This window comes from Engraulis encrasicolus, chromosome 3 (genome assembly GCF_034702125.1).
Source record: "Engraulis encrasicolus isolate BLACKSEA-1 chromosome 3, IST_EnEncr_1.0, whole genome shotgun sequence".
NCBI lineage: Eukaryota > Metazoa > Chordata > Actinopteri > Clupeiformes > Engraulidae > Engraulis > Engraulis encrasicolus.
The window spans coordinates 19,832,962-19,904,800 of NC_085859.1; the positions used below are offsets into that span (position 1 = coordinate 19,832,962).

The 71,839-nt window shown below is 43.9% G+C and overlaps 5 protein-coding genes across 8 annotated transcripts in view; 2 read left to right on the forward strand and 3 right to left on the reverse strand.

Moving 5' to 3' along the window:
- Nucleotides 1–920, forward strand: part of erlin2 (ER lipid raft associated 2) — a 17,673-nt gene extending 16,753 nt beyond the window's left edge. For both annotated transcript variants that reach the window (XM_063194929.1, XM_063194930.1), the window contains exon 12: nt 744–920. In XM_063194929.1, coding sequence (XP_063050999.1) covers nt 744–920 — 177 coding nt within the window. The remainder of the gene's footprint in view (nt 1–743) is intronic.
- Nucleotides 921–3,970: 3,050 nt separating this feature from the next.
- Nucleotides 3,971–6,774, forward strand: LOC134445826 (cholesterol 25-hydroxylase-like protein). Its single transcript, XM_063194931.1, has 2 exons — nt 3,971–4,419; nt 5,550–6,774. Exons 1-2 carry the CDS (start codon nt 3,983–3,985, stop codon nt 6,001–6,003), a joined length of 891 nt encoding a protein of 296 aa, XP_063051001.1. The 5' UTR covers nt 3,971–3,982; the 3' UTR covers nt 6,004–6,774.
- Nucleotides 6,775–23,501: 16,727 nt separating this feature from the next.
- bmp10 (bone morphogenetic protein 10) lies at nt 23,502–28,521 on the reverse strand. Its single transcript, XM_063194932.1, has 2 exons — nt 27,496–28,521; nt 23,502–26,041 (listed from the first exon to the last, which is right to left on the reverse strand). Exons 1-2 carry the CDS (start codon nt 27,944–27,946, stop codon nt 24,822–24,824), a joined length of 1,671 nt encoding a protein of 556 aa, XP_063051002.1. The 5' UTR covers nt 27,947–28,521; the 3' UTR covers nt 23,502–24,821.
- A 3,521-nt stretch (nt 28,522–32,042) lies between these two features.
- Nucleotides 32,043–57,484, reverse strand: arhgap25 (Rho GTPase activating protein 25). Of its 2 annotated transcripts, none has more exons than XM_063194934.1 (12): nt 57,191–57,484; nt 49,603–49,793; nt 48,856–48,934; nt 48,592–48,705; nt 47,334–47,538; nt 44,930–45,062; nt 43,834–43,907; nt 43,366–43,487; nt 42,083–42,240; nt 39,085–39,332; nt 37,678–38,109; nt 32,043–33,634 (listed from the first exon to the last, which is right to left on the reverse strand). In XM_063194934.1, the coding sequence occupies exons 1-12, from the start codon at nt 57,246–57,248 to the stop codon at nt 33,439–33,441; spliced, it is 2,010 nt and encodes a 669-aa protein (XP_063051004.1). In that variant the 5' UTR covers nt 57,249–57,484; the 3' UTR covers nt 32,043–33,438. The 2 variants fall into 2 exon arrangements, with proteins under 2 accessions (XP_063051004.1, XP_063051003.1); XM_063194933.1 differs by having other exon boundaries at nt 39,085–39,335.
- Nucleotides 57,485–61,082: 3,598 nt separating this feature from the next.
- cds2 (CDP-diacylglycerol synthase (phosphatidate cytidylyltransferase) 2) overlaps nt 61,083–71,839 on the reverse strand; it is a 41,167-nt gene continuing 30,410 nt past the window's right edge. For both annotated transcript variants that reach the window (XM_063194935.1, XM_063194936.1), the window contains exons 8-13: nt 71,380–71,467; nt 70,904–70,972; nt 67,833–67,985; nt 66,454–66,573; nt 64,272–64,375; nt 61,083–63,843 (exon numbers count right to left, since the gene is read on the reverse strand). In XM_063194935.1, coding sequence (XP_063051005.1) covers nt 63,717–63,843; nt 64,272–64,375; nt 66,454–66,573; nt 67,833–67,985; nt 70,904–70,972; nt 71,380–71,467 — 661 coding nt within the window. In that variant the 3' untranslated portion in view covers nt 61,083–63,716. The remainder of the gene's footprint in view (nt 63,844–64,271; nt 64,376–66,453; nt 66,574–67,832; nt 67,986–70,903; nt 70,973–71,379; nt 71,468–71,839) is intronic.

A 71,839-nucleotide genomic window follows, 5' to 3' on the forward strand; every position in this document is an offset into this window, starting at 1 on the left:
TGTACTACACGATTAGCATTCATAGCGAGTCATGTCCTGTACAGCATGTGACCATGTGTTACTCTGATGAACCTGCTGTTATCATGATTCACAGTGAAAAGCCAAGTATTTCGCGTTTCACATCGCAAAGCCAACTGGTTCAGGAGAACCACGTGAACATGTGAAATAGTTTAAGATGAGGTGAGGGAGTGGGCACCGGCACAGGTCCTCTGTCGGGCCGAACATGCTATTAGAGAGGTTAATTTTACATTCGTCCAGAGTCTGTGTTTTGGATATTAATGTTGAGCTAACGCTGCAACAAGTTTTACTGCGATTGCAAAACAGTGTAAATGCCATTTACTTGTGTTCTTAATATGCAGAGCCATAAAATTGTCCTGATAATGTGCAGTCAGCTGTTTATTGTGCGTGCGTGCCCGTGCGTGTGTGTGTGTTTGTGTGTGTGTGTGTGTGTGTGTGTGTGTGTGTGTGTGTGTGTGTGTGTGTGTGTGTGTGTGTGTGTGTGTGTGTGTGTGTGTGTGTGTGTGTGTGTGTGTGTGTGTGTGTGTGTGTGCAGCAGAGAAAAGAGAGGGAGTGGGACGACACATTACACAGACTGAACTCTCTCCACCCTCACTCCTCCTTCTCCTTATCTCTCTCCCTCCCTCACTCCTCCTTCTCCTTATCTCTCTCCCTCCCTCACTCCTCCTTTTCCTTATGCCTCTCTCCCTCCCTCCTTCTGCTCCTCTCCTCCTCCTCAATCACAGGTCAAGTTAACACCAGAGTACTTGCAGCTGATGAAGTATAAAGCCATCGCCACCAACAGCAAGATCTACTTTGGCAGCGAGATCCCCCACATGTTTGTGGACTCTGGCTCCTCGGGGACGCCCCTGTCCTCCAAAGCCATGGACATGCTGTCCGAGGGCGTCCTGGACTTTGAGTGACCCAGGGAGTTGACACAGGGAAGTGCACCGAGACAAAAGCGCCGCTCATGGAGTCCAAAGACTGAGCGATGGACCCTCTACCTGCCCTTCCCTCTCAACCTAACAACCCCCATCCACTCCCTCCCCCCCAGTGCTCCTCAATTGGTCCAAAGATGCAGTGGTGGAGCCTCCACCTTACCCCCATCCTCAACTCCCTTCCCCCAGCCCCATCTCTCCCCTCAATCAAAGCTGGAGAGACTCCCCTCCTCTCTTTCCTTCTCCTCCATGCTCGGCAGCTGGTATAACTGATTAGTGCGTCTCCACCAGTCAGCTGCTGGTTTGTTGCTAGAAGCAGATGCTGGCTGACGTGATCCCAGTCAGAGTCAGAGTCAGAGGGATGGAGCCGTTCTGAATATGGTGCCCACCACAGGCCTTGTTCTGTACATAAATCACCCAGTCCCCCTACACCTGTTGTAATAGCCCAGCCCATTCGTTTCACCGAGGGCATTAAAGTCTAGAGCAAAAATGCTATACAATGTGTGTTTTTATATACTGTATGTATTACTGTGTTCAAACCGCATTTAGTAGAATAGTCTTTTCCGTTTGAAATTGGACTGAATCGTTCCACACTCATATTCACAGCTCTGGAGCACTTCTGGACTGTTAAAGATTGAGAGGTGACATTTTTTTGTTTGTAGCACTCGCAAAGTTAATTTCAATTTTATCCACAAAAATGGGTTCATTAGACATCCATCAAGTCCCCCTGTCTGCCTAAAGGCACTGGTGATCATGAAAAGCACTGTATTGCAGCTTTGAGTTCTGTGTATCCTTCCACAGAACTACAGGTCACAGACAGCCCCCTCCCATTCCCATTCCCACACACACACACACACACACACACACACACACACACACACACACACACACACACACACACACACACACATTAAAAGAGGGTAACAACTGGCTCACTGCCAGGCACATTACCCAGTGTGCTTTGCCATCCTCACAACTGATTCTCTCCAGAATGTCCCACAGTTTATGTGTCCCTCGCTGCTCTGTCCTCTGAAAAAAGTACCAGCTTTTCAGCCTGTAGCATGCCTTTTGATAATGGCACACTGACTGTTCAGTTTATTTTACAAATAGCCCCCTATAAACTGCCCATCTCTTCCTGACATGGCCAAAATCCACCCCCAGCAGCACATAAACCCACCTTACTTAGCGAGAGGAATTACAGATTAACTTGGTCAGCACTGTTCTGGATGAAGGCGTTCACTGTACACAGGGCTGGAATGGTAATCTGGCATGCAGGACACTTTCCCAGGGGGGCAGCAGTCCTCAGGGGCTGATACTGTTGTTTGTTTTTGTTGACTGTCAAGAAAGGAGTAGTACAAAACTGTTTGTACTGTGTGTGTGAGGGGCCAGTTTTAGACAAAAAAAATGCCCAAGTGTTTTTGGGGCCCAGACCTGCCCTGACTGTGCTCCTTTGGCTTACAGTGTGACTAGCTTACAGGGTGAAGCAGCATGTTACAGTGCAGACACTTGGGCAGTGGTTAAAATCCTCATGATCTTCCCCCCTGCCACTCCTCAGATCGCTGATGCTGCTGTCTTATGTCCACTAATAATTTAGCTTCCAGTTACTTTGACTGCTGCATGACCAAGTTTCTCTCTTTGTCTTATGTGATAAGTCTGATATGGACCAAAATGTGTGTTTTTCCCCCCTTTCTCTTCTTGTAGCACTCTTTTTGTTTTCACTTTGTTTACCGGCAATCAAGTGGTCAGGTTTGTGTCTGGCCTGTACTTCGATTCTTTTTGAACTTGGTAAATTGGGATCATTTTAATGTTTCTGTTTGATTTTTTTTAAAGACATAAATGGGAACATTTGTCAATATGTCTGCACTGAATGAGATAACCGTTTCAAGAGGGCTGTGAAGGAAGACAGCCCTGTCGACCAAATAATATGTATCCGTTGTGGGGAGATTTCTTTTTTTCTTCAAGTGCAGTTTTGTTTTGATGCTGTGTTCTCCAGAAATGGAAACAGAGGATGTGTGAGAAACCTCTTGCATGTCATTGGCACCTGTTGATCACACTGGATATGGGCACTGCTGTGACACAGTAGGCTGTACCCACATAACCCATTGAGAGACCTCCAACTCAGGATGACTTTGAATATGACTTGAAGGGAGCTTATTTTTGCACTCTAAAATGATACTGTGGGGCAAGGGATGAGTGAGAGTATTTTGATGTTTATACAATAAAACTCTATGATAAAGAACTTTTCCCCCGTTGTTCTATTGTTTTTAACACTTATCATACAAGCACCTCAAGTAGGCTATGATACCAGTGTTACAAATGTGATATGCTGTGTTTAATTGAGAATATTAGGCTAATCAATTAAAATTATTTACGACTACAAAGTTATTATTCAATCAAAATTATTCACAACTACAACAAAGTTATCTCATATTACCTGGCAAACACACACACACTTGGAGTCAATTGGTAACATAACCCGTCAAAATATGGGGTAAACGCTCACGGCATTGTTTGAAGCCTACCTTCAGGGCTGTCAGGTACTTACCAAGTGCTTTTGCGCTCAATACGTTTTATTGCGTTATCGTTTTGCCTTGCAATACATCATGCAAATTGTAGGTATGGGCAAAGTCAAACAAAAAGTAGCCTTCACTGTGGTCTTCTAGTACCCGTGGATACCACGTTGCTAAATATTACATCACGCATTCTGCAGAATATTTCCGTCACAACTTCAGAATGTCTTTGGGGTGGGCAGATTTCTTTGACGACAAACTCCTTGCTGCTTTCATCGGACTTTTCTCCCACCAAATACCAAATTGATGACTAATCCTTTGGCAGACCCAGTGATAAAATGCAGTGAAAGGGAAAGCGTTGAGGACAACCACATTGTGGAGAGCTCTTTTCCCCCTGGTTTCGTTGGTCACTGTTGGGAACACCATCGGGTAGCCTACTCGTATGATGACCATATCGTGGAAGGCGTGTTTGTATGAAAAGGAACGGGGATAATTTGAAAGCGCACTTAACAGTTGTCACAGTTTTAAAACAACGTGATGAATAACACGTGCTGGTTAGCTGACAGATATCCTGAACTTGTACTTCAGCCTCTTTGGGACTTGATGCGCGAGAGACAGGTATTGTTGCGGTCACCTTTGCTCGCCGCATGTTTTGCGTTTTCCATCCACTTGATTTTCTGCGCTCCTTACTTGTTGCTGGACATACTTGGTGGTCGTTGCCAGTGGATTTATAAATACAGGATCGATGGAAGGATTAATGAGTCGTTTCAGCTACAGAGATGGCTTGACTGCCTTGGAAGAATCATCCTCAAGTACCTGTGTGGCATCCTGCCCTCTGTTGCGTTTTTCCAAAGCCTTCGCGGACTACGTTTACCTGATGAGGCGCCGTCTTGCTTCCTTGCCCTCAAAGAGATAGCCCTGTGCTTGCTCCTCTTCGACACCTTTTTCTTCGGGTGGCATTATTTCATGCACCGGTAAGAATCTTTGAAGCCATTATTGAATCAAATAATGGACATTCTTCCAATTTGCATAAGCAGTGTGGTTAAGTTAGAGGTCCCCCTGTGCACTGTCATGGGAGCCTTTTTTCAACCTGCATTGAAATCAGCTTCATGTCATACTGAGACTGAAACTTGCTTAAGAAAAGTTATTATTGTTAATTGCAAGTAAATATAGGCCTAAGGTAAATTTCAATATAATTAGTGAGTATAGCATATGGGTGGATGCCTCATTTAACCTTGCAGGGGATTGTGACAGAGAGACCCAAAAGATTGGTAGGCCTGGTTTTTAAATCATTACAAAAGCAGAAGGGATTGCTTCAGGTCACAAAATGTGTCCAGTAGTATGAGTGTCCATCCAAAAATGGGCGTCCACTTCAAAAAGTATGAAAAGGGTTTGATGCACTCCTGTGTAAGACTTTCTGATGCAGTCAAAATATTTTTATTTATTTATTTTATTTTTTATTGGATGGTAAAGGTGGTTATCTGTGATGAAAGATAAGTCTGGTGGTTGTGTCAAATTGGGCTTTGTGGTGTCTTGATGTACTGTATAATCTGAAGATGTTTGCTATTGAAACGGAAAGTGTAACCAAATTGGCATGCTCTACCCACCACCTATCCTTCTGAAAAAAATGTTACAACATGTCGTTGACTTAACAATGTGCCTGTATCCACCATGCATGTTTTAACAAGTCAACATGGTTCATTCGGAAAGTGCAACCACTGCAGGTTTTAAGGTCAAGCACGGTCTGTCTGTATGCGGTGCAATGTATGTGTAAGGGAAACCAGGTTTGGTTGTTACATGGATTGGTTGTCATAGTCATCACATCTCAGCCACCAAAGGACGCTAACCACTGGGTTGGTTGTCACATCGATGCAAGGTGCCTTTGACAGCTTATATTTTGAAGAAAATGGATTTAATGGGCCGTAGTACTATCCAGTTGTGCCTGACCCATCAAGCATTGAATGATACATGGTTATAAAATGTTTAAATATATGAAATGGTTTTCTTGTATAATCTGTATTAGAAGAAATTAACCTACATTTAAGTTTTAAAAAAAAATGTGACAACCAACTGTGGCCTCCCCTATCTTTTTTTTGGGTCATAGGGTTCCATGGCTGTTCCAGGAGGTTCACCGGGCCCATCACCAGAACCACAACACCTTCGCCCTGGCTGCCCAAGACGGCAGCATCGCCGAGCTGGTGTCCCTCCAGACGCTGGCCCAGGGCACCGCCGCCCTGGTTCGCTGCCACCCGCTGAGTGAGCTCGTCTTCCACCTGCTCAACACCTACCTGGCTGTGGACGACCACTGTGGGTACGACCTGCCCTGGGCGCTGCATCGCCTGGTGCCCTGCTTCAGTGGAGCCAGGTATCACCAGGCCCATCACCAGAAGTACAAGGGGAACTACGCGCCGTACTTCAGGCACTGGGACTGGATATTTGGCACGGCACTGATGGAGGACAGAAGGGCACGACGACGTGAAGCTGGTCTCCACGAACGTGCTGAGAAGTGGCCACCTGGAGTCATGTCCTACTTTTTTTCACTGGAAGAGATTGATTGATTGGTTGGATTGATTGATGTCAATTGGACAGTTGCTTGCTTGCTTGGTCTACAGCAGTGGTTCTCAACCTTTGTTGAACGCCCCCTTGACTTCATCATAAGCCTCCCAACATCCCCTTGACCTCATCATAAATCTGCCAATGCCCCCCTTGACCTCATCATAAATCCCCCAATGCCCCCTAAGCCCCACCCCCACTCAACCGTGTCCTTCTCAACAACCCTCCAGGGCTCCCCAACGCCCACTGGGGGGCTGTAGTGCCCCCGTTGAGAAACACTAGTCTGCAGTCTTTGATTGACTGGCTGATTGATGTTTCCTTCTGGAGTCTGAACATCGGAAATAAAGTGAATGAAATTGTCAGTCGTGGGAAAGACAAAAACATGATGTGCGCTAAGATTTCTCTTTCAGGAAAGAAAGGGTGCTGCTTTCCTGCTCCATGCCGGTTCATCCAACTGTGTCAAGGTTTGACACACACTGAACTGAATGAAAGCAGCCTGTAGATACCAGAGGGAGGAAATGAGTGACTCATGCCAATAATGTGATGTGATATTAGTCTGTCATGTTTATATTTGCCAGTAGAACTGGAGCTGCCTAAGGATGAATACTAACAACAATGTTTTTAGAGCTCAATGTTCATAGTTTTGTTGGCAGGGTTGAAGATTATATGCTTGTTTATGCAATGGAATGAAGGAAGACACATTTTATATTAGTTTTTAACGGAAACAAACAAGTGTATGGATGATTGTTATTATAACTCGATTACTATTTTATATTTTTTTAGGTAACGCTTTACTTTACGGTACAGTTACCCTATGTAATTACTGTGTACTTTCTGGGTAACAACAGGGTAACATAGAGAAGTTACATGGTACCTATAGGGTAAAAAGGGGGTAATTACAAAGTAAATACCATTAATGGGGTAACAGCAGGGTAACAGAGAGAAGTTTGATGAAAATACGCAGTAGTTTCATAGTAGATCTTGAGATATATGTATAACATGCTATTTACTTTGTAATTATCCCCTTTTACCCATCAGATACCATGTAATGTCTTTCTGTTACTCTGTTGTTACACAGAAAGTACACAGTATTTACTGTACCGTAAAGTAAAGCGTTACCTTTTTTTACTGCATTTTTTTTTACGGCAGAACTATATTTTTGTAACCAAAAGTATAACAGAATTATATATTATCTAGTAGTATATTCTATTGCACTGAAGCAGCTAGAGAAGTTCTTTATGTTTTGCCTCGACCGAGTTGTTTTTTTTGTTATTCGGCTTGTTTGGGTTTTGGGTCTATTCTCTGCATCTCTAAAAAACACAGAGCATTTTAGTCCTGAACTGCCCCCCGACACTTAAAATCCCTGCTTGGCTCAGTTCACTGTCTTTGAAGATGGAGCCCCTCTGAATTGTGGGCCAGTCCCTAAGAAGAAAACAAACGAACAAAAAAAACACAACAGTACCGGTCCCTGGAGACTGTCGACCGACCCACCAGGACAATGCCCTGTATGCCAGATGACCAATTCAGCCTTACTCCTGCATCGGTAACATTGGGAACCTAAGTGCCTGTCCAAGAATGACCCACATACTTGCCTACTGGAACTCATGAGATGTTTTGTCCAAACACACAAAACAATACAGGGCTGACGGCACTGTTCCAATTCTCTGCGCACTCAAATAGCCATCAGTTTGGAGATGTTTTAGGTTGTCAATCTGAGGACAACCGTAATCACTACTACAAAAACAATACTAATTTAGTTTCATATAATAGCACATTTCATGGAACCCAAGGTTGTTTTACAGAAAGTGGATGGGAGAGATGGGGAAAGGGTCAGAGGCCATAGGCCTCAGTGACCATACGGGACTTTACATGCTTTTTGAGGGAAGCCAATTTGGGAGCTTGGCATACGAGTATGCTGTTCCAGAAAGGGTCCTTTCGTGACCAAAAGGTAGGGCACTCACCTGCCATGCGCTGACCCGGGTTCGATTCCCGGCCCGGGTCCTTTGCCGGCCCCTCCCCGTCTCTCTCCCATTTCGCTTCCTGTCTGCCTCTCACACTGTCCTATCAAATGAAGTCGAAAAAGACCACCAAATAAAGACTGTTCCAGAAGGTTGGGGCCGCAACACAGAAAACAGTCATAATCAGTCCATTGCCTAGCACAGAGGATGGCAACCTGGTCCTTGCCAGAGAACCTCAGGAACCTTGACTGGGAGTTGGGTTGGCGGAGAGCTGAGAGATACTGACGTAGGAGTAAGAGCATGGAGTGGGGAGCAGGATTTTGAATGTGATGAAGAGACTTCACTGGGAGATGGAAACTGCTTGAGTTATGGGAGTGATATGTTGCCACCGGACCCTGGCAGCTGAGTTTTGAACACCATAGTCTGTCCATGGCTTTACTGGACAGACCGTGATCATAGTGTACTATAGTCCAGATTGGATGTATACCTGTAGATTAGAATCTTGTGATGTCACTGCCATTTGCACTGCCATTTTAGAGACCGCCATGACTGCATTACCACGGCAAACATATTAACAGAGAGACTGCAGTCGCATATGTGACACATATGTAACACCCCCAACACATAGCCTTGACAGCACATTTTTAAACATGTCAGCAATTTGCTGTGCTGTCATTTTGTATCACCAGTAGAAGGAACATTCAGAGCTACGTCTATCATGTAGCCTAGCCCACAGAAGAGCAACGGAATAAGACACGGGTGTTTGACTGCAATAAAGAGGGACACATGTGATTTCATCTCACTGTGTGATGAGATGGGAAGTTGGGGACCATAGATAGAGTCTAGTCAACCATCTTGGCCATTCCTGACCAAAACACATGCTGAATGTACAGAGAATCTGAGAATCCTGACTGCAAATGTTGAATTTGACTCTGAAACAATGTGCTGATCTCCCTGTTCAAAAGAGCCTATTGTTTGAAATCTGTATTTGTATGTATGTGAAAATGTAAGATGAGGATTCGCAACCAGCCCAGTCAGAGAATATGCAATCATCCATGTGAAATAACTGTATTGATGTAATAAATTGTAAATAAAATAGTAAATTAGTAGACTACACTGACTTGTGCAGTAGCTGTTTTCAATGGCCTTACCATGTGAGAGATGGAATGTAGTCTACATATGCACACAGTGTTTGAGGTCATCATTCTGCCTTCCCTTGTGACAGAGAGGACAATGTGCATGATATTGTAGGCTACATCTGCCCCAGGGCTTTCTCAACTGGGAGTAGAAAAGTTAAGGCATTGTGTCCATCCTTACAAAACGAAACCAGATGTGTTATTTTTGTGCTGAAGCAATCCATCCTCATTTCAAACCACAGTCATGCAATCTATAGGGACAGTTCACAGTGACATGCTTGGTCGGCAACACAAATCATAGTGCACAGTATGCATCTACTGCAGTATGTTGTTCATTGCAATTAGCAGAAGACACAGAGGGACATAGTTTATGGCCATGCAATTGCCTTTAGGGATATAAACCATGTGCATTAACGCTTAGTCAGGCAGACAGCACATGACATGAGGTTGGAGACACAATTCACGCAATGTAGGCTACAGTATAGGGGCAGAAATCATCGCACCGCACAAATATTGTTTGGGGGGGCACATATTGGCAGTCAAATTCCACTGCTCTGTTAGAGAGACAGTGTGCTTAATGAGGCGTAGTAACTCTGGCATTGTTCTGCTTTTCCTCAGAGGGCACAGAGACCACAAACAGGAGAGATGGAAAACTTGAAAGGACCTCAATCTGTTGTGTCAACAATCGCTAAAGCCAGTGCTGTCAATCAGTTGGAGCAAAGGCAGGTGTCACACAAGAGAGAGAGAGAAAGAATTAGAGAGAGGACAAGATAGCATCTAGAAAGATAAATGCACGCTAAATTCTCAGGAAATGGGACCCTATTATTTGTTTGTCAGTCAATTATCTTTTTGAGCTGTGGAGAGTTGACTTGGCAGTCAAAAGCTTCTCTTTTGGACCCGTCACTCCAGACAACCTGACCTTTCATTATTACCACATTTGAAATGTAATGGGCTGCTTCATCAAAATGGGCTACAGTACCAGCAGCCAAACTAGCTCTACCTATTGACCCAGGAACAATTTGTAGCTCAGCTCGACGGGTAGGCCATATCAACAAGACACCACCACTGTAGTGTACAGTACACACCTCAGTGTGGCTTATAGAAGTGTATTAGGCCTAATCCTGCCCTCAGAACATGACACTTGTCATGGAATCCTCTCCTGATTTCTGCAATAGTATAGCCCATGCTTACTGACAAGGTGGAGCCTCTTACTACAGATAGCCGACGGGCCTATTCACTATTTGCTGAAAATACTAATACTACATCATAACAACATTGCTATGACATAGAGTGAGCCTTAAGTAACAGATTAAGACATAGCCATTACAATTTTGGTGACATTAGGGCTCTGCGCTAAGGGGTTAACTGTTCTCCAGTTTGCTTTTCGTCGAGCAGTTTATTTACAAGATGAGAATGCCACCTGACCTATACTAAAAACCTTTGACCTTTTTGTAGTCCAATGGGTCTCATGGAGATTGAAGACTCATAAGATGAGGTATTCTACACTCACAGGCCACTTTATCAAGTACACCTTATTATCGGGTTTGATCTCCTTTTGCCTTATGAACTGCCTCAACTTTCTGGAACAATACTCAGGTAGGCTGTGGTGTTGCAGCAAGACTCAATTGATTCCATAACAATTAAGTGGAGACATACAAGTGTGTGTCATGTATCAAAAAAGGTTAAATGCATCAGAGGGAAAATACTAGACATATCATCTATATCCATTAACAAGAGTTCTTTCATCATGTGCCTTGATCAAGGCTTGCAGTGTGTGTCATGAGCATGCTTACATCAATATGATTATGAGTGTTTGTATTACTCTCTGGCTTGTGGCTTTCTGACACATTTGTCTGCAGAATGCCTTGTAATGACAGCAGATGAATTTCATCCCTGTTGAAATAACACTGCACTCTGAAGGCCCTGACTGACTGAAGGCCCAGTCCCTGATTTACTGCCTATTTCCATGAAAGTGTGTGCGAGTGCCTGAAGTCGGACTACTTAGAATTGTGAATTAGGCATTGCAAGTATGATTTATTTGACATAAGACAACCGCTGATTCGTAGCTATGTTTATATTCTAAAGAATCTGGATAATCTGCTGTTCTTTTTTTAAACTCCTCTGTGTACGTGAAGAATTCTTTGGGATCGGTGTGGTGTGAACACAGACCACTGGGGGGCCTTACTGTGCTGCGTATGCCAGCTCAAGCCCCCATGTCATGTCCCTTTCAAAATGATTTACAGCGACGCAATAAAAACCCAACTCGTTCTCATGGATGAAAAGTTGATGCATCAGCATGCTGCCGCAAGAGCAGTGTACTGGGAAAGTAATCAGTTTCAGCAGCATGGGGCTGGGGACGAGACAGGGCCAGTCAATAAAGACGTGAGGTGACTCTTGCAGGTTTAACGACCAACAGATGTGGGAGACCAAGTGGGGTGCAGTCAAGACCAGTGCATCAGCTGCCATCCACACGTTTAGAATAGGCTATAGTCTTTGTATCTTTATGTTATCACGGTATGCGCGTCAGCAATGAATCTGAACCAAAACAAATTCCTTTGTCTATGATGCAGACCTGCCAATAAGATTCTGATTCTAATTCCTATATTTTTTCATGCAAATTCATTCATTTCCTGCTAAAATAAATAATGTGTGGATTTGGCACCTAACACAAAATGTGAAATGTTTCATTTGCTCCTTTCATTGATAAAGGTGCACTCTGTAGGATAGTGTCCAGAGGAGGTATGGTAATGCTGCCTATTGATCTTTTCACAAATGTTTAGTAAGTAATAAACCAGTATCTACTACTAGTATGATCAACGTACAGTGGGCTACATAAAGGTGCACTCAGGGCCGGATTAAGTTGGCCATGGGACTCCTAGGCTACAGATTGCTTTCGGGCCCCCCGGAAGACATACTTCACGACAAATTTACATAGACAGTGAGTGTCATACTTAGGAGTTAGGTATTAAGGGTAACCTGTCTACCAACTGCACTCAGATGAGTTTTTCAATATTGCATCTTGTCGTAAATTCCGCTGGGTTTTTTTTCCCACTTTTGTCCAATCAGGGGGACCCTGGCAGGTGGGGCCCCCGAGGCTGCAGTCATATCTAGCCTGTGCATTAATCCGGCCCTGGGTGCACTGTGTAGGATAGTGGCCAGAGTAGGAAATGTAATGCTGCTCATTGAAACTGCTGCCTAATTTGATCTTTTCACGAATATTCACTAAGTAATAAACAAGTATCTACTAGTATGATCAACGTACAGTACATTTTGCAGCTAAAAAGGCCTATATCTGAAAAATTCAGAACAACGGACGCAGAGAAGATCCCCCTTTTCATTTATGAAAAGTGTCATTTTCCATGTCATAGTGAACACTTAGAATTTGATGGTGGTGACTCAAAATATTACACAGCACACCTTTAAAATAAAGATAAAAATAAAAAAACACCATCCTAGTTGGCATCGACCCTGCTCATTTCCTTTTCCTTTTCCATTTTTCAGCAACTTGCAACAGTAAACTGGAGAGCTGGAAACTAGTCATTACTCCTGTAAAACTGGCATGCTGCCTTCCATGTGTTTATTTGAAATGATTTGTTTTTCTACCAAAGAACAGTGCAGTACGTCATTGGTTTCATGCGCTCACTTTGTGGGACACAACAAAAATGTAAACAGACACTGGCAAAACGCCCGACACCACATGTTATGGTAAAAATGGTCACTTGGTTTTTTTCTGTCTGTTTAAGAACAACTGTCCATGTCATTGGCATCATTTACTTTGTTTATACTGTCAGTAAAAAAAAGCAGCCGCTGAATGGGACTAGTACGTATGTACTGTTCAGATAAGAAAGACACTGATTACGACAAATACTACAAACAGGGCAGTTGACTGGGTGGGTTGCCCCGTGCCCAGGGAGATATAAGGGTAGCAGAATTGGGTCTTGATTACTTTTTATTTATTGGGGTACTATCAGATTGGCCAGGCCGTACCCTCCTAGTGATGCATGGGTCAGGCCAGGAGCAATTCAAATATCGTTTCTGAGCTCCGGAAAAATCGGGAACTGCTCCCACTTTGTCGGGAAGCAAACAACCAATAGAGGTGGGTCTACCATGCTGTTTGGGAAATGACAATTGTTATGCTTTCGGTCACACCACGTGTCGAAGAGATTTGAAAGTAGATGATAATCAGGCTATACAGATTATTTTTTGTCGCGGGCCTGGCCAATGAGATCAATGGCTCTGACTGCAAATGAAAGTGAAGTGAAAGCCCATTGGGAAACTCTAACTCCCATTGTCATTGTGACACAGCACTCCACAGCACACAAGTGAACACTGCACACTGCACACAACGAAATTGCATTTATGCCTCACCCGTGCAAGGGGGCAGCCCTTAGTGGCGCCCCATGGGGAGCAGTGCGGTGGGACGGTACCATGCTCAGGGTACCTCAGTCATGGAGGAGGATGGGGGAGAGCACTGGTTGATTACTCCCCCCACCAACCTGGCGGGTCGGGAGTCGAACCGGCAACCTCTGGGATGCAAGTCTGACGCCCTAACCGCTCACCCATGACTGCCCACAGTCAGGCAAAGTGGGCGAATTGGGATGAGTAGGAGCATGAACTGGGGTGGGTATGGTGGGTACGGGCATGGGCATGGGCATCCGTCTCCACCGAGTTGTGGTCACATGCGGGAGGTAGGGATGGCTTTCAAAAGTCACAAGTACTATAGACTGCAGCAAACAATTTGCATTGGTCCAGGTAGGGGAATTCTGAGGCACTCAGGGTTACATTTTTTACTTATTATTTGGCTAGTCAGACCAAGTTTGAGAGCCCCTACAATTATGCGCACCAAGGAAAAAAGGGGAAGACCCAGAAGCACTCCAATTACCTGTTTTGTGTTTGAAACAACTTACATTATTGGTTTTGTTTATCATGTCCACCAATGAACCTAATGGCATCAATGGGGCAACAGGAGGGGGGTAGCAGCGTAGGTGGAGTGGTACGGTTGACGTATGTAGGAAGGGGGTGGAGCAAGACGTATGACGGGGGTATGAGTTGAGGGTGGGCGCTTTTGGCTCTCATGGATGCAGAGCCACACGTAGGCCCAGGCAGCCGGGTGTCCTCTGGGCCCCCCTGTGAGGAGGATGGCTGGCAGGCAGGCAGGCAGGCAGGCAGGGTCATCTCCTCCGGTCTCTCTCTCTCTCTCTCTCTCTCTCTCTCTCTCTCTCTCTCTCTCTCTCTCTCTCTCTCTCTCTCTCTCTATCTATCTCTCTCTCTCTCTCTCTCTCTCTCTCTCTCTATATATATATATCTCTCTCTCTCTCTCTCTCTCTCTCTCTCTCTCTCTCTCTCTCTCTTTCTGTGTGCTTGAGGGCCCTTATCTCCTTATCAGAGGCGCGGGGAGCTGCCTTGAATGATCGGGATGCATCCTCCTCCTCAGCCCCTCCACCAGCCAGACCATCCCTGTCTCTATTACAGGCAATTAGGCGACTTCCTCCCATGTAAATAACCACGTTCAACTCTCTCTTTCTCTCACTCACTCTCACTCTGTGTCTGTCTGTCTGTCTGTCTGTCTGTCTGTCTGTCTGTCTGTCTGTCTGTCTGTCTGTCTGTCTGTCTCTGTCTCTCTGTCTCTCTGTCTCTCTCTCTCTCTCTCTCTCTCTCTCTCTCTCTCTCTCTCTCTCTCTCTCTCTCTCTCTCTCTCTCTCTCTCTCCATTGCACCCTCCATCTGTCTCCCTGTATCTCTCTCTTTTTCTGGTGTGCCATCCTTTTGCATATTACTTACTTGTCCTCTCTGTCCCACTTTTGGCCACTCCCTGTTCCCTGTTTTCTTATTTTCCTGTATTCTCAGTTCTTCACTAAACTATAATAGGCTACATCTCTTCCCAGATGCATACCACATTACTATACTGTAAGGACCTAGAGGCAGTTTGCACAACCTGGCCATTATTCATGTGCAGCTTGTTAGGTCATAAAAATTGTTTGTTTTTTCAAAACCGAAACAGCTGAGTGGTTTGCTAACTGTTTTCATTACGCCTTCGTGTTGCACTACTCATCATCACAGAGAAATTCCTCAACTCAACCAGCTGCCATGTGAAGGTTTTTTTTGCCACGTTTTTCTGATCTAACATGGACACAATTTTGTGTGGTCTTCCCTCAGGCAGTGCAAACCAGCCCTGTCTGGGCACAGCAGGGGTTTAGCTGGTGGAGGGTTTGGGGGTGGGGGTGGTGAGGGGAAGATGAGAGCCCTCGGCTGGGTGGAGGTGTTGTGGCAGAGATGGTGAGATATGGCGGATGTGGTGTTGGGGGGTGGGGGGCGGTGGAAGTCAGGGAAGCCGACAGGCAGGGACAAATGGGTCAGTTGTCCTGGGCCCATGGAACCGAGTCTCCGGGCTCCTGACATTACATTGCATGTATTGAGTATGGGGGTCCTTCCCGATAACTTTGTCCCAGGCCCAGCCAAAGCTGTCAGCAGCCCTGGTGTTTGTGGTGCTGGTGTCGGGGGTGTGATGCTCAGGACAGAGAGGAAAGAATCTTCTTTCCTCTCTGCCCAGGAACAGACGACAGGCTTCGTTAGACCGACGTCACACAGGGCTGCGTTACGACAGCAGCCTCGCCAACTCACACGCCCCACCGATAAACAGTTGGGTTTCTTTTTTGCTGTTGTTTGGTTGTTTCCTGATCTCAAAACAAAAACATGAAGCTTAGCCAGTTACCAGGTACTGGTGAAGTGCAGCCAAGTAATCCAGAGAATAGGAGAAGAATCACCACACACTGGCGAACTTAATTTTTTGTGTTTTTTTATTTTTATTTCAATGAACAATGCGTTTCGCTTTTGCTTTGTCAGGTTCACTTGATGAAGCACAAGCAAAACATGTTGTTTACTGAAATAAAAAATAAATAAAAAACAGCAAAAATAAGTCCCATCAGTGTGTGGTGAGGTGATGGTCGTATTCAGAGTCAGAGTCTGACATTTAAATGTCAGAGATTTTCACTTCAAAAGTTATTGCTGCGATGTGAAGATTTGTTTTGTCCCCTGAGGAGGTTGATATAGGCTATATATACATACTATATGTATATATACTGTATTTTTAAAGATTTTAGTGGTGCCCAAAGTGAGTTAGATTGTCAGGAAACACTCTGAAATTATGTCAAGATACAGTGCAAACAAATAGAAATACAAACCCCAACTCCGGTGAAGTTGGGACGTTTGGAAAACTGTGAATAAAATAAAATCAAAATGCTATCATTCAATCCATTCATTAGATGGGGAATAGTGAAAAGACAACATATTAAGTGTTAAAACCGAGAACAAGTATTGTTTTGGGGGACATATGTAGGCCTACTAATTTCTAATTTGATAACTGCAACACGTCTCAAATAAGTTGGGACGGGGATCAGTGAAATGTAATAAACATCCAAATAAGATAAAATAACAAAGAAGAACATTTCAAAATGAATTGTACTGATGGACAATATGAGTGTTCAGGTATAAGACCATCACAGAGAGGCTGAGTCACTCAGAATTAAAGATGCAGAGGGAATAATTACCATAGTTATTACATACATTTTTGAATTCCCTTTGATTTACTATGATTGAGTGAATATAAGACATATTTTTGTCATTAATATCATTATATAGGTTCATGACATCATGAAATATACATTGGCTGTAGTCTCACTCTAGCACTCCAAGAATTAGGCCTACAGCTATTGAAAATTGACCATGTTAAAAACGCTCCATGTGTGCAAATGATAGAGGGGTTTATCATTCTCCTATGCACCCGAGCTCACTTGAAATAGATCCACTAGACATGAAAAACTGTCTTTTGCTTACAGAAGTCAGCAGAAGGTGCAGAAGTCTATTCTTTTGTAAAATAATAGGTCTTGCACATCCTGATACAGAGAAAATGGACCATCCAACTTATGTTAGTGCTAACTTCAAAAGTCAGCCTCCATGATGGCATGGGGGTGCAGTAGTGCATTGGTTAAGTTGTTCTCCCTGATCTGTAGAGTTAAATACAGTACTGAATGATATAAATGGGTTTTAAACAGAATGAAAAGTCACTCGTGCATTACATTTTGAAGGGAGATCTTCAATTACTGCCACATTATAAGAACAAATTACATGCTCTACTATGTTTTTAACAGTTTAACTCCATCATAAGGACTAGCAGGTGATAAAATGGCTGGCAGTTTGGTCAAGACCTGTCACACTGTAAGCACTACAGAAAGGAAAACGTTGCAAAACATGACGAGGAATACATCCACCATATAAGCTGGTGAAATCATGTCCAAGATAGGAATTAACACTGTTTTTTTTATATGAAATCATCTCATCGATTGATGTAATTAACTGTTAAGTGTTGTCTTTTGTTTTGTTTTCAGTCTTCCTCGACATTTGCTGCCTTTTATTGTCCCCGTCCCAACTCTATTGAGACATGTTGTTTTTACATATTCATGAATATCCCCCAAAACAATAATTTTGGTCCGTTTTGATGGCTGATATGTTTTCTTTGTGCCGTCGGCATTCTCCATCTAAAATAAGAATCACTATAAAATAGAATCACAATAAGAATTCAACATTTTGAAAATGGCAGTATTTTGTTATTATTCACAATTTACCTTGTGTTCCAACTTCTATGGAGTTGGGGTTTGTACATAGAGTGAACCATAGGTATGTCTACACAATATTTGATAAGGTAAAAAGGTGGAAGCATATGGGTTCGTTCATATTCAGTTTGGCAATGTAACTTCCAAGGCACATAACAGCATCAGCATCTTAAAACAATTCTGAAAGCCAGGCCAATCACAAGCATAAGAGAGGACGTTCAAAAAATGCAGTCATGCTTGCGTGCGTGTTATCTTTGTCACATAAGAGTAAACTTCCCCCTTTCAGCAGCAGCGTGTGTCTCCCAGGGAGACAAGGCGCTAGGAGACAGTGGCCAGAGCCGAGAGGTTTCAGCAGCTTTTGTAAATACTTCATTAGCCAGCGCCAACTTTGGGCCCTTCAGTGTGCTCCGTAATTGGACCAAGTGACTAACCTTTGACATGCATTTTCTGTTTTGCAAAGAAACTGATTAGCAACCATTGCTGAGAAAATGAGGCGGAAATATTCCCAGTCCGTTTTTTTTTTTTCAGTCCCAGAGTCCCCCAATCCCTCTTCTCCTGTCCTCCTGCAGGAATGTCTTAATCTATTTCTAATTTTCTCATATTAGGCCTAGTTGTATTTGTGCAGTATTACTAGCAATAGTGGCTATTGGTTATGACTATTGGTTGAGCCAATATGAATCAGCAGGCCACTGAGATGATTTGTTGTTACCAGTCCTTGTATAAAATAAGGAAAAGACTCATGTCTTGGACAGCTTCCAAAATTGTTACGTAACATCACCTTTGAAATCATGCCCAGAGGTTTGCCCGCCTGATTTCATAGAAGATCAGACCCTCTTCTAGGCCTATGAGAGGAAAAAAAAGATTTTGATGTAGCCAACCTTGAAAGTGGTCATTGTAAGCCACGAAGCTTTATGTGGGCGGTTACACGCTGGTACAGAGTGGTCTACTGGAACTTAGGCCTCTAAACTATGGGGATTTTCAACACCTGCATACAGCACTGCACTTCAAATGTATTTTTTAGGTGAGTACTTAGTTGAGCACTTTTTTGCTCCGTACTGTAGCCCCATAATGCACGCCGTATCACCTGTGGAACGCTGTAATAGTCATTGAAAGGTTAATTACCACACTCTACTGTAACATAACACAGGGCCTTTTAGTAATGCAATACAACTTGATCATTGCCATTCTGGTAACAACAAATGTATAATGCCATGTTTTAAGGGGTTAAAGCACTGATTGTAAAGTAAGGTGCCTAGTATAGTTGCATGGCTTGTTGTCCGTGTAATCTCTCCGTATGTATGGCAAGCCCTTTTGATGTGCCCCTGTGATGTCCCACTCAGAGCCAGAGGTCTGCATGGGCAAAACAATCTCTGCAAGTTTTCCTCTCTTCACACGGTGTGCTTTGTTGACAGCTGATAAGAGCGTGTGCTAGAAATGGAGGCTTGCTTGGAGACAGAGGTGATGCCGGTCTATAGCCTGGCATGATGTTTTGTTGCCCGTGCTGCCATGGAGACAACTGGACAACACGGCTGTTGATGAAGACGACTGGGAAATATTTGGTACAAAGGTCTTCAAATACGGCTCAAACTCTACATTATGAATTTGTTTGTTTGAATTACCCGTAGCTGACATATTAATAATCCAAAGTGATTTACAGTTATGTACAGGGTATTGGTTACAGTCCCTGGAGCATTGTGGGGTTAGGTGCCTTGTAAGGGCACCTCAGCCATGAACTGAGATATGTATGGAAGGGTGGGATTCGAACCTGCAACCCTCTGGTCTAAAGTTCATTTCCTTAACCACTAGGCCATGGCTGCCCCTTATAAAGGTCCTTGACATGGGCTGTTACACGGGTGATTCTGTGGAAAGTGATCATAGTAAAGAGGTCAGAGGTTCTTTACATTAGAAAAGGTCCTTCAGAAGCTCAAATTATAATGGGCTATGCTCCAAGCATGTCTACTAATTTGGTTAGATATGACCCCTGTTATAAATGTGGTATTACCAGAATAGTAATGATCAAGTCGTAATGCAGCCTACTAAAGGCTCTCTGTATTTCAAGTATTTCAACAACTATGGTATTACACTGGTGAAATGGTACACATTATAAGGAGAGCTGTTCCCAATATAGTTCTTTGAAACTCAAAAAAGGGTCTTCTATGATAATGTTCTTAAGAACTGCTGGTTCTGTTATTGTTCCATGAGCATATCTAAACTAACACATATTTTAAAATAAGGTGTTTACAGGTCACAAAAAATTAGGTAACACTTTATTTTAGGGATACATCTATTAGCACTAATACATGCAATGTTAATGCCTGCATAAGTAACTTGTAAGGCATGTACTAAGCAAACGCTAAGGCCTACTAGGTCCTTACTAAGGTTAAATTGGTAATAAATCCCTTATTGTGCATGAACAAGACATTTACATGCCTAACAAATGTTTGATTTTGCTTTGTACAAACCTTACAAGTTACTTACACAGGTACATTGTATGTATTAGTGCTAATAGATGTAGCCCTAAAATAAAGTGTTACCAAAAATTATTATAATTTTGCTTCCCTTGTAGGAAACACCCTATTTCGAAAACAGCAGTTGCCTTTTTTTAAGAGTTTCATTTTATTAACATCATCATTGACATGTGCACCCGGATGTACATTTTGAACGGGTCATGACTGGGAAATTGTATACAATACATTCCGCACATATTTCTACATCCTGTTTCTGTGTTAACTTTAGCAGACAGACCAAAACAGAGGTTGTGTGTGTGTGTGGGGGGGTGGTGAGTCAAACAGGTTGTTTGGAGAAGCCGTCCTTATGTGAAGCCCATTGGACAAGACACAGACACTCTTCTAGTGTTCATTAGCTCGGCTTCCCATGACTCTAGAGCTGTCTGACACGTGTAAACTATGACTTGATGGTTGACATTTCTCAGTGCGGTCTTTTAGATTTCTGAATGGAGAAACATCGGCTTCAGTCTCACCCCCTTTTCTTTCCCAAAAGTTCAGATATGGACATTCTGCGTTCTAAAATTATCCCGCAGTTCAGGGGGCAAGGGAGGAGGACAGAGACTTGGAGGTTCTTGCCACCCGCAAGTCACTATTTTTAAAGCCCTCTAGATATGGAAGTCTGCCGTGTGAATTCTACTTAGACATGATTACTGGGGTTGTTACAAAGGGTTTACTGCAAAACAAACAAGTACAATTCATACAAAAACACAAATCACATTAATACCTTCAGAAATGTAACAGGCGTTTCTGATGAAGTTCTCTAAAACAATACTACCGTACGAGCAGGAGGATGCAGGGTTTTTTTTCTTAAAATACTCCACATATACAGTATATATATATATATGGCTACAAAAACTCGACCATTAAAGTAATAAATTAATCAATAAATATCCATTTTATTGGTTTCCTTTTTAAGCAGCAAAAAAACAAGAACTTGGAGGTTGTTTTGTGAGCCTTTGGAAGCCCAAAGTCATTGCAGCATGATGGCTGAGAGAATTACACACATCCATGTTGCACGTTCAATGGCCAAAGCATGGTTGCAGGAAGAACATTGTCTATTCGTGTATTGTGGAAAACATTGTCTATGCCTGTGTCCCCAGAACATTGCCTGCACCATGTGAAGTGAGAACATTGTCTATCCATGGGTCGTGAGAACATTGTTCTTGTATGTGTCATCAGAACCTTTTCTATCCACGTGTCGCGACCCCAACGTCAGTGTTGCCAGATTGGGCTGTTTCCCGCCCAATTGGGCTGCTTAGGATGGCCGTGTGCGGGTAAAAATGGCATTTAGCAGAAAAACCCGCCCAATTTTTACCATAGAAATCAATAGAATTGGGCGGGATTTTGTGCTTCTAGGCGGGTTTTGAGCATTTTTTGGGCTGGAAATCATCAGACTCATCTGGCAACCCTGCCCAACGTGTGGACTGTTGCTCATAGTAGCAGTAGGAGTAGCATTGCAGGGGAGGGCATCACTGGCCTTGACAAGATACTCAGAAGTGTCTGAGATGGAGGAGAGTGGGAGGAGGTATAGACAGCTGCCCGGCCACAGCTTCCACTCATTCTCTCTCTCTCTCTCTCTCTTTCTCTCTCTCTCTCTCTCTCTCTCTCTCTCTCTCTCTCTCTCTCTCTCTCTCTCTCTCTCTCTCTCTCTCTCTCTCTCTGCCTTAGATGATAAGGGCTCCAAACGTGGGTCTTTTTTTCTCCATAAAAGTGAGAGTCAGCGTGGGCGTGTGTGTGTGTGTGTGTGTGTGTGTGTGTGTGTGTGTGTGTGTGTGTGTGTGTGTGTGTGTGTGTGTGTGTGTGTGTGTGTGTGTGTGTGTGTGTGTGTGTGCCCATGCGTGTGCGTGTGCGCGTGTGTGCGTGCGTGCGTGCGTGTGTGCATGTGTGTGTGTGTGTGTGTGTGTGTGAAGAGAGGCCCTGAGGTTGCTGCAGGGGTGACCCTGGGTCAGACAGTTGCTCCGAGGCTGCTCAGAGGTTGCCATGGCTACCCTCTCATCCAAGCCGCCCTCCCACCCCCCCCCCGTTTTGGAATCTTGACAACTCTCACTCAGGATCCTTCAGCCACACTCCTAGCTCCCACACTCCCACTCACGCAAAAGACCCACCATCACCACAGCCACCATCACCACAGCCACCAACTCGACCACCACAGCCACCGACAGCACAGCCTTGAAACACCCCACTACCATCGCCTCCGCGCCCCCATCACAAGCGGTAAGTTACAGCAGCGGCCGGCACTTTGCCGCCTCGATTGGCAGCACACATGCTTCACAGTTGCAGACACCTCCTTATCTCGCTGCAGCCGCAGAGGGAGTGGGGCGGTGGGAAGGTTGAATGGGGTAGGTGGTGGGTGGAGGGTGGAGGGTGGCAGGAGACTGAGGGATTGAGGGGCGCTGGTGGGGGAGCAGAGGGGGTTAGGAAGCAGGGACGACTGTGTGACCTCCTCAGAGTCCGGGAAGGGGTTGATAACCTAGCACGCGCTCTCTTTCTCTCTCCCTCTCTCTCTCTCTCTCTCTCTCTCTCTGACATACACACACAGACCCATCACCCTTTTGCCACTACAAAGGAGAAGTGTAAGGAGGGTTCAGAAAAAATGTTCAGTCACCCTCCCTCCTCCCATCTTTCCCTTCTTCCATCCTTCCATTCTCTTCGACCTTAAATAGGAATGGTGGAATGTCCCACGGTTTCATTCATCAGCTTGGCACACTCAACAACCGCACCCGTCCACACACACACACATGCACACACACAGGCACGCACACAAACACACACACACACAAACACACACACACACACACACACACACACACACACACACACACACACACACACACACACACACACACACACACACACACACACACACACACACACACACACACACATTCCTGTGATAATCCCACTGTCACGTAATGTTCATGCATGTTGTGTGTCTTTGAGTGCAGCAGGATGGTGGGGGAGGTGGCTATGATTATGTAGCCCCATAATGCACTCCGGTCCACTGGTGGCTGTAATAGTCATTGAAAAGACTACACGTCCATCGTACTGCACGACTATGGCATTACACAGAGCCTCTAGTGATACATTACGATTTGGTCATTGCCATTCTGGTAACAGCAAATGTATTACAGGGGCCTGGTGTGAAGGTGGGGTTGCAGGTTAACCATTTTAAGAAAATGTACTATTATGACATCACGTTGGGGGTTCCGCAGGCTCATAGGAGTGTATGTAGAACCTTAGAATCCTGGGGGAGTTCCCCCAACGTGATGTCATACCTGCAACCCCACCTTTAAGTGGGGCGAGGGACGCATGGCAGTCCTTGAATGAGCCAGGAGTGACTGGTGTGGTTGCTCTGAGCAGAGTCATTGTGCCCCTTGGTTCGTTGATTGTGACAGTGCATTGCTGTGAATGATGGCGGTTGAGCAATGCCAGTTTCCATCATAGGCGCCATCAGGGATAGTGGTTGCTGTCTTTGAGTGCACGTCCAATAAATGTCATCAGAGAGAGAGAGTAGAAAAGGCTGCACTCTCTTGCTATTAAGTTGAATACACCATATCCAGGTTACAAAGATGCGTTTTGGCCTCCAGCCACCCTCAGTGTGTATCCTGAGGAATGCCATAATAGTTCTCGTTGAACTGTAGAAAAGCAAGTTCTCTCCAGAAACAGTCTTTGTTAAAACAAACTATTAGAGAGACATCAACGGGTCCATAGTACTTCATCCGAAACTCACTCTCGACTGTGAATTCAAACACCTGCACAATGTTTCACTATGGCTTGCCCTTCCCTCTCTTTCTTTGCCCCTCCACGTCTGCATTTAATCCATGTGAAGGATCTCAAGGAAAGCAGTCAGTCTGTATCCACCACACGCCTGCTGAAGTTCTCTCCTCCACATGCCTTGTCCCTCCAGAGGTTAAATGATTGACCCCCACCCCCATGGTGTGCTGTCATTCCAACGAGACACCCACTTCAGGAGACACACACAAGACACTCTCCAAACCCTGCCTCTGACATTAACAGCATGGAACACAATGTTACATTGCAGACCACCAGACATGGTCTCCAAATTCACAGCGGGGACTTGATGGGCTTTCTCTTAGTTTGTTTGTCTTTTTTATTTCACCTTTAGTTTCACCTGCTCCAGTCGGCTTGACTTATGGTTACATGTGGTTTCGGAGCTAAATTCCTCATGTTGACCTCTGGCTAGCCGTAAAACTTACCAGAAGGTCAGAAAGTCTGTCATCTGAGAACAAAGTAGGCCTCTGTTCCACCATTGTTTGCTGCTCCATTCACATTAATCAGTAAATAATAAGGAAACAAAAAACATTTTCTGTACATGGCATAATAAAATAATCTCTGTCTTGAAAATCCAAATATACACATTGCACAAGTACCGCTTGTGCATCGTCTCATCAAACTGTACACAAAATATAAATACTGAATATTGTCTTTAACTTAGGTGTCCATTCTACTCTGTCTTCAATCCGCATATATCATGCTTTGTTGTTGGCTCCTCTAAGTGACTTTGGTTATGTACATGCTCATCTACGTTGTTTTTTTTTTTCAGTTACAGCTATTCCTAAGACTTACAAAGTCCCACTTTTCCTTTGCCCTCAACTATCGACATCCACACTCCGCCACCACCATGCCCTCAAACTTGTACTTGTAGGTGACCACCCCGGCGTCGTCCAGGTACAGGAGCGAGATGGGGTCCAGCTTGGTGGGCACGCAGCAGGCGGGCGCCACCTTCTGCGGGCTCTTCATGTTCACCAGCGTCTGCACCATGGCGTGCTTGGTGGGCTTGACATGCGGGGTGAGCGGGAAGGAGCAGACGCCCGTGCACTCGAACGCCTCGTAGCCCGTGGGCGCCAGGATCCAGCTGTCCCAGCCGATGTCCTTGAACTCCACGTACAGCGAGTTCTTCTTGCAGTGGTTGCCCTTGGCGTTGCGCCGGATGCGCGAGGACGAGTCGAAGATGAGGTTGGAGTGCATCTGCATGAGCGTCTCCTCGTCCGTCTCGCTGTCGACGCCGTCGTCGCCGTCGTCGAGGCCCATTTGGTCGAGCTCGTCCAGCAGGCCGTTCAGGTTGTCTTGGAGACCGGCGGCGCCCACCGCCTCGTGACCCAGCATCTCGTTCAGCTCGCGCCGCTCTGCCGCTCGGTGGTGGTCGCCGCTCGTGTCGTCGGAGAAGATGATCATGAGCGGCCGGTGGCGCTCCTCCTGGCCCGTCTCGATGTCCATGGTCCCGTCGCTGCTGGTGACGCGTCGGTCGCCATCTTTGCTATTGTGATCGCCGTCTGCGCCGATTTCAGCAGTCCCCTCCTCCTCCTCCTCCACCTCCACTTTTTCTCCATTGCTGTTGTTGTCCACGCCTGCATCCAGGCTCGCAATGTGCACCTCCAGCCTGTGGGTGGTGCTGTGGCTGAATTTGCGCCAGCGGTGCACGGCCGCCGTCATGTCAAAGGACTCCCAGCCGTTGTCCATGCCGTACACCTGCCGCGAAGCCAGCTCCACCAGCACGGTCCTCTCCTCCTCCGAGCCGGCGTCAGGTTCCGCATCCAGGGCGTCGCCCCTGGTTACGCCAACACCATCAACACCAGCATCAGCACCAGCATCAGCCGCAGCATCCCCACCACTGCTGTTGCTGGGGTAACGCTGCTCCACCTCGTACACGGTGACCTTGCGGTCGACCCCGGCGTAGAGGTGGCGGTCAGTCTGGACGAGGGTGTAGAGTCGGAGCTCGGCCGCGGTCACTCTCTCGTGGTGGGGGAGGGAGACGTTGAAGAGCAGCGGGTGGATTCTCACGCCTCGGGCTCCCACGCTGCACGGGGAGGAGTCTGGACAGCAAACAAACATACACACACACACACACACACAAATATACGCACACACAGACACACACACACACAAACATACACGCACACAGACACACACACAAACACACGTGAACACAGACACACAGACAAACACATATCATTTGATTTGGGTGGACATATACCGATAAGACAATACAACACAGCTCCCAAATGTGTAACACGAGCAAATCGTGTCTCACATATGTCAACACAGAGCTTTCATACAACATAAACTGTTACATTACATTTAGCTTTTATCTGAGGTGAATGGTCACCAGGGTATTGATCGCAGTTCCTGGAGCAATGTGGGGTATTGGTGCCTTGCCAAAGGGCACTTTAGGCTCAAATGGATGGAGGTGTAGGTAGAGGTAAGGGTGGGATTTGAACCTGCAACCCTCTGATCTTAAGACGATATACTGTACCACATATAAGACTATACCACACCCTACGCATCACACACAAACACATAGGCCTACATATTGTAAAACGAGGTGTATGACTGTTATGCAGGTACACCTATTACCAGTATTTGCGGTCCTGTCTTCTCCTCCCCCGTCAGTATCTCTTGTTTACCACTTCATCACATATGGGCACGGTGCTCTACAAGTGCTCAAGCTATTTATATTATGAGACACTTCAAGTATTCAGGTCATTACAGTTTAGTAATTATGCTGTGCAACCAACCACAGATTACATGGGAGAGATGCTTACAATAATGATGGAGGCTTTAGAAGACAGTGCAATGGTTTACAAAAAGTTGAAGACGTCTGGTTGTTTTGTATTGATTTGTTGTTGCATTTCATGTTTATTTAGTCTGGCTTGCTAGGCTATTATTTGTTTCTTGTTTCTTTGCTTTCTAAACCTCATGAAATGATCTTGTTAAGTTCAGAAAAAAATCTTTTAACTTTACCATCACAATTTTCCCACAATTTTCCAGGTGTGATTCTTTTTGTTGTGGAGACATTGACGAAATAGGTTCAAATTGCATAATCTGGAGTAAAAATGCTGGATCTTCACATTTACATGCATGCTAACTCTGTTTCAGTAAAACGGAGATCTTCTCTATCCTCTGCATCATTATCTACACCTTTCACCAAATTTTTGAAAATGTAGGCCTATATATTTGACATCATTTTGTTTGTTATGCAGCATGCAGACCCCCTGTTCTCTCTGCTCTTGATTAATGCATTGGCACACCTGTGTACAAGTCTCTGGGACTTCCAGACAAATTCAACAATATCCTTCAATGAAACATCATAATAACATTTCCTCATTCAATTACTGCAATTACTGTGCACAGACAAACATAAAAGTCCTCAAGACTTCCCCGCTGAATTCAGCTATATCTTTCTACAGAAGATCTCCACAACATTTCCTGAATACATACATTACATACTGTACATCCAAATACATTTCCTCAGTGTCAGGCGGCGTACCTTCGTCTTTGAAGCTGCGTATGATGTTGGCCGTGGGCATAGCCGTGCGGTCGTTTGCGAAGCGGTTGTAGAGCTCCATCATGTACTCGGGGGGCTCTGTGCGCTCCGCTCCCGCTTGCTGCTGGTGGCCTGCTGAGTGTCGAGGGCCCAGGCCTGAGAGGTTGAACGTGCGCAGGAACTGGCCCTTCAGAGTCTCCAGCAGCTTCTGCATGTCCACCTCGCTGTTCTGCTCCAGGAGAGAGGGGTCCACCATGCCCCCGCGCCCGTCGTCCAGCCCCGGGGCCAGCCGGTGGGTCTCGGGGGCCGTGATGGGGCTTCCGCTGGCCCCGGAGGACAGAGGGCCCACCACCACCGACAGCAGCACTAGGGAAGCGCTCAGCAGGGCAGCCGACATGCCGCTGACTGACAGCTCCCTTGATCGCAATCGGCCAAATCCACTGGCCACTTCCATGTCGCTTCCCAACAAACAAACAACCCGCCTTGCTGAGATTAAACCTGTCAGCTTTTAGGTTTTAGGTGCTCACTGCTGAGGAGGTTAGGTCACAGTGGAAAGAGAACGAATTTTGAACTCCTCTAAAACTTTGTTTTTGAATGTTGTACTCCTCTAAAAGTCGTTTTTTGTTATTCTCCTGTGCACTGCTTGTGGTGCCAAAGGTGAAATGGAGTTAAATTCTCTGTCAGTAGTCCAGATACTGAAAGATGCAATATCCAAGATCCTTTTGAGTTGTGTGTTTCCGACAAATACGCTGCTTCTTTCCCCTCCTGCACTATGTCCGTCTCTATTCTTCACAAAACTTCCCTTTGCTAAAGAAGTCGCAATCCACCCTCACCCTTGATGTTGTCGCGTGTATCCCTATGCCCACCTTTTGATGTCAGATGTTTGATATCTGGAGACTTTGGACTTTGGCTGAATGGTGGCTCTGCTGCGTCCCACTGTGGCATCTCTTTTGGCGTGTGTTTTTCCTTTGCTTTGTGTCTCTTGTCTCTGTCTGTCTCTCTCACTCTCTCTTGCCCTCTCTCTCTCCCTCTCTCTCTGTGAGTGTGTGTGTATGTTGCTCTATCTCTTTCTTTCTGTTCCTTATCTATAAGTGTGTGTGTGTGTGTGTGTGTGTGTGTGTGTGTGTGTGTGTGTGTGTGTGTGTGTGTGTGTGTGTGTGTGTGTGTGTGTGTGTGTGTGTGTGTGTGTGTGTGTGTCTGTGAATGCTCTCATGTGTGAGTGAGTGTGTGTATCTGTGAGTGTGTGTGTGTGTGTGTGCGTGTGCATGTGTGTGTGTGTGGCGGGTGTTATCAGGCCTCTTCCTTAATGAGGATTTTATAAACATCGTCCCTCCAGTAGGCCCTTCCTTGTTAGCTTGATTTCTTGTTTAGAAGACGCAGGGCACATCTTGGGTCAGTTGTTTGTTTGTTTTGATTTGTTTCCTAATGGTGCGGTTTTGCTAAAAAGATGGAAGATGGAAGTTTGCTTCATTGACCAACCGTGCCAAACTTTCTCTTCCCCCCCTTATATCCTTGAACAAACCAGCACACGGCACGTTGTTGCGGAGATGAAATTGGTGCGAAATGAGCTGTGTTAAGACCCCCAACGATCCGAGTCCGATAGCGAACTTACCCAAATAATCGTTTATTTGTTGTTACTACTTTCCCTTTTTGACTTCGACCGTTTAGCAAGTGTCATGCAGCAAAGCGGAACGTGAGTCACCGAGATTTCTGTTTTGCGTTGTTTCCACACACAGAGGTGTTTGTTCCCAACGTTGGCCCTTCGCAAAGCCCTGACCCTCTCTCTCCCTTTATCTATCTGCCCTGGCCTCTCCATCATGTATCCCTCATAAGGAAGTGCTCTTAACTCCAAGGGTGTTTCCACATGCACAGACACAAACAAACATACATATCGGAAGCGCTGGAAAATGTGTTATCTCTCCATGTCTCCGAGGAGAAGTTATGTGGGCCTCACTTGCCACTATGCACATAGGCTGCTGCAACCACGCACCCAAGGACCCACGGTCCCATGTGTCTGAAGTAGACACTGTCGATGTGCAGTAGGAGGGCTATTGTTTATGGCACATGACAAAGTCCTAGCCTATGTAGAGTAAATACCCTATCTCTGAGAATTAAACAATATGTACATACATTTACAGTAAATGCACATGTGATGTGATGAGAAAAATGTGCTGCATTTCTATAAATATTAGTTAAATGAAAAGTCAGTCCATGACATTTTGTTTAGGCTTGGGTAGTAAATGTATGCATTTTGTAATGGCTTTCAGACGGGTTTGCGTCTGATTATAGAAAGGTCTCTGAACAAGGGTCAGTGTCAACTTTGTTGCGCCTTTATGTTTTGACAATGGCTTATTCATTGTCTAATACAATAATTCATGTTGCAGTGTTAACTTATAGAACTGGATGTAACAGTCCTGGTGTTGATACTACACTGTAAGAGTTGGATTAACACTGCAAAGAGTACTGTAGCTAACCAAACTGTGTAGCTGACTAAATCACTTGGCAAGCCTTGGTTGTTGAAATATAAAGGTTGTCTGAAAAGGAAACATTTACGTATATGTTACAGGCGTTGTTTAAACAGTTTGGCTCTGAGAGGCCATTGAGGGTAAACTTATAGGCACTGAATATGTGTATTTACAAGAAAGATCAAGAAGGACACTTAAAAAGTCTTTTACATTCACGGTTGTCTTTTTTTGTTGATTCTAATGTTGGTTAGATAAGCACTCAACGTGCCAGAATGACAAACGATTTGCTATCGTACACCCATAAGCAATTTACATCTCACGCAAATTGCTGCCTCACAAACTGTCAAAATGTCCTTAGAGGGTCAAATGTTATGCATTGGATTAGATCATGTATTGATGTCTCAACAGTTGCTGTACGAAGTGTTTAACATGTGTGCTGTGTCATGAAACTCTTCCCTAAATGCTTGTTTTTAGCCCATAGCAGACAGAGAGATGGAAAAACTATCTACAAGATTTGTCATGACCAACAAGTGTTCCCTATTGAAAACATATACATTTTCTCTCATTTGAATGAAAAGCTTGCTTAGGCAGTACAGTTATAAAACCAAACAGAAGGCATCAAACAAGGGCCTATTCACTTTGTCACAAGTTGAACAACTGAAATAAATTATACATGTATAAATGATATGGTAAAGATAATGTATAATATTTCTTATCTGTTACATTATTTTTTATCTTTGCTGGAATATCTACTATGATATAGCTGTCAAAATATCAAAGCCCCTTCTGTGGAATGTGACAAAAATGTTTTTAAAATACCACATGGGTTTGTACCTAGCAGTTAATGGATTAAAATTTGCATGTAAACTGGATGATGCATCTAACAACTGGTTTTCCGCTGAACTGTAATAACATGTTTTATAACAAGTATGGTGCCAAGTACTCATTAAACTGTCATATGGCATCTGTATGCCTGAACGACATTCAAATGCTCTGTTATTATACTACTATTATATGTTTACCTTAGAAATGTCCTTAGGCTAGAGACCCATTCATTTCTGCAGTGTCAATTTAACACCCACAGAGTTGAATTTAACACTCAGTTTTGGCGCTACTCTAATTACCGAAACACAATCGGAGCAACACACACATGCACGCACGCACGCACGCACGCAGGCACACACACACACACTGACGGGCCCATTCACTAATTGCTGAAATGACTCTATGAACTATCGTATATCATATCACCACTGCTATGCCATTATCGAGAGCTTTAAGTAACAGATTACGACTTGGTTATTACAATGTTGGTGACAGTAAAATTATAACATAGTCTCTGAGCAAAGGAGTTAACAAGTCTTCCCACTGAACCACAAACAAGACCCTTAGTGCGAACAATAATGTCTAAAATATTATATTTATTGTATCCTTTTTGCAGTACCATTCTGTATGATGAATACCTGTACAGCAGTGAGCACACAGGAAAATACTATCTGTTATGACTTTGGCACTGGGTTTCTGCGAGCAAAAAAACAGTTCACACTCGGCAAACCCTTCACACTTTTGGACACACTGCAGGTCTTTGTGATTGATGGATACTGAATAGCTTGGAATGGTACCATAACTGTAAACTAGATCCCTGAGTCTCAGGAGAAATTTTTTTTTCCTCCCTATTAGAGGTCCTCATACCCACTAATGGGATTCACTTCCCTCCACTGGTCGTGGGCAGTGAATGACCTCAACATGACTTTGTGCTAAGTTAAATAAAAAATGCTGGTAACACTTTAGAATAATGGATGCAAAAAAGCATTATAAAGACTTAATAAATAATTAACTATTGATGAACAAAACATTAACAAACGTTTGTAAATGACTAGGAAATGTAAACAAATGCTTGTAAATGACTAGGAAATGCTATGTTAATATTTTATATTTATCAAACATTTACAAGTTGCTTGTAAATGAATAAAATACTCTGTTATAAGGTGTGTAAAATCTTGCAGATATCATTTGTAGATATTTTATAAAGCATTAGTAAAGCTTAGTTAATAATAAAAACATTTGTTAATGTTTTATTCATCATTAGTTAATTATTTACTGAGTCTTTACTAAGGAACATTATTATAAAGAGTTACCAAAATTTTTATCCCTTTCCATCTGTTCCCATGTGTGTGAACAAGAATACAATACAGAACCTGACAAAACACACAAAATATTGCTTAACTTAAGTTGTAAAAACAACAAAAAACATCTTGAATTGCAGTTGACGTATTGAGATAAAGAATTGGCTTTTATAAGGCCCCAAAAGTGGCTTTAATATTATTTTCTGGCATGATAGCCATTTCTGACTACAAGTGGTGTTACAGTATTGCTTATCATCCTTAAAGGTGCACTGTGTAATATTTTCAGTAGTTCATTTCCAGAATTCATGATGCCCATTCACAAACGTTACCTTTTTAACAAATACTTAGCACTACCATCAAATTGTAAGCATTCATTATGACCTGGACAATTGTACTTTTCATACAATTGTACTTTTCATGGAGATCTTCTCCATGGTCCACCATTTTGAATTTCCAGAAATGGACTTTTATAGCTGCAAACTACTGCATACTTTGGTTATACTTGCAAATATTGGTTTATTATTTAGTAAATATTAATGAAAAGACCTAATTTGGCAATTGGCACTGCAGCACAGTTTCAATGAGCAGCATACAGTAGTTGCAGTATCCATTCTGGCCACTATTCTACGCAGTGCACCTTTAAAAGAAGAATGACCGACAAGATTTTGGCCAGGTGCTGTAGAACAGGGCTCAGTAGAATCAGGGTCCATTCAGTCCCGTCTGTGAGCATGTAACAAATTAGGATTGGGCTGCAGTGCTCTGTGTCTGTTAAGGCAGCCCAAAGTTGTATGACTGTCCATTCATTATCACAAGCTTGTAATACAATAGAATTGAACAGAATATGGCCATCGGCTCAGGTCTTTGTGGCTTACCTGGACAAAATTGCTGGAGGAAATTATGTTGTATCAATGATGGCTCACTTGAAGAGAGTAACGCTGTGTCAATGTTCAATCACTCCCATGTGATGAAATAGAATTGAATACTAGAATATGACGGCCTTTTCAGCTCTGTGTCCATTATGCTCGCTCAGCGAGAGAGAGAGAGAGAGAGAGACAGAGACAGAGAGGCAGAGGAATATTGTATCACTATCCATTCCTTCCCATGAAGTTGTAATAGAATCATATTGCTGTGCTCTGTGGTCACTATTGTGGCTGACCGGGAGTAAAGAATGTTGTAGCACTGTCCAATCCAATAGATGAGAATGAAATCAAATCTGTTTGCCTGCTCTGCTCTGCTCTGCTCTTGCCTGGGTCCATTATGGTGGTCCTCCTCCAGGAGAGAGAAGAGGGCCTGTATTGTATCTCCTGTCTCCTGGTCCAGCTCCTTGTTGCGTTGCTGGGCCTCATTGCGAGATCTTAGGGTGGTCCTCCAGGAGAGAGGAAGGCCTGTATCTCCTGGTCCAGCTCCCTGTTCCGCCTCTGGGCCTCGTCGCGGCTGCGCTCGGCGTTCCTCAGCCGGATCTCCAGGGCGGCGACACACCTCCTCTCAGCGTCCAGCGCTGACTGCAGCTCCGACACCTTGGACACCAGCTCCTGGTTCTGAAGCTGCAAGCTGCAAGACACACAGATACACACACACACACACACACACACATACAGACACATACACACGCATACACGTGCACACACACGCGCGCACACGCACACACATAAATATATTTTACAAAGTATACATTTTTATTATGATATGAATGTGAAGAGTGGGACAGGAAATGACAAGGAAGAGATGGGGAAGGGTTGAGTGGAAGCTTAGAGCTACCACTCTACGGTAAGTTGTCAGGGCCAGGCCTGACCACATTGGGTGCCACTTCATAGGAGGCATCCAACATACAGTAGCCAAACAGACTTTTGACTTTCAAAATCCCTTTATTGAACAATTGCACGGTCTATACGTCCAAAAAAAATTTCAACCCCCCCACCCCCCCAAACTCCTACACACCCACCCTAAATCATTAAAATCAACTGATTACCAATGGAATACCAGCCCGCCACCAGTACTGACCAATGACCATACCCTCTTGTCCACACACCACTTCTTTGCAAACGTATCAGTATTCCCTGTGACCTAGTCAAACAGAAGGCACCCAACCTAGCTATTAGGTAAAATCAGATCCAATCATTTCAAACTTCAAAATTCCCCCCTCACATCTCAAAACGGTGCTCAATCATGGAGGTCTTGCCCCTCAGTGGGAAATCAGTACGAGGGTGTGGTAAGAGGTTGCATCAATTCAAGATGAAAACAAATAACAGATTTCCAGAAATATACAAGGATTACCATTTCGTGTGGTTCTCATTCAAAGTTTGTGTATTCAAGAGGAACAATGGCCTGTAAACCTTACATTAGTGCACACTGCAGGCTTGCAGTCATGCAACACAAATACAGTGTATTGTAGGGATGTGCAAAACGTCGTCATGACAATGCATCACAATACTTATTTTCACGATATACTGCATCGATTCATGAAAATTGATGATTTAATAATAATTAAACTGAATTTGCCACTGCTTCCTTTTGTTCAGTAGAGAATAGACAATATTTCTGTTGTAATGATAGCTCTCCCCCAGATGCTAAAATGTTTAATAAAATGAATTGACTTACAAATACGACACAGCAACTAACAAATAAGCTGTAGTAAGTACTGAAATAAGTACTGAAGTAAATATTGCAATGAGAATGGGACTTGCAAAAGCACCCAGAACTGCCAGCCAGCAAACTGGTGCTGTGGGAACCATCTCGTGGGCGCCGGTTAAGTGAATGTCCCACACTAACATATGTGGACATACTCGCAAGACGCAGGAGCCCAGAGTATCAGTGAACTGAAAAGATGTATGGAGAATTGGGATGACTGGAAGCAACGATGGAAGGCTCGTCTGAGGACGACCTAGAGAGATGCATCGCAGTAGGACATGAATCACAATGCATCGTGATAGAATCGCACTGTAGCGTGCATTTTGTGATCTCTTTGCCAGTACCCAAACCTAGTGTATAGACATGTGTACTGTACATGTGAATATTAATTGTATATTTGGGATTGTTGTGCCTATAACCTGTAAAAGTTTGTGAATAAAAAATATAAACCTGCATGCATGATGTTACGCACACAAACAGAACTTAGAATTGCTCTGAGCACTTGAAAGATTTGCTGGTTGAAGCCAAATCCATGGTAGTTTTACGAGTCCTTATTTTCTACAGCCATAAGCCAAAAGTCAGTCCTAGTTTCAGATGTTCCTTTGTCTTTTAATTCCCCACACTCACTAAAAGGAAATGACCAATCTTGTGTAATATCGAATGGCACGACATTGTTAAGCTCTGGATGTTGTGCAGCTGCATTTCAAAGGTCTTCCAGGGAAGGGCCAGAAAAGCCGTCTGAATTAGTGTGGAGGGAGATATGACACAGAACACCCATATGACAATAATGAGTGAATTAGTTACGCCTTAACATTGATCACAGTGATAGGGTTAGTCTATGTCTATGGGTAGGGGTGCAAAAGCTATTGGCTGTGGACCAGCTATTAAAGGGGTATGCCACTATTTTGGGGCTTAATACAGTTAAAATCGTTGGCCAGGGTTTATAAAGGTGGTAAAGTGTCTTATTTTTCATGTAAGCCGTTGTCTTGCTTTAAGAAAAGTTAAAAGAGGGAACATGTCGCTAAGCAAGTGAAAGTCAATGGATCCGATGCTACACGGATCCATTGACTTTCACTAGCTTAGCGACATATTCCTCTTTTAACTTGTCTTAAAGCAAGACAACGCTTAACATGAAAAATAAGACACTTTACCACCTTTATAAACCCCAGCCAATGATTTTAACTGTATTAAGCCCCAAAATAGTGGCATACCCCTTTAACTTGCAAGACCTGCTGGGCAGCATAAAAAATGGCTTTTATTCACACTATAAGTAGTTGCGTAGTTCTGGATTTTTTTATCAATAAGAAAGCTCTGAAGCAATAGAGGTATATTTTCTAATAGTCAAGGTTTACAATGGTCAGAATGTACTTGTATTAATCTGTTCCGTAGCCTCTTAATGTGGATGGGCCCGCTTGCCATTCACTCTCTGCTGAAAACATCATCATTTACAACATAATCCATCATAATAAGTTGATATTAACATTGCTATGACATTACCAAAAGTCTTAAGTAACAGATTGAAACTTGGTCATTATTAAGGTTATAACAAAAGCTCTGCACAAAGGAGTTTCCAGATTCCCAGTAATGTCTTGTGATGTGAGATATTGCTATATTGTTGTTATGTTGTCAGTGTATCGGAGGGTTTTCAGTAAACAGTGCATTGGCATGCCGGCAGGACTATCTACACACTAACAGGCCTTACATAGTATATACCCCAACGTATACGCAGCTGAAAGGCTACCAATCGCAACGCTTATGTACGTATTGCCATTATGTATCGATCGTAGCAAAATACATCCTCTCAATATTTTAGTAACCTACTTTACACACTTTACATTCATTGTCAAAGGGGGCTATTGGTGTCAACAATAATCGATTCAGCAATGCATCGCAATGCAGGACTGGACAATTCAATAATCTATTCAGCATATAATGGCATAATCGATGCAAGATATTTTTTTCAACTTTCAATTACTTCAGTGTGACTGTGTACAGTACTTCCGGAGCAAATGAACGTTAATTAAATTAAAGCAGTTGAAAGCATTGAAAACAGCAGGACTGATACACACAACAGGCAATAAAATGTTGTTCAGTATCTGACTGCTTGTATTGCCTCATGACGGATGAAAAATTTGCCTTGCTTTCAGTAGAAATGTAATGCATTGCAATGCATCGTAAAATTGGACTGAATCAATTCGAATCAAACGGTACCTGCCGAATCGTAATTGAAACGAGTCGTAAGGGCAGTGCCAATGCACACCACTAAAGAAGGCCTTAGCCTACTTGCATAACTTAATGTAGAGAACATGGTAACAAACATATAAACAGCACACGTTAATGTCCATTAGCACGTGCTGCTCACTTAGACTGCATTAGTCCCCTAAGAGGCAGCATGCTTTTTGGCTGGGAAAGGAACCAAGTAGGTAGCAGGCTTCACTCAGGTTTCTTGATAACTTTTAAGGGTCCCACATGAATACTTCATCAGAGAAAAGCGGGGGGCGCACCTTGCATCAATTTTTTCTTCTTTATTTTTGTGCACAGACGCGTTTCGGCGTGTGCCTTCCTCAGTGTGCAACGGTTTTATCTTTGTTTCTGGGAAAGGAACCGCAATGTAAATAAGCTTTTGAGGGCCAGCGGTGGCTCAACAGCCAGGGCACTGGACAGCTACACCGGCATCCCCGGTTCGATTCCGGCCCGAGGTCATTTGCAGAGCCTTCACCATCTCTCTCTTCCCACTCATTTCCTGTCCCTCTGTTACTGTCCTATCACAATAAAGGCATAAATAGCCCACCATATACATTTTATTTTAATATTTATATATTTTAAAAAAAGAAATAAGCTTTTGAGCTTAAACACGTTATTCTTGACTCCCTTTTAATTTAAATGAATAAAATAATGCATTCATTTGTATATATGAACAGAGAATGTCAAATAATTTCACTAATTCATTCATTGCCAAAACGAACCTGTCGATGATGTGTCGAGAGTTGCTAATTCCGTGTTGATGGTGTCCGTCCGCTGCTGTGTGCTGAGGAGATGGCGTGGTGTCCGCTCCCACTGGCTCTTCTCTGACCGTCTGGAGGTCATGATGGCGGGCATAATGAGTCTTTGGTGAGCCAGTGGCGTTGGCTGGAGATGGACGTGCTGGTTGTAGGCCCGCTGTAGAGACCTTCGGTGAGCCTCCTTCACTGTCCTTGGCAGCAGCAGCAACAGGGGAACTTTTCAGGGTCTCCTCCTTCTTCTTCTTCTCCTCTTTCTCTTTCTCTTTCTCTTTCTCCTCCTCCTCCTTCTTTGTGTCCTGTGTTGGGGAGGACATTCCTTGCAGGTCCAGGATCTTAAAGATGTCCTCAGAGAGCGTCTTCTCGTCCCTCTCGTCACTCTCCTGGATGCGGCTCCACCTGAATGAATGAAGGAATGAATTAAAAAATTAATTAATTAATATTAATTAATTAATTAACTAATTAATTATTTAATACTTTATCATCGATCAGTGTGGAAACGTTTCCTTAGTTTCAGCATATAAAACACATATAACATGTGAGAAATCGTGCATACAGGACTCATCAAGACATTATACCTGTACTTGTTTTTTTTTCCACTCACCTCAGCTAGCCCATGGGTCACTCATGAGGCAACTTGAAAAAACTCCACACTGGCCCTTTTGCCGTTTTCTTTAATGCAAAACATTTCGGTCCTAGACCTTCAGGTGTGGGAGTTATCGCTGTTTTCTTTAATACAAAACATTTCGTGTTTACCTGATGAAGGTCTAGGACAGAAACGTTGTGTATTAAAGAAAACAGCTAAATAGTCAGTGCGCAGGAGTTGTCTGAAGACAAGGCGTTATAAATTAGCTGTTACCAGAATGGTAATGACCAAGCTGTAGTACATTACTAAAGGCCCTGTGTTGTGTCATAGTAGTGTAGTACTATGATAGTCAACTTCTCGATGTCTATACAGTGTTCCACTGGTGGAACAGCGTGCACTATGGGGCAATAAAAAAAGCCTAGATGTTGGGTACAAATCCTGCTGCTTGAACATAGGCTAAAAAGTTGTTGTTTACTCTGTTTTCGTCAGAGGCTCCCTGATTGCATCACATATTATAATCAGCACGTAAAAGGGAAGTCACTTGCGCTCTAACCTTCTTGGTGCGTCCAGTCCAGGACAGTATACAATGCAGAGTAAACTGGTGGAGTCACTCTCTGAAGAAGACGCACACGGCGTCGAAACGTCAGTCATTATGTTTGCACCACAATAAAATACTAAAAAGTATCTGAGTGCTCCAGTCATCCCTGGCCTAGTCTTTCCGAAGTGGACCAGTTTACTCTGCATTATAATCAGCTGTTGACATTCCGGAGGTGTGACTGATCTCTCACCTGAACATGCTGTCGTCCCGGGACAGGCGTCCTGGCACAGCGGCCCGGTTGAGGTTCGGGAGGGTCTGGGTGCGCTTGCGGGGGCTCTGGCCCGGGCCCTGGTCCCACTCGTCTGAGGACGGGGACGTGGGGCTGGTGGGGGCGGCTCCAGACGGCGGTGGCGTCCTGTCGTCCGATCCCCAGCCGTCCGTCCGATCGGTCTCGGCATCCTCCTCCTCCGGGGACTCGGACAGGGATGAGTTGTCCGCCTGCTGGAAGAGATACACGGTAAAAAAAACACAGTTATTACAGCAGGGGTAGGAAACCTATGAGGCCAGAGAGAGTAGAGTATACTTAAAGAATCTCTGTATTGGGACAAACGCAGATAATTGTCGAACCGTACCATAAACTGGTACCCCTCCTGAAGGGTACCATTTTCCAGTACGGTTTGGTACCCTTTATTGGGTACGGTTCGGGAAGTTTTGTCATGGAAACGCACACAATAGCGAACCGAACTGCACCGTACCGTACTGTACTGCTTGGTGGAAACAGGCCTTATGAGGCCGTGTTATCCAGCCCCCTTATATTTTCAGGGGACTTAGTAAACGTGGGGGTCTGTTGTAAAGGTAGCTGCCTTCAAGATAGGGATATCCTGGTTTGTGTTCATAGTACAGCCCTTGGAGTCAAGTCAAGTCAAGTCGCTTTTATTGTCAATTTCTTTACATACACTGGTAATACAAAGAATTTGAAATTACATTTCTTACTTTCCCATGCAGACATAGACATAGACTTTAGGGGTGGACATAGACAATTAGACATAGACAGTACACACACATTACGCCTAGAGTACCTATACAATACCTTAAAGACATATAAAGTGCAGAGGACTATAAAATAGAAGTGCCCCCCTTCGAATGAAAACGGTTCCCCACCCGACTCAAAGAATCAATATAACATCTTCTACAGTGTATTTGGTCCCAGAGCTCTCTAAGTGTTTAACCAACACTGCAATTCTTACTGTGTAGAGGTGTGATGAGCTGATGAGTGAAACCACCTGTTATCTGCACAGGCAAGGCAAGGCAAGTTTATTTGTATAGCGCATTTCATACACAGGTGCAACTCCATGTGCTTCACAAGATTGGGCAGGCAGAAGACATATCAGGCAAAACTTACATTCTCAATCTAGTCTGTATGCCCTTGTTGTTTTAATCAGTGGCAAGAGGAATACTGATTAAGACCAGACAACAGAAATGTTATTGCATTAAAAGACAAACTGCCATGGAGCAGTTAATTGTATTACATAAAACTACTTTGGAGAGTGTGTGGAACTTTTTTTCATTTCATATTTCTTTACAGATCAGCAGCAACATTTTATGCCAGTTAAACAGGGAACCACAAAGGAGGACCGAGTGATATATCGGCCCCACCTCTATTTGTATAACTTTCACAACCAATTTTGCAGCCGTTTCGTTCTGAATGCATCTTCTATTCTGCTCTCCCCACTTTGAGTCCATGAGAGTTCATTATTCTAACTAAATATATGTGTATATATAATAATAATAATATATATTTCATAACATTTTATTATGAACAATATTTCTATATATTGGTTGCACATATCGGTTATTGGCCTCCCATTTCCATAAATATCGGTATCGGTATCGGCCCTGAAAAAAACATATTGGTCGGGCCCTACCACAAAGGAGTACCTGCATCCTCCTGCATTCCCTCTGCACTTGTTCTCAACACCGGTGACTCAATTAGTCAATCTGTCCAGGAATCATCTGGCTCACTGAACTAACCTTTTTCACCATTAGTTAGAGAAGCTCCGTTTAGAAGCAAAGCAGCTGAGTATATACAACGCTGTTTACATGTGCTGCATGTGGATTTTGTATATACAGGTATGTACTGTATGGGTAGACCGATATATATATCGGTATCGGGCAGATATTTGCATTTTTCAAGTGTATCGGTATAGGCCGATACGCGTGTGGTTTTGGCTGATACGCAATATTTATTATTTTATGTCATTCGGGTTTTTTTTAAAAGCACCAAGACACTTTATTTTTTTATTACTTGATTGTTAGACATTACTTGATTGTTAGAGTGGGTGTTTAAATGTTACAAGTTCTACCTCAATTTGATAATGTTAAAGGAATGTTTATTTTTAACTTGAGACCTGGAATATTTGTCATTTTTTAACATTTCTTTTAACCCATATCGGCCCCAAATATCGGGTATCGGAAATCGGGTATTGGCCAAGGGTGATGAAAAGAAAATCGGTATCGCATCGGCCATTAAAAAACCTGTATCGGTCGACCCCTAGTACTGTATGTAGTGTCCATGTACTGGAGGGATGCAGTGAGGTATGCACTTTAAGTATGCAACTTGGATGCACTTTATGTATTGCGACGACCTACTGTGCCCCCCTCAGGTGCTGGTGTGTACGTGCAGGCAGAGCTATGCGTGTCGCAGTTGATGGCATTATGGAACATAAAAAGCATAAAGCATTTGCTGATATTAAGGGGGGCTGACCTTCTATGAACTTTAATACATAACTATATTACATAACTTTATCAAGTACACCACTTGACAACATTGTTATCCTTCTAGCTGAGATGACTGTTTCAGTTCTACTCTATTACTAATGAATGACAGATATCATGAGTTTTCATTACAAACATCTTTCACTTTCATTTCTGTGAACAGTCCTTTTATTTTCAATTTTCAATAAGGGCTTTTGCCGTTTTCATTTCGCCTAATAACTGACACATGTGTAACTGAAACTGTTCTTCTAAAAGACTGTGTGTGCTTGCAGCAGATGCCAAACACACCCACTCACACCCACACACAGACTAACACACACACAGACTAACGCACGCACGCACGCACGCACGCACGCACGCACGCACGCACGCACGCACGCACGCACGCACGCACGCACGCACGCACGCACGCACACACACACACACACACACACACACACACACACACACACAGCAGCTGAGTGCTACAGTACCTCGGCAGACTCCCAGCCCACAAAGCAGGCACCACTAGACTTTTTGCTCTTTTTGCTCCTGGCCGGGGGTGGGGAGGGGGTGACGTCCTTGGACTTGGGAAAGAGCAGCTCATGGTGGCGGATCATCACGGTCATCACCTTCTGGATCTGAGGAGTCCCTGGAGAGAGAGAGAGATAGAGAGACAGAGAGAGAGAGAGAGAGAGAGAGAGAGAGAGAGAGAAAGACAGAGAGAGAGAGCATCAATGGAAAGTTTAAAAATCCCCTCATGTCCCAGTCAATTCAAGTCATTAGAGAGGACTCAGTTGAGACATAACAAAATAGCTTCAGAGAAAAGAGAGAGACATGAGAAAGTAATACATTGTGACTGTGAAGATTATCAGTCATCCAGGTCTAAAGAGTTCAAACTCCAAACAGGAGTCCAGCCGCCTGCAACTAAACTCCTTTAAGCAATAGATCATGCCTCTGCTGTGACTCAAACCAATTTTGCACGAGTGTGGCAATATCGGCACAAAACAATTGTGTCTGTGAAGATTCTCAGTCAACATTAGTCAAAAGAGTTATGCTAGAGGACTCAAGCTCCGAAAAAGAAATCCAGTGGCCCAGTGCAACTTAAGTCTTTAGAACAGTGGTTCTCGGCCCTGCCATGGCCAACCGGTAGGGCACTCATCTACCATGCGGGTTAGATTCCCGGCCCGGGACATTTGCCGACCCCTCCCCGGTCTCTCTCCCCATTCGCTTCCTGTCCACCTCTCACACTGTCCTGTCATCAATAAAGAAAAAAAAAAGACCACAAAAAAACAACAACAAAAAAACAGTGGTTCTCAAACTTTTTAGATGCATCCTAGCCCCTCCACAAGAGGGTATGTCCGTCGGTCGGTCAGTCGGTCTATCTGTCCATCCGTCTGAAACTCATTCTTAAAACTGTAATTCCCTCCTGTGTGCACAGGGCGGCAGTGCATAGACGGACACATCTTTGTCCGCCTGCCGGACTTGCTTTGAGTAAATGCCCCCTGGACTTCATCATAAGCCTCGCAACGCCTCCTTGACCTCATCATAAGCCTACCAACGCCCCCTTAGTATTAACAAATAAAATGGACTAATGCCCCCCAACTAAGCTTTGCCCCCTCTCAGCTGTCTCCTTCTCAACGCCCAACGCCCCTCGCTGAGCTATAGAACCCTTGTTCAATGCTACTTTAGACCAAATGGTAATATGTCATGCCTTTGACACCGAGTTCACAAGTTAATATGGCAAAATTAAATATGCCAGACACATCTTAGCTACCTTTCATCATGCTGATGGCATCCTCCATTTGGGGTTTAAACACGTTGACCCCGATCACAGTGGCCAAGTTCTCCACACTCATCTTGTTCACCTTGGAGTTCTCCCCCACCTCATGGAGGAACCTGACAACACAAACACACACACACACGCACGCACGCACGCACGCACGCACGCACGCACGCACGCACGCACGCACGCACGCACGCAAGCACGCACGCACGCACACACACACACACACACACACACACACACACACACACACACACACACACACACACACACACACACACACACACACAAACACACACACATGATGTGTTTCTCTTCATCTCTAGATTACTTTTGAAATGTATGCATGGTCCTTGACCTCTTCTTCACACAGATCTTTCATCAAACAATGAAGGACATGGTTTAGATATGAAGATGTGTAGAGTGAGACAGTAGAGAAGAGATGTAAATGTGTCTGACCTGCAGATATAGCTGAGAAGGTTGTAGTTTGTTCTTGGCAGGAGGGCTATCTGCTTCTCCAAGCACTCCTTTCCCTACGTGCATTGCATGCCAAAGCAAATGAGAATTTTTTTTAAAAAAATCAGGCTTACTGGTTAAGAAAAACAGTTGCAAGATCCTCTTGTAAATCTTGGACTAAAGCCCTCCTCCACCTCCCCCACATTCTCCACCAATGGCTTATGATGTGTTTTCCCCTGTTCTATTAAAACCACATGTGTATTTTTCCATGACTAGGGCCTCAGTTTCACATTACAGTACTATTAGCCTCTTGGGAGGCTTCATTCTCTGAGCAGACAAAATTTCACATCGAGGTCTGGTGACAGATGTGTTTCCGCCAAAACACCAGAAGACTGTGTTAGTCCACACTGCACAAACAGTCTTTGATGGAATCCTGCAGATTTGTGAATGATGCAGCAGTTGGACAATGCAGATGGAATGGATTTAGTTTTATAATAACACACATCATGGTCACTGACATACATTGCAGTAGGCTTCACATTGAAATAGCATGGCTTTTGTGAAAGACTAAAGAGAGGGAGAGTAAAATATGAGGAGCCAGAATAATCAAAATAATAGGCCTGTAGTGTGTTTCACGACGTTTCTGCAGGCATGATGAGACCAATAGAATTTATTTGCTTAGCCTACCTATCTATCACAGACAGTGATAAGCAATGTAAGCTATCAGGTCTATTACAAGTGCATATTGCTAGAATAATTCCACCGATATTTTTCACTGTGTATGCTAAGCTAGAAAATACAAACACACAAACAAATGTTATAATAATAATAATTAAAAAGGTAGGGGTTGCCAATTGCCATCATGTTGATATCAAATACAATATCGGTTGCAGTCTGAGGCTGCATGAAGTGCGGCTACCTGAAGTAAGCCTGTCCATCACCACTGAGCCGCATATAATCTTCTGCACGTCACTGACGTCAGTAATATTGCAGACACAGCAACTTTTCAATGATTGGCAGTGCAGTGCAGTTGTTGTCGACTAAATCAGACAGGCCTAATTGCTAGAATCAGAGAACACTGAGATGTCAGCTGTCTTACCAAAGCAGTGCTGGCATCCACCTGCCCGCTGCAGTCCAGGAAGTCTTGGTACTGGCTCCACGGCACCACCGGTTCTGGGAGTTCTCGCAAGTACAGTTTGAGTAAGGACCCCACCGTGTGGACATCTGTGTCACTGCAGGATAACAACAGAACAGAAGCCAAGTTGACATCTCTCTCTCTCTCTCTCTCTCTCTCTCTCTCTCTCTCTCTCTCTCTCTCTCTCTCTCTCTCTCTCTCTCTCTCTCTCTCTCTCTCTCTCTCTCTCTCTCTCTCTCTCTCTCTAGTTTATTATTCCCATAGTAGTAGGCCTACAATACTGTCTTTATGATTGTTGTAATTATTATTGTTGTTAAATGAGCAGCATTTTGCACAGTGCACGGTGCAAAACCCCCCATGAGCCATTATGCTGTGTAAACTAGCAAGTAAAGGATGTGGTTAAGCTTAGCACAGGTTGTTCCTTAGTGACTTTATTGAATGAACACTATCTCTCACTCACTCTGGTTTAGCCAGAGCTACAGGTTGTTCCTTAGTGACTTTATTGAATGAACACTATCTCTCACTCACTCTGGTTTAGCCAGAGCTAGATAAGAGCATTTTCAAAAAAGAGACTTACCTCAAATAAAGATCTACTGAGTGCCTTATGACCTTCTCTTCTTTGAAAGTACTTTGGATTTTACTGAAGAGCACCAGAGGAACATATTACTTCAATACATGGCAGCACTCCCAGTAGCCCATCTAATTTCTGGAGAGCTTGTCCATACTTTAGCGTACCAATAGAGTAGAGTACAGTAACTTTACATATATAGATATAGCTTATTTTGCGACATTCCTTTCATCTTTAGATGTGTAAAATGACTCTTGGATAGAAAATAGACTCCCCCCCCCAACTGGTTGGATTGGAGGAATAGGAATACTCCAGGTGGTCTCCCACTTCCTGACCCATGGCTGAAGTGTCCTTGATCAAGGCACCTAACTCCACATTGCTCCAGGGACTGTGACCAATACTCTGTAGGCCTACCACTGTCCTAGTCAGGGCCTGGCCATACTGTTCCTTAACCTGACTCTTGCCAGACCCTTGTGAAATTCCGTCAGACAAGTGTTTCCAAGTTTTGGCAAAGGGCGCGCTCAACTTCTTGGAAAAAACCCGAAAGTCTTTGGGTGCGTGATGAAAGGCATCAATTTAAGGAAGAAAAATCCGCACTCACAAACTGCGTCTCATTATGTATTTATATAACAAAAGGCTTTTGGACATGGTGGTAATATAAATAAATAATGAGACGCAGTTTGTGAGTGCAGATTTTTCTTCCTTAAGACAAGTGTTTCCCCAATCGTGTGAAAGGACTTTTTGATAAAAACTACCTCGCAAACCAAGGCATATGGCGTAGCTGCTGATGAATGTTTGTGAAGCAAGGAGGAACCCATTCATCTGGTGAGAGTCAGGTTAACTGTTCTAGTGACACTTAACAACATTTTGCAACTCAAAGTCAGTCACAACAGCCAGGTTACAACTGTCAGGTCCTTCAATTAGAACATGTCTAATGCAATCAAGATCCTTTAAGATCAAGATCCTTTAAGATCAAGATCCTTTAAGAACACTAACGGGTCTGATGTAATGTAATGCAATTCAATGATGCACCCTGCACGCACAGCCATGCACCTGAGAGCTAAATACACATCTGAAAAAACACCTGACCACACATCTTGAAGCCATCTTCAATTGTGGGGGTCTTCATGGTTCAACAAAGTGCCTTCACATAGAGGTGCCACAGTGGTGTAGTTTTCTTTTTTATGGTAGGTATACTGTATATTTGAGCATTTTTTGAAGTGGGTATACTGTATATATTTGTGCTATTCAAAATAATGGATCAATCCATTTTAAGTGGGTATACTGAAAATCCCTGAAATTTAGAAGTGGGTATACTCCGTATACCTGCGTTCTACGTAGACTATACGACTGAGGTGCCATCTCTCAGTGGGCTAAGATGCCATAAGACCCAAGTAACTTTCATAGCTTTTCCTCCTCTCACTACTTTCCTGTCTCTCACACTCTCCTGTTGCAATAAAAGTCTAAAAAGCCTAAACATATAGAATTGAAAAAGGAAATTCTTGCACAACTCAAACTGTGCGAGTGCATTTGGACCAAAACGTTGGGAGCTAGTAGCCTACAATACAAGTGTAATGGACAGTGTGCAATTTTTTTGGCTACTTCTTAAAAGTGTCTTGACAGCCTAGCGTGGCTTAATGGAAGGGCACTCGTCTGCTGCGCGGCCGACCCGGGTTCGATTCCAGGCCTGGGTCCTTTGCCAACCCTTCCCCCGTCTCTCTCTCCCAAACGTTTCCTGTGTCTCTGAAACTGTCCTGTCACTAATAAAGTCTAAAACACAAAAAAGAAAAGTGTCTTGACCTGGGGAAGGAGGGTCTCTCTCCTGCGTCGAAGGCGTCTCTGAACTGCTTGACCTGGTTCTCCTGGCCGGGGAGGCGGAAGATGCCCTCCTCATTCAGACCGTGCTCCCTTAGGAAGTCGGCACACTTGGTCACCAGGATGGGCACCGTGTGCTGCCCGAAGCGCTTCTCATACGTCATCATGTCACTTAGACTCTTGCCAAACACTGAGCAGAGAGAGAGAGAGAGAGAGAGAGAGAGAGAGAGAGAGAGAGAGAGACGGACAGACAGACGAACAGACGAACAGACCGTCAGACAACCACAAACAGACAGACAGACAGACAGACAGACAGACAGACAACCTCAGAGAGACAGAGAGACAGACAACCACAAACAGAGAGAGAGACAGTCAGACAACCAGAGAGAGAGACAGACAGACAACCACAACCAGAGAGAGGAAGGAAGAAATATGAGGAACAGAAATTATCAAAAATATTGTTCTCGTGAGTAGCTTTAGGGAGGGAATAACCAGCTAGCACTGTCCCCTGACTTTGACTTCCTTTATGACTGTAGCCTACCCTTAGCGTGGTACATATGTCCTGAGTGTGGATTTCTGCATGCAATACACTTCAGAATGCACACATATAATGCAAAGGGCCCCGTAGAGGCCCCTGGGTGTCCTCCATGCAGTTTGCCTGTAGTCTCTGGCAGTGGTGTAGTCTACTTTTTTGAAGTGGGTATACTGTATACTGTATATTCGAGTATTTTTTAAGTGGGTATAGTATATATTTATGCTATTCTAAATAATGAATCAATCTATTTTAAATGGGTATACTGAAGCCCCTAAAATTTAGAGGTGGGTATACTCCATATACCTGCGTTCTACGTAGACTACACCACTGGTCTCTGGCTGCCTGAGATCAAAGCAGTTTTATAGGCAACTGCCTATGGTCTCATCAAATCTGCCATGTAGCGTCCTACATCGCCTCTGACTGATGGAAGGGCACTAGACTGCTATGCCGGCGACCCAAGTTCGATTCCAGCCCCGGGTCATAAGCCGATCCCTACCCGTCTCTCTCCCCACTCATTTCCTACCTGTCCTTCACTGTCCTGTCAAGAATAAAGGCAACAAGCCCCAAAAACATATTTAAAAACTTCTCCCATGTAGAGGCCTGCAATATCGTCAGCCCTGCCATGGTAAATAGCAGCAAGAGGGCCCCATGTCTACAGTATATGTCTAGGGATAGACCCGCTGCTGCCTGAGAGATAAAGATCTTTACCTCCGCTGGAGCGGGCCCCGATCACCCTGCGTATGCTGCGGACCCACTCATCCTTCTCCGCCTGGGTGCGAGCCATGAGAACATACGGGTCACGCTCGCGATCTCCACTGCTGGCTGTGGGAACAAGGACACCATGAGAACACTGAGGTCTTGGTCTTGGTCTTCTTCCCTGAGACATTGTTGCTTTTCTTTTTTTTTCAATTCTATTTTAATACTGTGAGACAGATATCAACGTGAATGGCAATGGTGAACTTGGCAACTTACGTCGGATGATCTCAAACAAGAACTTGTCATCGTTGGAAGAAAGCTCGTTGACCTGACAGGACCACAGAGGGATGGTACCCTGTAGGGAACACTCACATTCAGTTATTTTTGTCAAAATCTCATATGCTGCTGATAACCAAGCAACAGCATGTCTGAACTTTTCTGCAAATCATAATATGTGAAACTGAGTCAACAACATATTTCCATATTTTTAGAGACGCTTACAGTTATTAGCTAACTTTCATAGAAATGGCACACTTTAAAGGTCTCTTGACACAATGAAGACCTGACAAGCTACACTATCTGGTTTGTTTTAACCAAGGACCAAATGAACAAACAAATAATGTATCAATGAATCCTGAGAAGTGAAACCCACTGAGATTAGGCCGAGACGTTACGTGCATGGAAATTACAGTTATGTGTATGCACAGTTATGGCCAAGCCAAGTGTTCTCCCACCGAGGGCCGCTGACATTTTTGGCTAGGCCAATGGGCACTCCTTCAATCCAATGTACAGAGGGGCGTTAATGTGTATCATTTGGCATACGTAGCCATAGCCAATCATGTCAGTTGTCATCTATTCAAGCAAACTGCAGTCGTCACCTTTCCACGCCTCCCTGCTCTGTGATTGGGACCATGATCTTGTCCGTTCTCTGGGTATAGACTCCATGCTGTCTTTCAGATCGGAACGAGTGTGCAAAGCAGCATGGGATTTCCCAGGCTAACCCCCCCCACTCCCTGGTCTCACCTGACTGGTGCTCTCCCGGTCATCTTTGTAGTAGGTGAGGATGTTGCCCCTGAGGACAAAGTAGCGCAGCTGCCAGTTCTTCACGATGGAGCGCTGCTTCTTCAGCCAGCCCGACTTGGCAGGCTTCTCCAGTGACCTCCTGATCAGTGACTTGGGACTGCCCTCCCCAGGCATGATGCTCCGCGAGCGGGCTACAAGCAGACCAGAGAAACAAGACAGCTCACATGCAAGGCCGGGTTATGATGACCCTGGGGACCCCTAGGCTATAGGTTGCTTTTAGATCCCCCGGAAGGCTAATTCAGTGACAAAATGCCAACTGTCTGCCAACTGTGGAGAGAAGTGTTATGAGGTTTAAAACTCTACTTGGCACGGAAGCCTTTTCAATATTGCACCTTGTCACAATTCTGCAATGATTGATTTTTTCCCTATTTGGGAAACCAGGAGCCCTCAATGAGGTAGGGCCCCCTAGACTGCAGCCATATCTAGCCCAGCTTCTCCACTGACCTCCTGCTCACCGACTTGGGCATGGGGGCCGCTAGGGGGCGAAAAGTGGTACAGATTCTAAGGGCCCAAGCACTGACAGGGGCCCTCAAGGGGGCCCAAGCACTGACAGGGGCCCTTAAGGGGGGCCCAAAATTCGAATCTTTCATGGGGCCCAACATTTCTGGCAGCGCCCCTGGACTTGGGACTACCCTCCCAAGCAAGAGGCTCTGAGACTTAGACTTAGACTTCTTTATTGTCCATTAAACTTACATAAAATGGAGATTTTGCTTTGGTGGCGGCATAAGGACGCACAAGGACACACAAGACAAACACACATCACAGTCAACACGATAAAGAATATATATATATATATATATATATATATATATATATATATACATACACATAAATATGTGTGTGTGTAGATAAAAGATAGATAGATAAAACCTGTGGAATAAAATTAAATCTCATCACTCAATTAAAATTAAGAGACTATTCAATTTTACCATATTACTTACAGCTAGAGCAGCGCACAGAGCTTCCTGTGCTGTATTACGAAGAACTGTGTTACTGTATAACATCTTAAAATGAACAAAATACCACTGCTAAAACACTATTGAGGAGCACATAGAGTGCATCTACTCTCCGTTATTATAACCAGTTCTTTGTTAAGAATAGCCACAGCTGATGGTACAAACCATCACCGGACCGGACTACAACCAGACCAGAGAAACACGACGACTTATGGATGAGCAGGATTTCCCCTAACTTTTTAGTGAAGGTGGCCATCTTGACAACAAGCCCCTACCATTTTGACTAGGTTGATGACAAGATAAAAAAAAATGACAGGTCAAGTGGATGAGTCATACAACAGGGCTTTGAACATCTGTAAGCACAGCATACACAGGAGTTCACCTTTTCAAGAAGAGCCTCTAGTATAAAATTGTTACAAAAATGGTAATGACAAAACCTTATTCTGTTACTTAAGACTCTCAGTAATGTTAGTAATGTGTAATGAGTGAGTTTAAGATGTAGCTGATTTTTTTCCAGCAAGCAGTGAGTTGGATTGCTGGCACTCCCATCTGTACCAGAAGTGTACATTGTGAGCAACTCAACCTTTTTCAGAACTTGGGAAGTAATGTAATGTTAGGAAACATTACTTTAACCCATGGTTTCCCTAACAGCAGAAAGCAAAATGTTGTCAATTTCCAAAAAAAGTCTTGTTGAGTCAAAAAAAGAGGTTTGAGGGTATTGCAGTGTGTAAAAGTGGCAAAGAAACAACTCTTAAGGACTAGCAGCGCAAAACACATACATATGTTTCATTTTTAATCAAACAAGTGAATGTCTTTGGAGAAGATGAGCAGAATGACCTGAATGCTTGAATCAAATCATAGTGTCTGAAAATAAACCTACAGCATGTTGGCGGCAGATAGGCGTAGGGCAGTGATGCTCAAACTGTGGTACGCGTACCACTGGTGGTACTTGAGACATCTCTGGTGGTACTTGGAAGAATTCATTTTTTGTGCATTGATTTGAAGGAGAAGTTGTTGCAGTGGAAAATGTCTCTTTGGTCTCACATTTTGTAATATTGAACTGTATGAATCTGAAAACATAATGCAGAATAATACTAGGCAAGCAAGAAATTTGAAAAACAAACTTGCACTGAATGTGACCGTAGCTGTTGATGCCGTTATGAACCTCTCCTGTAGCCTATTGACTGGCAAAAGTGAATATGGAAGGCCTTTGCTGCGATATTCTAATGTTGGTTGTCAAGGTGGTACTCGGAGAGCTCAATATTTTCTCGGGTGGTACTTCACACAAAAAGTTTGAGAACCACTGGCGTAGGCTACTGTGAGTGTGTTAGCACGGGGCCGGCTGCCGTGGTCGCAGCAGGAAACAAGCTGCCGCTGTTACGCCTCTTAAGGTTTCCGGCTGCAGCCTGGTGTCGCTGTGATTGCTGTGCTAATTCTGCTCAAAATGAATCACAAAGCGACCCTCAAATGGCACTGGGTTGGTGTTGTGTTGACCACTTGGTGAACTGTGGTTGACCCACCCATGCACCATCATGACATTTAAGAGATCCTCATTATTTGAGACATCATGAGAGAGAGAGAGCGAGAGAGAGAGAGAGATAATTGTCCAGAATGATAAACAATATAATAAAATGAACCCATACAGACCTCCCTTTCTCAGGTTCTCTCTCTCTCTCTCTCTCTCTCTCTCTCTCTCTCTCTCTCTCTCTCTCTCTCTCTCTCTCTCTCTCTCTCTCGCACGCACGCACGCACGCACGCACGCACGCACACACGCACGCACACACGCACACACAGCGCTAGACTGAGATAAACAAATAGCACCTTGCTGAAATTGTCACACAAGTTGGTGGCTGACTAGAAGGTGTGACTTTGGAGTAACTCTCTGAACTCCATTGCTGCCGGGTCAGCTCAGTACATACTATATACACACATAGCATATCTATCATATATAATCATACATTATCATCATATATCTACTATATGCTGTATGCCCATTGTCTGCAGTGCATGCAGACATGAAAGACCAACACTGACAAGGAGGCCTATACTTGAGTAAACAGGAAACTGCTGCATCATCCCTCTTTGCAAGTTTGTGTGTGTGAGAGAGTAAGCGAAGCAAGAGAGAGAGAGAGAGGCAGAGAGAGAGAGAGAGAGAGAGAGAGAGAGAGAGAGAGAGAGAGAGAGAGAGAGAGAGAGAGAGAGAGAGAGAGAGAGAGAGAGAGAGAGAGAGAGAGAGAGAGAGAGAGAGACAGGCAGAGACAGAGACACAGAGTGAAAGACAGAGAGAGGGGGAGAGAAAGAGCGGAGGGAGAGAGAGAGAGAGAGAGAGAGAGAGAGAGAGAGAGAGAGAGAGAGAGAGAGAGAGAGAGAGAGAGAGAGAGAGAGAGAGAGAGAGAAAGAAAGCGAAGCAAGAGAGAGAGAGAGAGGCAGAGACAGAGACAGAGAGAGAAAGACAGAGAGAGGGGGGGAGAAAGAGTGGAGAGAGAGAGAGAGAGAGAGAGAAAGAGAGAGACAGAGAGAGAGAGAGAGAGAGAGAGAGAGAGAGAGAGAGAGAGAGAAAGATATAGAGAGAAAGAGAGAGAGAGATAGATAACACTCTGTGCCTTCCCCAACTGAAATCTGCTGCTAGCCTTTGACATACAGTACGGGAGTTTCAGGGCCCTCTCTGCTCTTTGCCTGATGTGTTGGCGTAGCTGTGTTGTCTTGGTGCTTTCCAGAGAAGTGTCAGGTTAACACATTGTGAACAGTGGTTGTGTGGCTGATACATGTGTGTGTGACAGAGTCGGGGAAGGATTGGCAAATGATGAATGGTTTCTGTATCGTTTGCCAATCCTTCCCCGACTCTCTCACACACATGTATCAGTATCAAAAACATTAACAGTGTAGGCCTATGTTAATGATTAAGTAACGGGAAATAATGGTCAACAAATGTTTGTTCAAATGTTTGGCTCAGTCGTGGCTCAGTGGTTAGAGCACTGGGTTGGCAACCCAAGGGTTCCCGGTTCAGTGCCCGACCGAACCACGGCTGAAGTGCCCTTGAGCAAGGCACCTAACCCCCACATTGCTCCCCGGGCGCCGCTCAGCAGGCAGCCCACTGCTACGGACTAGTGTGTGTACTTCAATGTGATGCACTAGTCCAAATGGGATAAATGCAGAGAAAGAATTTCCCCTACCTAAGGTTTGAATAATGCTTAACAAATGCATAACTAAAGCTTAACAAGGAGTCAGTATTATTAAGTGTTACCAAATAGATTTATATGACACAAAGGCACTTGCAAAAAATCAGACCCCCTCCACAAATGTAACCAAAGTTTTCTGCAAAATAAAAGTGGCATCTAATTTCTTCACATCACATTAATGCTAATAGCATTAACAACACAATGTTATATCAAGCCATGGCATGAGTGGCACTTCTGCACCTTGGGTACTGTACTGTAGCACTTTGGCACTATCACACTTCAACCCCCCACCCTTCCCACTCACATACACACACACACACACACACACACACACACACACACACACACACACACACACACACACACACACACACACACACACACACACACACACATGTTTATATATATTGTGTATGTGTATATATTTGTGCCATTCAAAACAATGGATCAATCAATTTTAAGTGGGTTTACTGAAATCCCTGAAATCTAGAAGTGGGTATACTCCGTATACCCGCGTTCTACGTAGACTACACCACTGGTTTGCAGTACACAGGTGGACAACTCTACCTTCACTGCATGTCAATACTTTTTAGTTGGCTATTTCTATGCATGTGATAAATACAACTCCTTGCAATTCAACATAGGCCTACCAATGTGTGAGTGCTTGTCTTGCACATAGAATATTATTGTCCCATGGTGTGTTGCCATAAGAGTTACATACATTTTATGCCAGAATATCCTGGTTAGCGCCTGCCCTGTTGCACCATGTCCTGTGCTAGTTTAATGCTTCCTAATGGCTGTGGTCAACCAACCCTATGTTGATATTATGTAACCAGGGCCGTAACCAGACAAATCCTGAGGTCAAATACCACGTGCTGTACTGCATACTGTAGGCCTACATTTAGAATGCCTCAAACACTTCAGTCAAACTCTTACATTTGTTTTCATTAATCACTGCCTTGAGGATGAATGGGTGTGGCACAGAGACTGAATTTATCATTGTTGATGATCATACTGTATATCGGTTTTCATCAATAGATACATTTTACATTACTGCAAATAATACAGAGGACATGACCTCTGACTCCTCAATGGTAGTTACGGCCAGAGGTCCATCTTGTCACCAGGCTAGGCAGGCAGCCGCTTTGGGCCCCCAAGCCCCTAGATAGTGAATAACAGCTCACACTTTGCTATATTAGTGGCACATTTCATTCAAATGTGCACTCCTGTGATATATTCGCTTGGGTCCCCAGCTGAACCTAGAGTCGCCTCATCTATGACAGTGGTTCTCAACTGGAATAGTCTTGAGACCCACAATTTGCCGTGGTCAATACGTTGTGACCCAAACTGCGGGTCGCACCGTCAGATTCTTCCAATAATAATAAAAAATATTATCATGCATTTCATAATATGCATTATTATTTGCATTGTATGCTGATATACCATGTGTCTTATGAAGTAGTGGAGAGGAAAAGGCCTATTAACCATGTTTCACTCTGTCTTCAACATCATAGTCATTTTTAGTGCATTGCATCACAGCTCCGCGACCCACCCAGGAACCCTCCGCGACCCACCAGTTGAGAATCACTGATCTATGAAGCATCTATACAAGGCCTATCGCGGCGGGTGGCACCATTTCACACGCCACTCATAGCAGATTCGGCATTTATTTCTTGAGAATTTCATCAGCTTCCTGTCGTCAAGTCACAGTTGACTATGACAGAAGAGAGGAAGCCAGGGGCCCACAAACAAACTGCACAGACACACAGGCGCTCTTAACTCCCCCTCTATCAGCAGCCCAGACAGCTCCATTCATACAGCATGTGGATGGTATGTCACAAAATATTGATAAACTTAAATTACTATTACAAACAGCGCCAATTGAATTAGAAGAGGCCCCTTCTGTGATGTTTAGTTGTCATTGTATCAGGACTCTGTATCAATTGCACAATATGTCAGGGCTGGTCTGAGGTAAGAAACTGGGTCGGGCATTTTCAGCGGAGGCTAGTACACCAGACATCCAGAGTGACAATGAAGCATATGACGACATTAAAGTAATCTAATATGAGCTATATCGACTGCAACAGTCAAAATGCTTCATTTTTATCTCATTGTCTTGGAGAGGCTTCTGTAGTGGAATGAGAGCTGACACCATTGAGGGGGAGGCCAGGTCAAAAATCAAGAACAGTCCACCAGGCAAATGCCCTGTATGCCATGTGACCAATCCAGCCATGCATTAAGTACTTCCTCAGTTTAGCACCCCAAATATTTGTTCTACATCCTACCATTACAGATGATACTGCATTGTACTGCACATAATTAATGATCAACTGAATTTAGTATCCGAGACCATGAAAACTCAGTATTATGAGTGTAAATAATAATCGATTTATATCGATGCATCGATCCAACAGCTGGCGATTCAATTAATCGATCTGTCCACAAGAGAATTGATTAATCATTCATCGATTTTTTTAATTGTTTCTCTCATTTTGGGAGCCATTTGTATTTGCTCATGGAGTATAAATAATACTGAATGTAATAATGATGGTCCTCAAATAAAATGCATGCAGATATTTCAGCTTTTGGCAATTCATTTAACATTTCACACATAAGCCAAGCCTTAAAAGTAAAATAAAAGAACAATTGATTTGAATCTAATGGAATTGACTCCAATTGCGCATTCTTAAGGATGAAGGCTCCGATACACCCCTACTCAGTATTAACATTTCAGGATAAGCCATACTTGGTCAGCATTGCTGTCCTGTATAGGTCACCTATAAGGCCCTTCAAGCATCCCTGCAACAGGTTAAAAAGCTTGCACTGTTCAACAATTCAACTGCACAGCACAGAGAAGATGAAAGAACCTCACAGTGAGGCACATGGTGTTCAAAAATGCCATGTAGCCTACTGATAAGGAATCTGGAACCTCCGATACACTGAACATTTCTCACTGAGTGGTATAGTACAATAATGCCAAGTTGCATGTCTGAACAAGCATGACAGTTTATAGTAAATATGTCTTTCCTTCTTGAACTTTACTCTGTCGGTATGCAGTGGACAGCTGGTTTGAACATTAGGAAGTACTTTCTTATCAGTACCTGATTTCAAATACATAGGCTAATAATAATAAAAAATAAAACCTCCACTCTTGTTTGACAACTGAACGCCATAATGAGAACAATTAGATCTGTTGAAAACAGGTGTACAGTATGTACACAGGCTCACGGTTTAAGGCGTCAAACAAGAACATGGGGATAGACTTCTAAACACACACACCCACCTTACCCATCAACAGACACATGCACACACCAAATCCAGGACAGGTCACATTCCACCAGCAAGTTAGGAAAAAAAACAAACATTCATAGCCCCAGGCTATACTAGACTTACCCATCTTCTCTGCCCGGAGAGTGCTAAAATCCCAGTTCCGAGGTAACTTGAGAGACATTCTTCTGCATGAGAAAAGGCCAGTCTCTCATCTATACACACAAACACAAACACACAACATGCTCGCACACACACACGCACACACAAACACCAACACACACTCACTCAAGTCTGTCTGGCACACTCAAATGTGCATGTTTCTTTTCCAGACAGCTAGTGTGACACACCAAGAGCCCATGCACTCAGTCTCTCTCTCGGTCTCTTTCATGGCGTGTGTCACACTTCCTTCTTCCTGTACACATCCTTTTCTCTCTCACTCGCTCTGTCTCTCTTTCAAACATGTTCTCTCTTGCACCTCCACCACTCCCCTGAGGTCTGTTTTCGAAAGAGCCGCCTGTGTGTGTGTGTGTGTGTGTGTGTGTGTGTGTGTGTGTGTGTGTGTGTGTGTGTGTGTGTGTGTGTGTGTGTATTTGAGAGTCCTCCTGTGTTTGGTGGAAGACTTTCCTCATACTTGTAAATAGCACTGAAAGACATGGGCCTCAGCACTCTCTGAAACACACAGTCGTAAACATTTACAAACTTATACAAGCAAGCACACTGCACCACTAACATGCTGTCCCCTCCTCTCTCTCTCACACACAAACACTGTAATTCTTCTTTCCTTTTTTGAAAAGGAGGAAGTGAATGAGCCCTGTGCCACACTGACGGTCATATTTCTCGACATGGAAATGCAATGCCGCAGTACTTTACGGCCCGAAGTATTTCATAACAACCCCACGAGCAGCAGCAGCAGCAGCAGCAGCAGCAGCAGCGAGACGCCTGAGCACAGGCTTTCACTGGCACAGCCCGTTCAGGACCGTTGCAAGGTATTTGGAGGCCTTACGCTACAAGAGATCTGGGGAGGCCCCCCCCCTCAAGGGCCACCTTGATTAGAGTGTCATGGCACTTTTCAGTCATAGAATTTAGTGAGGTACTGCCTTGGTCATTTCAATACATAGCAGTTGTTACCAAAGGGGCCCCATTTCAGCTGAGGGGCAGTAGGCTATTGCCTAGTTTGTCTACCTGGTTATGACAGGCCTGAGGCCCTCCAATAGTCATTTGGAGGGAAAGGGCTTCAGGATGAGACGCTTGGGGGGAGGACCTTTTTGTCATTACTGCATACCAGACTAAATTGACAAGAATCTTGCCAGATTTAGCATCATGATTGGGAAGAGAGAGAGAGATCAAAAAAAATCATGAGTCCTATTTAAGCAGAGGGGAAAAAAGGAACTCTATACAGTTCATAGAGGAAGGGGAAGAAGAAAAAAATGACAAGGACATTGAAACACATTTTTGCTTTACTTTTAATGGCAGTTGAATGAAAAACAAAGAGGGGAAAGCACAGGTAACACAATGCATAATACCGGTAATAATAATTGCAATAATAACATTAACAATAATATTTGAGCAAAAAAAGCGCAATCGTGATTCATGAAGTCAACAGGTCATACCCAACTCAAAACAGACAATAGAGAAGGCATGATGAGATATCTCCTGGAAGAGAAGCAATACCTGGCGGGTTAAATACTCAGGTGTGTGCACACACTGTACGAAGTAAGAAGTAGCAGCTGCAGCAGCAAGCAGAGGACTATAGTGTTGTCTACACAAGGCCTGAATGGGTGATGTGTCCATAATCATAGCTCCATCTGCAGGGGCCCCAACCCACCAAATCAGGTGTGCACGTCTTTCTATACCCTCCCGACCTTTCCTGCGGCCTCCAGCCTTGTAGTGCTAGGCCTGATGTCACTGCCTACTAATGTTTTTGTTAAATATCTTACAAAAACTTCAAAGGTCAGACATTAAATGGGAGAAACCACCCAAAACGCAGATTGACATTCCACACATTGACAGCAGGGTATGGTTTTCTTCACACCCCAGGGCAACACAGAAGCCACAGGAAATGAAGGCTGGACAAAGATTGACATGCACATCAAGTCTCCATGATGGTGGTGCTGCTGCAAGCTGCCCGCATCTCCCTGGATGTACGGTTGCTATCGACCTCTAGTGGCCACAATAGGTACACCACCAAAGTCAATTCAAAATATTGCATCCAGGTAGCAACACATCGTTTCCCGCCATCAGTGACTTTTTTTGAAGTATTGAAAACTTGAAAACCACAACAGTTCTACTCTAATGAATCCCTGGCCTTGCTACAGCGTAACACTTTGACAAATATGGCGTAGGCTATAGCACAGACTTGCAAAGCAAAACACAAAAACAATCAACTGAGAAATGTATAACCAACAGACAGAAAAGCAATAACTCTATACATGTACATAAATATTTTCTGTATAGTATGCGTCATATAATTTGCTATAAAATTTTGCACAATTAAATGAGGACAGCAACATAATTGCCCATAACCGAACCACAAAAAAAAAAATACTTTGCACCATTATAGTTAAAAACCCATTTAATATAATCACAGGTAAGATGTTGATTTCCTCACAACATTTAAAGGTTTACAAACAAAAACAAGAAACAGACCACGACAATGACAACTCAATAACCAGATCGAAATAATAGTAAGAAACACTTGATAGATTTTTTTCATGTTATCACAATATAGCAGAAATGGAGTCAGACCAGTCAGTTCAATAAGCAGTTCTGGGTGAAATAATACTCTGTGTATTAAACGTATTTATACAGCACTGTGGCGGTGAAGAGAAGGGAACGCTAGTTAATAATGATCCTTCCTTTACTGGTTCCTAAACCACAACAACCAAAAACAAGAGGTCAACTGAATACACATAATATGAAATGTCAAATTGTTTGATCTCTGTTTTGGGATTATTTGGCAGAGTCAATCTTGAACATACTAAATCACTTGGGGAAGGGGAAACAAATGTTATGGCTTGCTGCGTTTGTGAGGGGAAGATGAATAAGTCATCATCATACCAGTGCAAAAGAATTACTCAACAAAGCAATAACAAGAAACACACCAGACACAGGGAGTAACCTGTGGCCTAAGTACGATGAGGCCAGGCCAGCTTTCAACATCACAGCTGGTGAGAACCACCACTTCGATGAAGATACATGACCTCCTCGTGTAACAAGAATATGAAGCCATGGTCATGAAAGCCATGTTCAGTTTTTGGGGACACGATCGAGCAGATTAAGCATTGTTTTTTTCTTTATTTTAGCAATTCCTTTCTCAATTTGTCAAAACATTGCCTACAGTGTGTGGATGTAACTGTTGTAACTTTTGCAACTGTAACTTCCAATGCAAACTACACATGACCTTTTGACAGATAGGCCTAACCACCAAAATTAGTAAGCACGATTAAAAAGCATCTAATGAAACTCAACAAGTCTCATAAAAACGTGTATTCTACAAAAAAGTGTGTTTAAACGTTGCTGAAGTAAGATGGGGCAGTGCTGACTGAATGTACTTTTAAAGATCTACTGTATGACCGACAACACACTTACTGTACAGTGCAGTAAGCACTTCGTTATGTAACATTATGGCAGTGAGTATTCATACTAACATTTTAGTACAAATTAGCTGAACCCCAGTAATATGGCAGTGAATATCAGTATGGGGATGATTTGGCCTATTCTCTTCAACAAAAGGTTCACCTTTTAAAGGCTTCCCGTTGAGGCCATTGTCCCTTTAAACACATGACACTGGGTGGTCACAGTGAGAGTCCTACAGAGGCAGGTGAATGTGTATGTGAGTGACCCAGAGAGAGTAGATAAGAGAGAGGTTCCATTGGCCCATTGTTTCCGGGTTCTACCTGAGGACTGTTCTATTCAATGCTAGGAGCATTATGACACGCCCCTTTAGGCAGATCGGAACCTGGTCATGTTAGGTGCCCATAGAAACCTATGTTGGCATATCTCTATATACTTAAAGAATCCCTGACTGACCCTGGGATGCTTCTGACGCACATTTCGGCTATCTGAGGTTTTCTTTCAGTGGGCTGGTTTGGATTAGTTTGGTTTGGGTTGGAAGATGGTCCCTTCAAGAAATCATAACAAAAGGAGGATTGACATATTGGCGACAGAAACAAACAGCTTAGGTTTTAGCTCACTTTAGCTAACACAGCAATCACGGCAAAAGACTGTACAGCTAATAGGCTACACAAGCTGAAGCACACACTGATTCACTGCCAAAATTAAGCACAACTCATTATCAACACTGTACATTTCCTCTCTCCATTTCCCCCATATATATAAATAGGTATATATTAGGTAGTCTGTAGTACTGTTTTGTTAGCTATCTGTAATTTTGAAACACAAAATTCAACCCATCAACTTAAGAAACCTATTGTAAACAAAACATTTGAAACGACACACTGTCCATTGCTGTTCCATTTCTTTTTTTTTTTTGAATGGCTCAGTAAGAAGTGTGAATAAATACGAATGAAATGACAAGTTTACCAACTATGGGACAAGCAAAGGCCTATGTAACTCAAGCCAGAGACCTAGCCAAAGCTGTAGCCTGGACACGCCTCTAGCCTGAGTGTGCAGACCTGTGGGCCTGTGTACAAGGTCAACACAACTATGCAACCAAACACACATCTCTCACACCTCTCTTCACTTTCAAGCTCCGATACATGACTGGAAACTTTCAAGCTCTTCCATGTGGTCATTGCTGCCGTACCTACAGAGCAAACCAGCAAAAGCATCAGCAATTTAGCAACAGAGCTGGACTCTTAACTTTCCCCCCACCCTCTCCAACCACTGACAGCCCTGATGACGTTTGGGCGAGAGTGACCCATTTAACACAATCTCAGCCAGACACAGTCAGTTCAGTGTGCTCTATATGCTAGCTACACCACCACTATACAGCACAGAGTGTGGTTGACCTCAGTTGGAGTTGGCCTTCATGACACAGGAAACAAGAACTGTATCAGTAGTGACAAGCACCAACAGCAGTAACAATCACTGTAACTGTCTGTAACTGTAATGACAAGCAGTGTAACAGTAGTGACACTGGTCTGCTACACTCCCCTCCCACTTGCCAGTCTACACTCCGTATGGCACCATCTTCTGTGTGTGTGTGCGTGTGCGTGTGCGTGTGCGTGTGCGTGTGTGTGTGTGTGTGTGTGTGTGTGACTACACAGTGCTGGACTGCACATGGCTGCCATGCCAACAGAACTGCTCTGCCGCATGCCTCCAATACCTCATATCCTCAAACTCTCAGAAACGGCATGAGAGAAACAGAGAGTGAAAAATACAGATACGAAGAAAACCAAGAAAGGACAGGCCGAATGAAGGACCCTGATTGTTAACTTTGACCACTTAAATACCAAAACACACCTGAATACTGCATTCTAAGAAATGTCTGACCAAACCGTTACACATAAAAGGAAACAAAAATGGCACAGAAAGCACATAAAACATAAAAGGGGCAGGCTGTGACAGTGTGACCTCGTGGAGCAGTGCATTAAAATAAAAAAGAAAACAAACCAATTAAAACATGTAACTTCACATGTTAGGCGCAACATTATAGAAGTATAGTAATATATACTAAATATATAGTATTGTGCTGTATACACGTGGAAATGTACAGCTGAATTTCAAGAAAATGAGTGTTTCTGTGCACTGCAGGGCTATACATGGTGCTCTCTACCTGACAACACAGGAGAAAAACAGTGACACAGAAAATATACAGTGACTGGAGAGCAACAAAAAAAGAAAGAAACACTGACGAGTTGAAACAAATAAACAAACAAACAAACACTGGCTATGGAGACATTCAAAAATGGCAGCACAACATGACAGCCATTCATTCACACACAGTCTCGCACACACGAAAAACCTCTCACTCACGCACATATACACACAAAAGCTCTCACTCGCTCACACATACACACGCGGAATGACCCAAAGCTTTTAGTTAAGTGGTGGGTGGTTTTGTTTGGAGGGTATGATGAGGGTAATAATGTTGGTCGAACTCATCTTCCCCTCGCTCTCTCCTTGATCTTTGTTCATACTCTTGTCTCATCACCACCACCACCACCGCCACCACCGCCACTACGACCATCATGTCCACCATCCAAGCCCTGGATAGCCTCCTCCATCCTCCTTCCCTCCTCTCCTCCTCCAGTCTCAATCCCTCTCTCCTTCCTCCTCCTCCTCCTCCTCCTCCTCCTCCATTGCTACTGAGCAGAGGTGTCAATACTTGGTTCGGAAAGTTATAAAAAACCCTGCCACAAACTAGGCAAGTCCAGTTATGTACTTAGTGATGTCAACTGTGCTGGAAAGAAACTATGGCAGGGTTTTTGAATGGCTACTTTTGAACTGGGCTTTTGACACCTCTGCTAGCGAGGCAGAAAAAGGTGAAGGTGGAGGAGGCTGGGCCTCCATCCTCCAACCTCCCCCTCCATCCTTACCAAGGCAGATGGGGGAGGAGGTGGAGGTGTAGGTGAAGGAAGCAGGACCTCCATTCTCCATCCCTACCAAGGCAGATGGGGGAGGAGATGGAGGATGGAGGATGGAGGCTGGAGGCTGGAGGCTGTGTGCCTGGTGCCGTGGTCGCCACCTACTCCTCAGCCGCGGGCAGCAGCCCTTTCTCGATCAGGTGGGTCTTCATGGAGTTGAAGATCTGCAGCTGCTGGTCCAGACGCAGGGCCAGGAGCTGCTGGATCACCTTGGTGGGGTTGGGCCCTCTGGAGGGCAGGAAACACAGACAGTAAACAGGATTATAATGTGATATGTGATACCACATATAATTCCAAACGACCTGGTTCTTTCCTGTCCGAATTCAACCAGGTGATCATTCAACCAGCCAATCACCTGGTTGGATTTGACAGGTAAAACCAGGTCATTTGGAATATGTGGCACTGAATTATAAAGTTCTGAATCCAGGTTGCCCATCACTGATTATGGATATATGCAGTGTATTTATCACACATTTATCCCCTCCCCTTTCTGTCCTGTGTGTTTTTTCTTTCCATTCTTTCTCTCTTTCTTTCTTTCTTTCTTTCTTTCTTTCCTTCTGTTCATTTGTTATTGTTTGTTTGTCTTTCAATTCTTTCTCTGCATTCCCTGTGTAAGTATTCCAGTGCTGTGTTGCAGTAGTAGCCAATAGCCATACCTGATGAAGCTGGCGATGTAGACGTTGACAAAGGTGGCCATCAGGTACTGGCAGTCGAAGCGGTCCATGATGCCGCCGTGGCCGGGAATGGTGTTGGCAAAGTCCTGCGTGTGACAAAACATCAGCAAGTACAACACTATTTAACTGGTTCACTTAACCACTTACCTTTTTTATTGCCATTGTTAATCCAAAAATTGCAAATTAAGCTGCATGTCTTGTAGCACTTGTGCTATACACATAACTATACACATGCTATACACAACACAATATTATTAATATTATTATTATCATCATCACAATAACACTACTATTATAATGCTATACTTTTTATGCTAGTTCTAAATTGTCATCTAATCTTCTTGACTACACACCACATAAGTGCTACTGCATTATTATTGGTGCTAAGTATGTGACCATAAGTTATTTTTCTGTGGAACTGCCCACAAGAGGGTCAAACAGAGGGCAGAGAAGGTCACACGTGGCCAGCAGAGACAGGTGGTCCAGCACAGTTGGTTACAGTAATGAGATATGGACAGACAGACAAACACAACACAAGACATACAAGCAGATAGATGTGCACACAGACAAACGCACACACACACACGCACACACACACACGCACGCACGCACGCACGCACGCACGCACGCACGCACGCACGCACGCACGCACGCACGCACGCACAGGCTCCGTGAGACTGCTAACTGGAACAGTATTTCTCCGAGATATTAATAGAGTTGGGGGCAGCCCCTCGGATGACTTCTGAGAAACAAATAGAAACAAGCACAAGAGGAGAGCCCAGGTAACGTGGAGCAGCTGGAGCTTCATTCCCCTAACCCAGTGATTCTCAAAGTGTGGTCCGGGGCCCACTGGTGGTCCGCGACAGAGCTCAGGTGGTCCGCAAAGGGATTTCTACTTTTACAAGACAAGTTAGAAAAAGGCTGTATTTGTAACATTATTACAAAGCCAAACGTGTCTGGAGTCATATTTTCACCACAATAAGACAGGGTTGTAAATGTGAATAAAAAGTGATCTGCATCAAAATTAGTATCGAAATAGCACCCGTCAACTGTCAATTCAGTTGACAGGTGGTCCCTGAACATTTTTGGGGGGACAAAATGGTCCTTGGTCTGAACAAGTTTGAGAATCACTGTCCTAACCGGAGGACCCAAAGCTACAGACATGTTAGTTGACTCCCAGGACAACGGTAATCACGTTACGTTACACCCTCCCCTCTCTGACTGATCGAATCAAAGGCAAAAAAACCCCTGTGTGCACACACAGGACTCGTGTTCTCATGGCTTGGCCTAAGTGGAGAAGATGACTTAAGAGTGGGACTGAGATTGAATTAAGGGGACATGTTCTTGCAGTGAGGTAAGGAGGAGAAGGCAAGGGAGGAAAAAGAAAACATTCTGGACTTCTGCAGGAGCTGGTGCTGTTGTGGGAGAATTTGTTGTTGGAGAAAAGAGCTAGTGTATTTGGTAACCGGTTTCCTTGATGATGGAGAAGGTTTCCTACGATAGTTTAAAAAATTAAAATAAACACAAGACGAGATGTTTAACTACAGGGTCTTCACAGGGCTAACCTTCTATGAACCTCTGGATGGATGGATCCTCTCAGTCATCTAGTTTGTTGTGCGCATCAGTCACCATTAAGATAATTTCTAGATGTAACCCATCTCCTCAAGGTATCACAGGTATCTATGAACACCTATTATCTGCAATGGCCAGAAAGCAGCACACATACTCAATGCCCAATGGTCATCACTTTAAGATAATCTACATTCTACATTCTGTCATTACGAGTCTGGCCCAACCTACACTGCATTGTATGCTGCATAAAAACTTTCCATCTGTCTGACAAACATGCCTGACCGGTCCTTTAGCAACATTGGCCGCCATATTGATTGTGATATTCTCCTGACCTCCACATCATTTTTCTTTTTGTTTGTTTTTGTATTGGTCTTGCCTGTATAAAAAAATACCATAAATAAAAAGCATAAAAAAAACCATTGGCCACCATTAGGCAGTCATGAGTAAGTGGTTAGGGCGTCAGACTAGTAGCCCAAAAATTGCCGGTAGACTCCCGACCTGCCAGGTTGGTGGGTGGAGTAATTAACCAGTGCTCTTTCAATCCTCATCCCATGACTGAGGCACCCTGAGCAAACCCATCTTTCTGACGCACCTTGATCTTGAAGGCCCTCTTGAAGCCGCTGGCGAAGAATCCGCCGAAGGGGCCCATGACCGAGGCGAAGGTGGACAGGGCGATGGTGTGGATCTGGAAGGGGTACATACGCACCGTCGACTGCAGAGGGACAAGAGGAGGCCAGGTCAGTTTCGTACATGTATTGAACTAGGAAATGGCTTTGGGCTGCATATTAGGGTCGGTAACAGAAATTACAAACTTGTACTGGGAATAGAAGGGAATACATGAGAACAGATGTTGAGTCTCAATGAACAAACCTCCTGAAGCTTCCTAACATCACAGTCTTCGAGAGCATGTTTTAAAACTCAAAAGTCTGTGTAAGGTGAAAACCCTATTCCCTAAAAAGGCAAAGTGCAGTAACAATGCCATCATTGAAACTGTGAAAAAGGCCTCAAGGTATCTTGGTATTAGGTTAGATACTGCAGTTACTGCAAATTTGACAAAGCAATATCTCTAAAATGGCACATATTTGAACCACAAGGCATAGACACAAGACGAAGCAGGTAGAATGAAGCCCATTTTCAGTCTAAACTCAATTTTGACAAGTTACGTAGTTGCTACACTTTGCCTTTGTACAGCAGAATATTTCCATAACACTTGATCTTACATCTTTGGCATATGTCAAAACAGCTCCGACATGGATAATAGGAAGTCTACAGAGAGCTGTATCTACAGTAAATAATAGCAACATACACAAAGCTTAACACAGCACTTGACAGTAAAACTCTTTAAAAGACCATTTTATTTTTCATAAAACAAGGTCAAGTCAGGCTTCATGTCAATCGGTGATTGCAAAAAATATATCTAACATGCGAGCAGATAATCGTATGCCGAGATACAATAACAAGGTTAAAAACACACTCGCCCTGGGGGTCCTGTGGCAGAGCACACTAAGGCCTGCGACCATAATGGGGACACAGGGCACTATGGGGACACCCAGGTCGAATCTGACCTGGGTCCTTTCCCATCCCTTCCCCCATTTCTCTCTCCCCGTCTCTTCCTGGCTAATTCTCTCAATAAGGGCACAAAAAGGCCATGAACGCGACCAGAGAGAGTAGAGAGAGAGAGAGGTTCCATTGGCTCATTGTTTCTGGGTTCTACAATTCCAAGGGGGATGGGGGGAAATCTAGCCAGGCTGCGCCCTCCTAGTGATGCAACACCTTCGGCGATTGCAAGTCTATGATAATCAGGCAAGGGGAATCCACCTTTAGGCAGACCTAAGGACTGTTCTATTCAATGCTAGGAGTATTATGACACGCCCCTTTAGGCAGACCGGAACCTGTTCATGTTAGGTGCCCATAGCAACCTATTACATTGGCATATCTCTATATACTTAAAGAATCTCTGACGCGACTCACCCAGCCGGTGAGGGTCTCCAGGACGGTGGGCAGGGTGTAGTCCTGCAGCTGGAAAAGCTCAGAGGGCTCGCAGTCCACTGTGAAGCTGTTGGAGTCATTATTGAACTCCACCGGGCACACAAAGTAGCTGTAGCCTGCCATCACGTAGGAGAGCTAAAGGCCAGAAAAAGATAAAAGTCTGATGAAAAATACATTCCTTCTACAGTATGTCACTAAGTATTGTGTTTGTCTTTTCTGTAAAAGTGCACTACTGTGTAGAATGTGGCCAGAATGGGTACTGCACAGAGGCGATTCCTCTTTGAGTACAAGGGAGGCGCCGCCTCCTGTCCAAAATCACGGAGAAATAGTATGTAAACTAATGCTTTACACGACTTAATATCATTGCTATTTCAGACCCAGCTCCATAGATGCATGTGCTCAACTTAGAGATTAAACCAATCTGTAATAAGATCCCGAAGCTCGTACGAGTTTTTTTTTCCGCTCATGACAACGCAAGCGAGTCGAGTCTCAATGGACTTCAATGGCATGTGGGATTGTGCGCTTTTTCAATGGCAAAATGCTAAACGGTCATTGGCTATTGCCGTGAAATTTTTTTAATTTTGAGACTGAGCCTCACTGGGAGTGAATGGAGAAGAGAGAGGAGGGGGGAGGGACCGGAGACTGGAGCTCCGACTTGTGATTGGGTGAACCCCGTGTCAGTAGGCTACAGTAGTTGATTTCATTTCGAAATGCGGATATGTTATTAATTTGACTGAGAAGTTTCGTCGTGATAACCAGTAGGGAAGCTATTCATTGCGTTGTACTCCAGTTTTGTGTACATATTCTTGTAAACCTAGTGTTGCGAATAAAGTCTTAATAGTGGCACGTCCTTATCCTTTTTAATCTCCCAATTCAAAAGTTGAGGTTGCCTACTTTTCGTTATTGCTAGCTTGCAAGAAAGCTAGAGAGCTATGCAAAATGAAATGCCAAGCATTGTGGATTAAATTCTGGCGAATTCCAGTCGTCCTTATGAGGAGAAAATGAATATCAAGGAGCAGAGCAGAGCACTGCCTAATATTGACTTGGTGAAAAAGGTAGGGAAGAACAAACTTTTCTTTTGAGCTTTCGTGGTGTCTGATCAACTGGTTAACTGCCAAGTCCCGTGAGTGGCGAGTCCTTTCCTACTGTGCTGTTAAGCCGTGCACCCAGTAATGAACAAAGACAACGAAGGCAAACTCAATCACATCATTATGTGGCGGAGGTAGGCCTAATGAATAATAATAATAATAAAAACATTTCCCTATGAATAGGCTACAAGGGGGATAATGATTAATGATTAACAAATTTGTTTCAACAAGAGTCCTTCAGTGTGGGAGGGCAGGCCATATGTGACAGGACCAAGATGTGTGTCAAAATTGCCCCCCCCCCTTTTTTTTTTTTGCGTTCTGGACATATTGTAATTGAACAGCCTCCCCTGTTTGACAGACTACCAGCCGCCACTGGTACTGCAACTATGCTGCTCATTGAAACTGTGCTGCCTATTACCAAATTTGATCTTTTCATGAATATTCACTAAATAATACATCAATATTCACTAGTATATAACCAAAGTTTTGCAGCTAAAACGTCTATTTTGGGAAATTCAAAACGGCGGACCATGGAGAAGATCCCCTTTTCATGTATGGAAAGTGCCATTTTCCCAGTCATAATGAATACTTAGAATTTGGTGGTGGTGGTAAGTATTCATGAAAAAGGTAACATTTATGAATGGGCAGCATGAATACTCAAAATAAACTATTAAAAAATTGCACGGCGCACCTTTAAAAAAAATGGTGTCAACAGCCCACGCACCAATTTCAATAAGAAATCGAGCAACCTGCGTAAGTTCTGGCAGACCACGTAGTCAACTTTTGCCTACTGGCTGACGCCGACCCAACCCATACAACTCCCCACTAATCAGCTGCGCTTTGGTTAATCAGTTGCTACTTGCTAATTGGATGCTGACATTTGGCGCGCTTTATTTAAACTACCGAATTTGTTTTCCTGTCATTGCTTTTTGCTGCTTGTTTTGCTCCACCAGACTAATCATTGTCAAACAATGTCATATTGTTGTTGTTGCTTGCTCTGTTCTAGGAGGTATTTCGCCTTTCCAGCTAAATGGAAGGCACACCACCTGAGGATGCTGCTGTTCCCTGCATTGGCTTCCATGGAGCTAATGGAGAAGCCAGGGAACTTCCTCCGAACAGAACCATACCCCCAAACACAAATGTATGCATTCAGAAATAAAGCTTCTGAAATATATCTCCGTTTCCCGTCTCATTCTTGACTAGAGTGGATCTGACAGAACTAATGATTTGGTTTATTAGGTGGAAGTTTCCATTTCTAGTTCATACCAAGAACCATGTTGGGATTGTGGCATATGTGTGAAACCTAAATGGATTTGCTGCTTGTCGATGATATACTCAGACTAAAACCTAGCACAGCATGAGATGTTATTCCAGTTTCAAATGACACATAAACATCCCATCCCCTGCTGTTTGGAACTAGCGCCTGACATCAATATGCACCTTTAAATCTCTAGTCACAGCAAACTGAGCTGTGCCCTACATTTTTATCTAGCCCACTGGTCTGAAGCAAACACAGAGAAGCTCCAAAAACAACTTAGGCGACACTCAGTTGAGCTACTTTTTGAAATACGATTTGATAGACCTTGAAGTGCAAGATTAGGATGAAACTAGCAAAATGTTTCTTTAAGAGAAAAAGCAGGATTCATCTTTTTGGACACCTCTACGCAAACTCTATTGACACGATCTCGGCACTGACCAGGTTTTCCTATGAAATAATGTCAGTATTGCCCTATGTTTTCTTCTTTCACAAACAAAGCTCACCTAGTATGATATCGAATCACATGATGCCTGAACACTATCAAAATTTGCTCTTCACTGATTTTCACCACCCTACAATGGGTGGGCATTGCGAGCAAGTGGAGTAAATGATAATAGCCAGTGCCGTGTGGAAATGAGGGTCAGAGTATCCGTATCAGCAATAGTGTGATGTCAGGATTTCAGGCTGCTGTTGCTGCTGCTGCTTACCAAGATCCCAAACACAACTGTGGCAAAGAAGCCGCCGATGAAGCCCTCCCACGTCTTCTTAGGAGACAGCTGTGTGGACGAGAGAGAGAGAGAGAGAGAGAGAGAGAGAGAGAGAGAGAGAGAGAGAGAGAGATGAAGAGAGAGATAAAGCAAGCGAGAGAGAGAGAGTGAATGAGAGAGAGAAAGAGAGAGAGAAAGAGAGAGAGAGAGAGAGAGAGAGAGAGAGAGAGAGAGAGAGACAGATACAGAGAGAGAAGGAAGAGAAAGAGGGGGCGAAGGAGAGAGGGGGAGAGAGTGTGCGCACCATGAGTCAACAGTCTTCTTTCACCTGATAAAACCAAAGGCTAGATTCTGTAAAACATCATGGCTGCTAAGTGCAGAGCCATCAGTCTGGTTGATGAGAGGGGTTATAATCTAATATCTTTGGTCTAACTCTGTTGAGCCACCACAGATGTGGTGCAAGCTGTTCCGCTAACCTTGATAAGCGGAGTACGTCCGAAGAAGAAGCCAAACATGTAGGCCATGATGTCATTGCAGATGACACAGGAGATGGGCACGATGAACCTGGAGGAGGAGGAGGAGGAGGAGGAGGAGGAAGAGGAAGAGGAAGAGGAGGAGGAGGAAGAGGAGCAGGAGGTAGAGGGTTTATAGAGAAGAAAAAGGACAACTCATCCACATGACTGCACAAAACACTAAAACTATTATTTTGTTATAATAAGAGTAAAAAAAAAAAGCTTCACCACTCAAACCATTTCCATAAATAAGCTGTAGCCTTATTAAAAATTCAAGGAACTCAAACACTGTCAAAATGGCTAACAGATGGTTTTAAACAACCAGCACATGTTTGCATATTTGTACTATGCCCAATGTCAACATGCGTGAAAGTTTGCTTTGGACTACAGCTGTTCCTCGTGAGATGTGTCAATACAGAATCTA

Bases quoted from the DNA above. Each gene is read 5' to 3' on its own strand.
- LOC134445826 (XM_063194931.1), top strand. From the start codon at position 3,983: ATGAATAACACGTGCTGGTTAGCTGACAGATATCCTGAACTTGTACTT. The intron at 4,420-5,549 runs GTAAGAATCTTT...TTTGGGTCATAG, and splicing joins TGGCATTATTTCATGCACCG to GGTTCCATGGCTGTTCCAGG.
- bmp10 (XM_063194932.1), bottom strand. From the start codon at position 27,946: ATGGAAGTGGCCAGTGGATTTGGCCGATTGCGATCAAGGGAGCTGTCA. The intron at 26,042-27,495 runs GTACGCCGCCTG...TTTGCTGTCCAG, and splicing joins ACGCAGCTTCAAAGACGAAG to ACTCCTCCCCGTGCAGCGTG.
- arhgap25 (XM_063194933.1), bottom strand. From the start codon at position 57,248: ATGTCTCTCAAGTTACCTCGGAACTGGGATTTTAGCACTCTCCGGGCA. The intron at 48,706-48,855 runs GTAAGTTGCCAA...TTGTTCCCACAG, and splicing joins CTTGTTTGAGATCATCCGAC to CCAGCAGTGGAGATCGCGAG. The intron at 43,908-44,929 runs GTAAGACAGCTG...CAATGCACGTAG, and splicing joins TGGATGCCAGCACTGCTTTG to GGAAAGGAGTGCTTGGAGAA.